The sequence below is a fragment of the Anoplopoma fimbria genome, chromosome 16 (assembly GCF_027596085.1).
Source record: "Anoplopoma fimbria isolate UVic2021 breed Golden Eagle Sablefish chromosome 16, Afim_UVic_2022, whole genome shotgun sequence".
NCBI lineage: Eukaryota > Metazoa > Chordata > Actinopteri > Perciformes > Anoplopomatidae > Anoplopoma > Anoplopoma fimbria.
Window position 1 is genome coordinate 11,465,909 of NC_072464.1, and position 60,948 is coordinate 11,526,856.

Consider the following 60,948-nt stretch of genomic DNA (forward strand, 5'->3'; position numbering starts at 1 on the left):
TGTAATTCCCCAAAAGTAGTAGCCTTATAAGTCCAGGTGCTCCTCCTAGAACATCTGCTCTCCATAGATTACACAATGACAGGCTGCTGCTAAGTGAGGTTGAACCCAGTGCAACCAGAGAGACAGACCTTTAGGGATTCAGGCTGTGTCTGCGAGATCACACAGACACTTTAGTCCCTCAACAGGACGGGTGTAACTGGTGTGGGTGTGCTAAACGCAGGCTCTGGCCCCAGCTGGACACCTCCCGCTCTCCTCTCATTAATAATGCAGCAGCTGTACCATGCTGTGAGGGTGGCTTGATGGGCAAGCACCAGACATCTCAAGAGACTTGATGTGTGGCTCACCATTATTTATTAATGGGCTCGCCTGGTCAGAGACAGTACAGTGGCCTATTTAATCTGTCACAGTCTCAAACAAAGCTCTCACTGTATGCTAAAAACACTCTGCTGCAGAGCTGATGATATAGCCGTACAGATGTAACGTTGCATCAGTTGCTTTGCTGGAGTGGTACCACAGTACAGTATGAGAGGAAGAGAATAGCCTTTGTCTGCTGCGTTGATGCAGATTTTTCACTAATCCAAGTGAGGAATAAACACAATGTTTTTTTTAAAGATTAATTCTCCTCAGAGCACCCTGACCAGACTTCACACACCACTTAAACAACAGCATATGATATACTGTATACATCTACAGATGTTGTAGTAGGTTTTTTTGACTTCCATTTCTTCAAATCTGTGGTTAACTTATGAGGGGACTTCCCCATGTGCACTTCCTGTCAGATGACTATATCTAAATCCACGTCCCTTTTATTAACCTCCTCTGAGATGAAGCTTTAAAATGTTACTGAACAAGTGACCCAAGTTTACAAGATCCTAATCTCTTCTTTCTTTTGTGTCAGTACTGCTCCGTCCTACTTAACCAGTTATGTTTGCTGTTTTTCTAGTTTTTTAGTCAAAGCCATGATTTGCTCAGTTAGTTCCAGGAACCTTGTCAGCCTGTGTATATTCTCTCAGCATAATACAAAACCCACTTTTCCATGCAGCTATCATCAAAGCTACAATTTAATGGAACATGTTACTGCGATAATGAAGCCTCTCGTCACAGTAATACAGAGTTTTACTGTAGCTACAATTTGCATTGTTCTTTGATGTCTGCAGAGCCTCAATCTGTCATTTAACCTTTTAAAATGGCAGGAGCCCCAAAGGTCAGAGTTTAAAAGTCTCCTTTATTCTTCTCAACTGGGGAGGTTTGTGCTGGGTATAATTACACAACTATGTACCCGCAGCAGAGAACCTATCTCACCTTAGTGCAGCACTCACATAAACTGCATGCCTAACAGGATAAGGCATGCTGCAGTATCACTTTTAACTCAGACCATGTGTGTGCACAAGAGTTTTAATGTGCCTGCACTATTGCAGAGATTAAAGGCTCTTGATAGAACATTTAAAAACGACTGTGTTGTTATTACAGACCTGTGTGGTGTATCAGCATGATGAGAACAACCAGGTTTCATTTCCTGTTTCTAGTAAGAATAAGCTTTAAATCTATTGCTGCAGGGACACAATATACAGGAATAAAAACAAGGCTGTACGGGCATGATATTTTAAACTGCAGTAATTAACTGTTTGGGGTTGTATACAATATATTATCAAACTGCAAGTTCAGAGCGGACTGTATGTATGTTTTTGGTGTTTATATGCATACATACTGTGTGTAGGTACTGTATGACTTATTCCCTAATAATTATGATGGTAAACATGCAGACCTGTGCAGACAGGTTTGATGCTTGTACGTTAAATCTAAGTCCCTCTGTAGCAGGTGGACATCAGGAAGCGGAAACGGTCTGCCACAAAAGGAAGAGAGAAAATGTCACATAGCAGAAGTTGGAAGTTACAGTTTAGAACATTTTTGACCAAGCTTTGTCTTGAGTGCTTCCACTTCGAGCTGCACACACATCTCAAAGTGCTTATCCACATTAGGCCTTATTACAGGGAGATCAAACCATTCTCAGACCTAATCTGAAGTTTTGCAGACTGCTGCAAACATTGTTTGTGGGCTTTTAGGCCACTATCACAACTGTAAACATAGGCGCAAGCTTACACAAAGGATCAATTTGTAAATCCCTGAGTTGGGCCAATGTTCTGCACATCCAGTTGGAACATGCTGATCAGGGTTATTGGAGGACTGACCTAAGCACATTCCTCAGACAGTTTTCAACAAGCTGCCCTAGTCCTAGTCTGGATCTGCAAATATTTGGTCATTGCAACACACAAAAACTAAACACACGCAGAGTCCGCTTCAAGTTACAACAAATACAATGTATTAGCATCACTCTCAATTCTCAAAAAATACAAACAGACTATTGCACCAAAGTTTCACTTCTCTCAAGTATAATGTGTGCAGCTTTTGGTAACATTGGCGACATAAATCATGCTGTTCTATGCTCCTCTTACAAAATGTTCCCCAGAAGCAGGGCAACATTTTGGCACACAAAATAACATCCTGATAACATAATCTCAAGCGGATTTAGGTCTTTATTACCTATGCCATATGTTAACAGAATATAGGGGTATTCCCGTTGAGCACACATCAATGATGAACAGGTTCCTCCTCTCTTGCTGACTTGTTTACAAACAAGAATTACAAATTAAGCAATGCCAGCAAACTTTTGAGTTTTATTTTAGGCTCTTTCAGTGTATGTAAGGTATAAGTCCACTAGCTCAGTTCATTTAAAAGTTTGCTTCTAGAGTATGACACTGAAGCTCTTTAACCACATCCTGTTACACACTTCTCGAGCTGGCTTCAGACAAGTTCACAAACAAGCTCCTGTAACATACAGCGGCAAAGTAGTTTAAGGTGAGATGTGAAGGAGATATAAGGACATGATAACACTTTCTTGTCAACACGGTGTACTAAGGAGTACAAATAATCCGTTTTTTTTGCCATTTTAAGTACTATTGCAGGACCAATATAAAATAAGAACTCAAGCTTTGAAAAATAACACATTATAAGTGCCTAAAAAGTTGTTATATATCTTCTCAGAGAAATCATAGTCATGTGCAGAGCCTGTAATAAGCAGTCAGGAAAGCCATACTGTAAGTTAGAGACACACCAGTGTGACTGCATAAATAGGAGGAGGAAACATTGACACATTGTGAGGATTTGTCAAGAGCATTATCCTGCACTGGCATGATGCATACAAGCCCAAAGAACCCAACTACAGCAATGATGTATCAATTCTGTGTCTTATTATTCATGGAAAATGTTCCATGATGTGGAAATCCTTGATGTGACTACTAAGATAATATCTGATAAACAGCAAAACAAAACTGGATTGATATGTCAATTTCTTTATTTCTTTATTTTTCCTCCTTGTCTTTCTTTTAGACGTTTCAGTCAAAACATTTGACGGTGACATAGTATAGACTACAAAAACTAATGTGATAAACAAATGCTCGGTCAAAAAAGACACCTCAGAATAGATACCTGCACTAGACAAAAGCAGTATAATATTTAAAAAAGCCCTGGTTTGATCTCTTAAGTCATCATCACCATATTGCCCTAATAACTGTGTGTCTTTGTAGAGATCTTGTTAATTCATTTATAAGAAGCTGTTTGGCCCACATTGTCAATGAATGAAAATGTCTGCTTATACACCTCGTTATTCAAATACATCTTTCTTAAGACAGCTTGTCTGAGCTCTGCATTTCCGACCGCAGTTTGTGCCCATCGGCCTAAATCACTCGTTTCCAGTGTTCACATTTTACATATTTACTGCCACACAATCTCTATCTCCTCCTTTTAAACACAAGCAAATCTATCTCACTCATTCCTCTCACTTCCTGTGTCAGACCTGATCACTATTACGATGCTATCTTAAACCCTCACCTTGTTGGTATAGTACTAAAGACATAGAATGTAACACTGTGAATTCTTCCTGCTTGTAAACATATACTGTGAGTACATGAGGACGTTGGTGCTTAAAGGGGGCATTTAGTTTGCCAGGCTCACAGCTGGTGAGCTACTGGGCTGGCCAGGGTGACTCTTGCAGCTGAAAGATTGCATGCACATGTCACACTGCATCACACTACACTGCATCTCCTCCGTCAGTGCACCCGGGGATATGTCTGCTTAGCTAGTCAGTTTGCACAAAATGCAGTCTAGCAAGCTAAAGAGGTCTTTCTTCGGGGAATTATAGGTTGCCTTTGTGTAAATAATCCTCTAACCTTCCTCACTTCCTTGTTTGGTCGTTGAGCTCGAAGCCACGTCACTTTTTTTTTTTTTTTTTTTTTTTTTTTTTTGTTTCAAGAACTAGCTCTTGAAATGTTCTGAAATAAGAAATTTGTGTTGATAATTTAGACATGATGTTTTGCATTTTAATTCTACTTCATTTTCTTGTGCTTTAGTAAGGAGTATTTTCATTAGGTTTCACATAATTACCCACAAGGCCTATTAACTGCTACCATTGCTATGTAGTTAAAAGGACTGATATGATAATTGGTGCATTCCAGGTGCATTTTCTATTAAGTTGGGGGTTGGTGGTTGGTGTTCATACAACAAAAGGTTACCAGCCCTCAGAGAATATGTAACAGGTCAGGCAACTCTTTGTCTCTCTTTGTATGTGCTTTGTTAAACAGGGTTCTAATAAGTGTAAGATTTTATTCCTAGAGATTCTTATCAAAATCTGCACACAAATAAATATTTGTGTTTCCCTGCAAAGTGATCTGGTTTGTTAGCCAGATGTATGAATAATCTCCCGTCTGCCACAGATCTCAAGCACGTTTCTTAGAGTTTCTTTGTCACACATAGCAACCATTGTGGTGTGTCACTGGATTGGCCAGCTCACACCCTCAGCTTTTGTGTCTACCTATCACACAATAGCAGCACTGCTTTTTCCCACCGTGGGTATGATAATGAAGACAAAGATGAATTGTCCTTTTCTTGGTTCACTCTGAATCAAGAACAGAAAGATGCTGAACCTCCCTTTGCAGATGAATGAACAGTTTTGTCCCAGCTTCAGTTCAGCTTTTGATTACATCTACGCTTAATAGTGAATATTGAGTTAACCTTTCTCATATAAATCAATCTGCATCTGTAGTATGACTGGCAGTATTGTGACAGTATTAGTTTACTATCGATAATATTCCATAATGCTCCTCTTGGTAATGCATCTATGAAGATTTTTTATTTTTATTATTCTGTTCTTTTATTCTATGTCAGTGACAAAACAGATAACTAGACACAGTCCTTTGGTAGGATTAGGATTTGTTCTAAATACACTCCTAAATAAACATTTTAATTATTCATACTGTGTCCTCTGTCACAGCAAAAATCAACATAATCATAACAAAAAAATTAATGTAAGCTTTTACTTACAGAATCTCATAAATAATTTAGAAAGTCCTTTGGGCATTTAAACTGGTGGTTTAAACAACAGTTCACTTCTGTCTGGCTGTAATGAGCATGCTATAGCTGTGATTTATTTACACTAATGCATTAGGTGTGCCAGTAGAGCACACACATATTGGCTAACCTAAACTTTGCTCAACATCTCATGTTAAATGATACCACACCTAGATAAAAAAACATGTCTGCTCTTGGATTCCGATTAAGTAGAAACCTATGTGTAAAGAGATAGAAGAGCAGAATGTTTTACCACAAGACTTTTAAGTATCATGGAGGAACCTTGATGATCGTGTGACAAAGACACATACAGTAAAACCACTGTTACTCTAGTCATCAAATCGCCTGCTTATTTGAATTGATCTAGTGCTCTGAACAACACTGCTGTCTCTCTGATCACATGAAAATGTTTGGGAGGCTAAAATCTCATGTCTGCTACCATGGAAACAGCGCGCAAGGCATATAGACGGGCATTTAGGTTTTAGTCTGAACATGAGGAAGCAGCAGAGATCAGTTTGATCTTGCTGCTGCAGCAGCTGCGAGATCCTGTCACGTCTTCCTGCATTTAAACAAAACAACCTGTGGAAACAAGCTTTATTTTTGCCCCCCTGTAGCGTTTCCTATTAAAGAAAAAAAAAAAGATGAGGGGATTTGCTGCTATTATTAAGAGGGGTTTCATATTTTATGCATTTTGTGTATTACATTGGTTTTAAAAATGAGACACTGATTGGTAGTCAATTGTTTTGCATACAATGTAACACAGAATCTCATGTTACATTTACAGTAACAAAACTTGAAATGTGAGAAAAAATATCTTGATCATCCCTCCTTCTCACATTGGGACTCATTGCTACACTGTAAATCAACACCGACTGCACCATTAATCAGATCCAGTACAAACCACCAAATCTGAAACAAAACTAAAGACATTTCATAGGTCTTTCATAGAATGTGGTTTACCATCAAACCTCCATTCTGCTATGACAGATGATATGTAATGATAAAGTCTGGACAGAGTCTTTAGTGCTTGGACTCTAGCACCAGCCAGATAAATCCCCCCGTGGAGTCCAGATGTGGTGGCTGATGAGGCTGATAGAATGATGACTCGATGAAGATGATGAATCTGCAAAGACTTGTCTGAGATGGGGAGGCGGAGGGGTGCCAGCAGCAACATGAAAGTACTGAAGGTAGAGAGACAATCATCTTTAAAAAGAGACCGCAGCGAGCTGATAGACGTTGTAATTGTGTTGCTTCGCTATTGGATAGAAGAAACCAGCTGATCAGAACAGCTGATATCATGATTGACATCCCCAAACAATGACAGCAAGGACTTTATGAGAAAAAAAAACTACAGCCGTAGGCATGAAAACCTCGAGCAAAAGTTCCTGACAGAATTTACGCTATAGCTTCATTTCTAAGCCACTTAGGCAGAGTAACACTATTGTATGGTTGTTGGTATATAGTATATAGTATACTGTAAGCCTTATTTAACCCATGTATGTTAACCCAGTGTAGTTTCATTCTTAAAGCACATTCTAAGAGGCATCTGTGTTGTTCGTAGTGGGCTGCAGTCAGTCCACGCCAAGGCGTGTCCCTAGTGTGCCCGTCACAACACTGGCAGATCGCCTCTTGGTGCCTCCAGCCAAGTTCACCACAATCAGCCCTTAGTGTCGTTTGCATTTCTTTTCACGGACAGTTATCAGGTCTTGACTGGGGCAGACCCACGTGAGCGGCAGCAGCAAAAACAGGGTAACTCAGTACCATGGTACAGTAAATATTTTGATTTGTTGCAACATATCGCCTCTCAAAGTTTCCATGAGCATGATGCTGTATTCATGTAGTTAGGTTGTCATGAAAAATCTGTCTGCGGCTAGATACAAACATCACTTATCAGTTTAACAAAGTCTGGAGAGAGTGTAACAGGAGAAGGCACTGTTTCGTAATGTGTAATATTGGCTACTGTTTACCCAGAATCACACATTGTTATAAGACACTGAGGAGCTGTTGTGTGGCAAGACTGCACATAAGGATGGTAGAGTACTTGGCAGGGTCTGGACTGGCATCAGATGTGAGCATACATTTGGCCTAAACTAACATGTCCCTTTTCCAACATTAAAAATGACCTTAGATTGAATGCAGCCTCATGGAGAAGAGGATAAATGTGAATTTATTCCAATCCCTCAGCAGAGCCTTTTGTTGTTACAGCACAGCTGTTATGGTCTTTAGACAATACAGTTACATAATCTCTCCCCCTACATGAAACACTGTCATCCCTTTGTCACAGAATGAGGTAGGACAGGTTATTTTTCTTCTGTAAAAAAACATTCATTTGCTTTTTTCTTTGTGACAGCCTCTAAACGTCAGCCTTCTCAGTGCTGTAGTTTCCACATGCAATGAGGTCACTAAGGCCAAGCCTTTGGTTTACTCAAAGCACTCAGTGTTACTCATACTGCAGTATATAATGATCAGTCCTGAGCGGGCAATTTTGTTATATTAAATGTCAATTCATATTTTCCCTTTACATCAGTAATTACTAGTTGTACATCCTTTACTCTAAATCATGTGCAAATTGCTGGTTATCTTCATCTATAGACAACTTGGGGAAGATGTCATGACAGTGCATTCAGGGTTAATGTTCTAAACCTATGGGAACATTTTGTTTCAGTACACGATAGAATAAAGCTTTTGGATATTAAATATAAACTCTGGGGCTTCATATTATCGGTGTCCTGATCAGTCTAAGAGCGGCTCCAGACTTTTCAAATATTTTACATTCAAATGTATAAAGTGTTTCCTAGGCCATGTTTAAATTGTTATTTCCCTTTAGTGCACAAGCAGCAGATTCCAGGTGTATGAGAGATTTGACATTTTAACGCCATTAAACGTAGGGAGCGTAGTGGAAAATGGAGCAGAGCGTCATTGCTTTTTAGGTGATGCGTTTCTTTGCTGGCACTAAAGACAGACCCAACACCTTTAAAGTCCTCCCATAGAAACTGGTTGAGATTAAAGCTAAATTCATGGCCAAACTGTTACTCTAAAGTGGTTCCTTTAGCCCAGGGTGGAGGGTATGAAACTACGTCAGTGTAAAACCACAAGGACACAAAAGCCAGTTCACATTTTTTTATTTTGCATATTTAACAAGCTTGTGCATTCCAGATTTTCTTACAAAACTGTTTGCCATGTGAGCATTCACAAGTGGCCAGAGGGGTTACATATCATAGGGAAGAGTAGGTCCCTCAGTTGATTCATGACACATCCTCTCCCAACAACACACTTAAGAGATGCATCCACAGCAGCAGATGACCAGGAACCCATGCTGAAGACAAGCCACACTTCCTTACTGTACAGAGTGACATTAGGCGAGTGAGTGGTGTACTGGCCCAACAGCCATGGTTTAAAGCACCTCAACTGGAATGCACATTTGAACAGAAAAGAGGTAAGGCTTGTGGAATGTACAATGCACAGCTCTTCATTATGACGTCTTCTCCTGGTCGATGGCTGCAAGAGGAGGAAAGAGTTTGTATCATTAGAGCAAAGGTTGTGAAAACAGCAGATACATGTTCTCGATTGAGGTCATTATGTGCACCACATACTTTCTTTGGTTGGCAGGGTGTTTTTCTCCTGGGTTTCTGTCTTCTTCAGCTTGGTCTTGTCGAAATTTTCGACTTCAGAGATATCAGGTTTGTCAGACATATTTGCAGGGGCTCTAAAAAAAAAACGAGAAAAAAAAAAACAGACATGGAAACTTATATTAGTAATCATTCATTTGAGTTCAATCAGAACACACTTGGGCAGATAGTTAAGAGGTCAGAATTAACAAGAGCTTGAAGGGCCATTTACATGATATGCATTTTGCAAAATTAACAACTAATGCTCAGAAAGACTGACGTTTTTGTTGAAAACGCCGTGTATGTATGTATGTATGTATGTATGTATGTGTGTGTATGTATGTATGTATGTGTGTGTGTTTATCAGCGCCTGCCTTGAGCAACGCTTTTGTCAGTTAGTGAACGTGTGCAGCTGAGGGGACACCGCCCTTCAATGCAATCTAGATGTGGAGACCGCATTCACTACAGAAATCCTCATCAGAACAATAAACCCGACTCAAAGAAAAAAAAAAAGAAAAAAGCAGAGCACGTGTAATCCTACTGAATTTCACATTTTAACGTGTTGAGCCAAACACATTATCCAACTTACTGACGATGGGTGTGACATTTGTTTGGAGTCAGACTAAACAGAGACTGTAACGCCTTTCTGCAGCATTTCTTTCAATAAGTCGGGACATTAGACATTTTCTGATCAATTCCAGCAGCTTTTTTGATAAATCGCACACAGCTGACTGTCTGATATTGAGCCAAAGACAATGAGAAACGACGAGGAGAAACGTTTACTCAGTAGTGACTGAATCAATCATCGGTTCAAAATTAAAGCCAGACTCAAAAAACCAAAACTTGCACATGATGACATAAGCACGGGAAAACACGCTCACCTGGGTTTGAGTCGGAGAGATGAGGTGATGCACGTCTGGTCTGCAGAGGAGCTGAGTGATGACTGCGGAGGCAATCACACTATAAATACTGCGCAGTATGCAAATAGCCAGCTGACGTCACTTCCTCCGCCTCTAAAGCATGATTTTTCTACAAAATTTGTTTTTAATTTAATATTACCAAAATGATCAAAAGCTCAGTATACCGTAGATATATTTTTAAAGTGAGCCACGTCTGTGATTGTGTGTGTGTGAGGGGAAACAACTGCGACCACGTGAATGAGTTTATAACGTTATGTGAGTGAAATCACTCCATCACATTTCAGTACAAAAGGTGTCTTTATCGATCACAGAGGTCCGTTATTCGTGCCACAAAGCGAGTTAAAATGTAGTCTGCAGGGTGATATAAGAGTGAGGTAATAAATGGACTAGTTTGGGATTAATCTGCACAAAGCGTCCTATCAAACGTGCATCCGAGGGCGACACCTGGCGGACAAACACAGGTATAACCAGGAAGTGTCGCAAGATGGGAAGTCTATTGGACCTGCAGTTTAGACATTGAGAATTTATATAATTGCGTTTGAGTTTTAGTTGTGCAAAGCTTGACAGGTGTGTTTTTTTTTTTTGACCTCCTCATAATTGAGTCTCGGCAAATTAGCAATAGGCCTATAAGTGAGAATAAAGCACAATGCAGCACATTTTATTTTTTTACAACAAATTGTGTGAAGATGGAGACAAGATAACATTTAAAAAGGGCACCGATTTTAAATGAATTGATTTATTTAATGTACTCTTTTGCACACAAATTACAAGACATCATACATCAATGTAAACAGAAAAAATAATAAATGTGTTTATTTGTCTGCAATTAAGCCCCAGGTAGTGTTGCCCCAGAGTTGTAAAAGTTGTAAAGGACCACTTCAGAGTTGACTTAGAACAATCATTTTAAACAGGGTCCAGGCTCTATAGTCAACATTTTAATTAAGACCTAAATCATTCCCAGACAACTGTCATTGTTCACCTGACGTTGAAGTACTTTGAATAAGTCTTGTTGCATATAAACTTGTTGTCCACTCTGACCACATTCCTCAAGATCTGCCAAAACCAGGGCTCTGCAGCAGCCGTTCTCGGCCACTCCAACACGCTTTTCCCACACATCCTCTTCCTCAGGCGCAGGAAGTGAGAATGCTGCAGGACGGGTTCCAGCATCAGCAGCACAATCACATCCACATTTTCATCAAGCAGTCGTTGGTGGGCCAGAAACATCGCCAGCTTGAAAACCCCGGTCTTAACATAGGCTTCGGTTAAGACGAACAGGGTCTTGCGACTGTACTGGATGCTCTGCGCGAGGTTCTCTACCAGTGGGGCTCCAGGGGGCCAATCCCTCTCCTCCAGACACAGAGGAAGATGCTTATCTCCTTCCTCCTCCAGTTTCACGCGCAGATTGGTCATCACCCACTCAGAGACATATGGATCTCTGGTGTCGTACGTCACAAAGACATCATAAACACAGTCTGGTGAGTTCAAGGATTTGTATCCTTTCAGTTTAGCTTTCATAAAGTGAAGAACGTAGGAAGCATCCCAGTAAAATAAGTGAGCAACTGTTGCCACAAACATGAAAAGAATAATGAAGGAATTTGTGAAAAGGTAGATCAAGAATGCCTCACTGTCATTTACACACTGGCTAATGTCAAAGTAGATCAGAGCTTCACCCTTCTGGTTCGCTGGTGTGTCGCATGTCACCTCCGTGGTCAGTCTAGGGATCTTTACATCACTGTTTTCAATCCACACAATGAAATCTAATGAGTCACAGGTACACTGGAACGGGTTTCTCTGCATGAACAAAGTCTGAATCTGAGATTCAGTTCTGGATTGGAAGGTGGATTGATTGATTATAGTCAGTTTGTTGTTGCTAAGGCTAAGAGTCGTGAGGCTTTTTGCACCCTTAAGAAACCCGTTGTCCAAGTGGAAAATGTTATTATGACTCAGGTCAAGGAAAGTCAAAGAGACATTTGTGTTTATACCTGTCACATTCGATATGGAATTGAAGCTCAGGTCTAAAATTTGAAGTAGCTGGAGACACTTGAGTTTGTCCCATGTAAAATCAGTAAGCAAATTGTGATTTATGCGTAGTGTGGCAAGGTTACGCGGCAAATATTCATAAACATTGTATGGAATCTTTGTAATTTTGTTGTAGGATATATCTAAAATTGTCAAATTAGTAAGATTCGTAAAAAGCTTCTTATATGAGCCATCCCGTTCCTTCCAAAGAGTCCCGAGGAAATTGTTTGTAAACTGAAGTTCCGTTAATGATTTGCTGTACATCTTTTTTGTTGTCAATGTGGAAATGGCATTATGACTCATATTCAGCACCCTCAGAGCAGGCAGATTTTTTGTAAAATTTAAATTATGTGTTACCCCAAATGCTTTAAAGTAGTGATCGTTGTTACTGAGGTCTAGCACTTCTAGTTTCTCGAGTTCTTTGAAAGCGTTGTCATAGGCCAGATCAATCTTATTGAATGACAGGTCTAGGTATGTCAGATTAGGCAGCAAGGAGAACTCTGTTCCATTAAGTGCTGCTGAAAATCCATTCCCAGAGAGGTTGAGACATGCAATATTTCCATAGCCCTCAAATTGCTTCGGAGAAATGAAGAACAGATTATTTGAGCTGAGGATCAGCACTCGTCCAGAGTCAAAGCACTCTTGTTTGATAAGGCCGTGTGATAGTTCATAAACAAAATCTTTGGGATGGGGATTTATGAGCGGTGAAATAGAGAGGTCTGACCTCCGATTGTATCCGGCACTTGGATTTTGGATACTTCTCACCGGGATGGGATACAGCCTGTTTTCTGCTAGGTATATCATTTTCAGGTGGGAAAAATTGTTGAATATGGTGGAATCCAAGTGAATAATGAAGTTAGTCCCCAAGTTCAGTGCAGACAGATTTGTGAGCTTGTACAGAGGTTTGAGCGTGTCCGGTCGAATATCCTGGAAGACCAAACCCTCCAAATGCAAAGTTCTGAGAGATTTGAGATTTGTAAACTCTGTTGAGAGGTTTATTGTCATGGGGTACAACTTGAGAGCAAAGTTGAAAGAGAGATCGATTACTTCTAAGTTTTGGAGATGTCTTAGAAATGTTGCCTCCTCGGTAATTGCTTTTAATAAGAAGTTGAATGACAGGAACAATTGTTTAAGGTTTGTCAGGCTCTCAAACCAGGAGGGATTCAGGTGGTCCAGTGAGTTTCCTCCCAGGTTCAGTGATACAAGGTTTTTTAGTTTATGAAATGCTTTAGGATGGATGGCAAGAGACATGTTTTGGCAAGGAACACAAGGAAATGGAGCATTTTGACATCTTGGACAATTCCCTTCTATTTTTAGGACTTTTAAATTTTGAAGCCGCAGAAAATCATCTTCAGATATGACCTGGATTCTGTTAGAACCCAGCTTTAACGATCGTAATGATTGGGGTAATCCTACGGGAACTTTTGTTAAGTTGTTAAAAGACAAGTCCAGAACCTGCAGTTTGCTCATAACTGCAAAACTGTCTTCCATAATAATAACAGATTTCCCACAGGGGTTCCAGACGTAGCAGTTTTTGGATAACCTTAAATGAGTCACGTTTGATAAGCCAGTAAGGCTCCTGTTATTCAAAAAAAGAATCTTGTTATTGTTCAGGTTGAGGATTTCCACACTGAGAGGGAGATTGCCGGGAATTTCTTTCAGACAGTTGCCAGTCAGTGTCAGTTCCCGCAGTTTTGTCAGATTTTTGAAAGCATCCGCAGCAATGATCACTGGTTTTCTCTTGTTTGCATAGCCGAGATTGAGTTGAGTCAGATTCAGCAGTTTGGAAAACGAATCAACCGAAATATTCTTCATGTAGTTTTCTGACAAGTTAAGTTCAGTTGCATTAGCGGTTATCCCAAAAGGTACATTATGCAGATGACGCCCTTTACAGTCAAATAGCACCTTAGAGGAATTGTAGGCTGTGACATCACAAGGGAACTGTGATCTCATCCACACAGGTTTACATGCAGCAGGCTGGATCTCATAATGGCAACACAGACAGAACAGCAGCAAGTGCATCCAACGTATGATGGTCTGTAGGTGAACAATAAAATGTATTAAATGCAGTATTTCATAAACATGTATACAAACAGACATGTACATCATACAGTACATAATACATTTTGTGTTATGTTAAAGGATAGGTTTCGCAATGTCTTAAAACAATAGTTAGAAGGTACGATTACAGCAAAGAAAACCTGTTTCAGTGTTCATATAGGCACACAACTAATGTTTTAGGACTGACTTGATAAATTGTGAATCTATCCTAAAAGTATTGAAAATTACATTTTAGAACGGTACCACTTGTAACCAGTAGGTGGCAGCACTCTGCAGGTTTAATATCACTCAACTGGAATAACTGCTCTTGGCAGTTTGAATTATGAACTCTGTTAATCCCCTTACTGCCAGATGGTGTAACACAGTTAAAAAGCTACACAATCTCACTTTAACATCTGGATTTCCTTTTATTCCCCATAAGGTGATGTAGGTTGTGTGTTGTGTGTTTCACAGTGGGTCAGAGTATCACATATACATTTGGTGGCTGTGATTAGTTCCAGCTCTTTACTGAGGCTGTGCTCTTTGGAGTGAGTGAAATATAAATGCACCTTTCATCGAATGAAAATAATATAAATGTCTTGTGAATTATCTTTAGACATTTAGCCATTAACAAGATGTCAGCCTGACACATCATGGTATCTTTCCTAAACGAGAATTTAAAATAAGGTTCAGTGGGTTTAAACAATGTTTGGCTGTGAAGCACGAGTTTGTAATCACAAGTCCACTAACAGACCGTAACTGTTCCTGTTACTGTTACTATCTTAAAATGGAAACGGATACTAATAGAATAAAGATGATAGGATATAGTTTGTTTTCCACACAGTTGTGAGTATACTTTTAATGTATAATTTACTGTAGAACACACCATTATCAAAAATGCCATTGAACAGTCAAAGTATATACAGTTACTCCAAGTATTATCTAGTGCTGTAAAGTTATTTACAGAAGCACAAATTCATTACAGATTACATTACACGTCCAATTAAAAAGCACATGCAGGTTACCAGGAAATCCATAATGCACCTTGATGAAGAAGAAGTTTCAGTAAAATGTTAAGTATACTTTCAGTAGATAAATCTCTTATATGCTATACAACAAGCAAATATTAAAAATAAAGTTCAGAGAAACGTATCAATAAAACTCACCATTGTGCATTCACTGTATTGATTCCTTATGACAAACTTGAAAAACATGTGACTCTGGCACTTTCCAATCTTTCATGTAAAATTGAAAATGAAATATTTGTTAAAAAACCTTGCCGGTCTTGTGTCATGAAGTCACCGCAAGTAAAAAAAGACTTTGTTCTTAATTTTTGGTAAACAAAGCATTAAAATTATATAAAAAAACAACCCTGTTGCTGAAGTCAAACAACGGCATTGAACTGGCTGGTGCTCACCACAGGGCTCGGAAGTAGCATGTGAATTGAAGAAGTGAATCTGTTCCAGTTCCCCTATTCATATGGTGACAGCTTTGTTGCTATCTCAAAGTGAAAATTATTATTCTCTATCTCAAAGTGAAAATGATTATTCTCTGTGGAGACGGCAAAGAGACTCTATTGTGTGGTGTGACCCCGATACAGTACATTGGTATTTAAAACTATCATTTGAAAAGCACATCATTTAAAATCATCATTTAAAAAGCACACAGTAAAACAGAAACATAGTAAACCTCTGGGGACTGAACGGACCTGTACTAGGATTAGGGTTAAAGAGTGAGTTGTTGTTCACACATTGTTAATTATATACACAAGTACATTCAGATCAATCTTAAATTAAAGGAGGAACTAAGTATCATAGTACATTGTTTTTACAGTGTCTCTTTAAATAGATTGTTATACTGTTTGTGACTTTCAGTTGCTAAAACACTTCTCAGGCTGAACCAGAAGTACAGCTGCGCTTGCGGGTTTGTCGGCCACTCCAGCACAGAACGCTTATAAAGTCTCTTCCTTAATCTCAGGTACTTTGAATTGCAAGGCACTTTCTCCAAGAAGATCAGTACAATAACGTCATCTTTTTCATCCATTAGCCTTTGGTGGGCCATGTAGAAAGCTGTCTTGAAGTTGCCGCTTTTGATGTATTTGCTGGTGAGAATGAACACTGTCCTCTTGCTGTTGTGGATGCTCTGGGAGAGGTTGTCGATCAGGGGGCATCCGGGGATCCAGTCCCGCTCCTCCAGGCACAGCGTCAGGCGGCGGTCCCCGTGTTCCTCCAGATGAGCGCACATCTCCTTTATCACCCACTCTGTCACCGCCGAGTCCTCCTTGTCGTATATCACAAAGGCATCATAGGCAGAGCTCTGGGAGTGCAGGCGTCTGTAACCTTTGAGCTTTGCCCTGCAGAAGTGGTAGATGTACCAGACGTCCCACAGGAAGAGATGGCTGGAGATTGACAGTGTGAGGAAGCTGAGGACGAGGGAAGTCATCAGGGTGTAAAGGATGATTGACAGGTAGCTGTGCTGGCAGGCCAGCAGGTCCACTGAGATCACAGGATGACCTCTCTGTGCCCCTGGGCTAGCGCATGTCACGTCCGTGGCCAGCCTGGGGATGGTCACCGTGGTCCTGTTGAGCCACATGATAAACCAAGTGGCGTTGCAAGTGCACAGGAATCTGTTATTGTGCAGAAGCAGCTTGTCCATCCGATCAACGACATCATCGGGAAAGCTGGATTTCTCAATGTGCTGGATGTGATTAAAACTAAGATCCAGATATTCTAAGTTGTAGGCACCCTTGAGGAAATCCGGCGTGAGTTTTATGATTTGGTTTTTATGTAAAAGGAGCTTCTTGAGAGATTTGGTGCAGATTGACAGCATGGGTGGAACAGTAGTCAAACTGTTTCCACTGAGGTCTAAGACTTGCAAAGATTGTAGGAGCTGTAGTTTCTCCCAATTAAAGGAATTATCTTTTAGTTTGTTGTTTTTGATGTAGAGCTCAGATAGTTTGTCTGGCATACCGCTGAACACTTCTGGTGGAATGTAATTGAGGTTGTTATGAGAGATGTCCAGGACAGTCAGATTAAGTAAGTTCTTGAAATAATTGACATACCTGGTGTCGCCGTCTCTCCACAACATGTCTAACCGGTTATCTCTGAACTCTAACCTCTCTAGAGATCGACTGTCCAGCTCTGTGTTAGTGGAAGTAGATATCTTGTTGTGGTTCATGAGCAATATCTTGAGCTTTTTCAAATTCCTAGTAAAATTGAGCATGTGAGTCAAGCCCTCAGACTCAAAGTAATGGTTGTTGTAACTAATATCCAAGATGACCAGATTTGTCAGCTCTTGAAATGCAGTGGAGTAGAGCAGATCCAGGCGATTATGGGAGAAGTCTAAATATTGTAAATTTTTCAGATATGTAAATTCGGAGCCATTCAGACTTTGGCTCATTGCATTACCAGACAGATTGAGGCATCGCAACTCTCCTAAATTTAAAAATCTTGAATGCAAGAAGAATATGTTGTTCCTGCTCACATCCAGGGTTTTGCCGAATTGACTGCAATTCTTGTTGACAAAGGATGTAATCGTTCCACGTTCCTTATCTTTGTATTTGCAGCTGCGTGCATATTCATCATATCTGAAGTAATGAATCTCTCTCACTTCCTTACTTTGGTACTGAGCTACAGGCGACATGGGAGACCAGTGCAAGGGCTCTCCGCCAGAAAAACCGACGCCATCTAGGCCTTCAGAGGGGGAAGATATTTTGTTGTCGGACAGACTGATTATTTTAAAGCTTTTTAGTTCCATCAGAATACTTAGGTTTGTCATTTTAATAAAGTTTGTACCTAGATCTACAAACTCCAAGTTTGTGAGAGGTTTTAAAGGATCAATGCTGTCTGGCAGTAGCTGCTGAAACACAAAGCCCTTCAGTCTGAGAACTCGAAGGGATTTGAGGTACGAGAAACTGCAGCTCAGCCTCAGGGTTTGAGGGTACCTCTGAAGCTCATAGTTAAAGGAAAGGTCCAATTCTTCCAGTTTCCCCAGGAATTGTGGGAAGTCCGTGACTCCTATTGCTCTTGCTAAAAAGTTTGAGGAGAGATCAAGCTCTCTCAGCTCCGTTGTGTTGGCAAACCACTCGGACTGCACACATGTCAACGAGTTACTGTGCAGGCGCAGCGTCTTTAGTTTCGTCAACGTTTTAAAAGCCGTCTTGCTGATATTAAGGGGTGAATTATTTGGGCACGGTTTGCATGGGAAAGGAGCGTTGTAACACCGTGGACAGTTTCCGCTGATATCTAGAATCTCAAGGTTGGTTAAGTTTTTGAAATCCTCATCAGTGACTATTTCAATGTTGTTGTTGTAGAGGTACAACTCCTTCAGACTTGTGGGTAGTTGATGTGGAATAAAGGATAAGTTATTGGACTTAAAAGAGAGCAATGTTAAATTGTTTAGCTGTAAAAATGCACCATCCTCTATAGCATAGGAAGCATTACATGGGTTACGGTAATAACAGTTTTGACCGAGGTACAGCATCTCAATATTTCTAATCTCAGAGAGGTTTACTTTCAAAATATTATAAATGTGGTTCACTTCCAAACTCAGCAGGATCAGGTTTTGAGGGAGGCCTTTAGGAATAGTGTAGAGCTGATTGCCATCTAGGTACAGCGCTTGGAGGTTCCTCAAGCTGGTAAAGGTGTTTTCCTCTATTATCACACTCTTAGTGCACATGCGGTCCTTGGGCCCGATTTTGATGGGCACACAGTTGCACCTCATGTCAATTTCCGTCAGGTTCTCCAGACCGCTAAAGGAGGTGGAGTTTAATCTAGGAATATGGTTGATGGTGAGCGTCAGATTGGTTGTGTCAGTTGGGATGCCTTGGGGGATTTCTTTGAGGCTTCTCTCAGTGCAGTCAACAGTCACCACGGTGCCGTTGTTGTCCTCCACGACGTCACATGGCAGAGTTTTTGGGTAAGAAACGCTAGCTGTTGATATAGAGAGGCAACACCACAGGCCCAGCAGCACCACACACATCTATATAGAAACACAGGTAGTTTCACTGATAAATATATGCAGGTGGAAAGCTGATAATACAGTTACATAACTAATAAAACACATACAATGCACGTATGAAGCATGCTAAATTCAACATTTTGAGTAAGGTGATTACAAATATGCTACTTCATAACAAAACTAGCAACTGGTACAAGCTAGTGTCTCATTTTCCAACTCTCCATGCAGTTTACAGCCCTTATGATCAAAGCCAACCCAATCAGTTATAATACAATACAGTATATGAACAAAATTAACTAAATTATACTCACTAGATGGAAGATCATTGTTCAGGATAGAGTCAAAAGAGGTCCTGCTATGAGTTCTGTTGTCAAGTTCTATGGAGTACTGAAAGAAGTTTAACATTGATGCTCAGCTCTAAGGTGATGAGATGAAAGTAACAGGTGGCCGGGTTAGCCCATTGTGTGAATAATTAGCCAGGGTCACTTCCCTATTTTCACAAATCACACACATCCAACTCTTCCATCTTTTACATTGTGTGTTTGATAACGGTGAACTGATCGTGTTTGTTTTTATAAAAGTGCAAACAAACTTCATGCAAAGATTACTATGAAGGGGATTCCTTTAGAAAGGATGATAGTCTATTGCTCTCACTACAGTATAACAACACAGCTGGATGAGTTGTGGTTTATTCAGTGTTGGAAAGAGCTGTTTCATTTCTGGTTCGCCTGCAGGAGAAAGTGAAACCCAAGCTTGGGTTTAGGTTTAGCAGCTCACATGGTAAACATGCTATTCTGGCAGCAGGCAGAATCTATTTCCTTTACCTTATGCTACTTTGTGGCTACGGCTGAATAGTCACTGTCCAGACAGAATGTGTGTATTTATTTGAGAAACCCATTGCAGGAATAGATACTGTAGTTTTAGAAAAAGCATTCCCCTGATCAACCTCTTTCAGTAAACAGCAATATGACAAGGTGGCTTTTTAGTTTTGCTAGCTGCAGGGCTCTATCGATGGCATTGTCGGCCCTTCTGTCATCCACATCTTTGGTCCAAGCTAAACATTTCTAAACAGCTATCGGATGGACTGCACTGCAAATGTGTTTACACATTTGTGGTCCCCAGAGGATAAATCATAATACATTTGATGATCATCTAACTTCTTATCCAGTATACTTTGGTTTATGAACAAATACCTGCTAAACTAAAGAACATTTTAAGTATTTTATGCTGTTTTTAGTGCTTCAGAGTTAAACTGAAAAAATAATGTTAATGATCATGAATTTGCATCTACCACTGCAAACTTAGTTAAAAAAATATGGTGCAGTATGAGAGGTTTGTAAATAACACAGCCATTATCCTGATTATACACACAAACTGACAAAAATAATTTGATAAGACTTTTAAAAGTTTTAATCTTTTTAATGATGTTGACAAAAAATAACAGGAAAGGACTCAGTGCTCATGTGTAAAGTAATCATTAAATTAAGGTGAATCCAGCAAACAAAAGTGCATTTCTTGATTGAACACGTCCTGTGCAATGATTTGTCTAGAGCTGTATATAGTTTATGCATTTTTCCAACATATATATTCTTTCAATGTATAAACAAGGTACCAATAAGGTTGTAATAATCTACATGTTAAGCCCCTAATGTAACCAATAAATCCTTAAAATAATCCCTATAATATTATAATAGATAATATACTTGAGACGAGGGTCATATGCTTCTTAATAGGGGCTTTAATATAATCTATTTAAAACTTTAATGATTCATATCATTTCATATTTCCTTTCCATAATAAAATATTGTATATACAAGGCAAGTTTTTTTTCACAGCAGTTCACATTGGTTGTTAAACCCATGTCTCTTATGTATGGCTTAAATAATTATTAGGACAAAACAGTTTATTTGTGGAGCAGTGTTTTCAGTGAGTGAGTTAGTGCGTTTATAATAGCAGACATGGTGGCAGAGTGATGTGTCAATGCATTTACACTTTGGTCACTGGCGGAGCTTCCGGAAGCTGCCTCAGCAGCTTTCAGCAGACACACGTAGTTCATGACGACCTCATCCACCTTGGCTACCACCTCGCGCCGCTCGCTCTCGGTGCTCAGTCCATCCACGAGTGACATGCAGGCTTGCGTTAGGCAGCAGAGTGTGTGGAAGCTGTGCGTCAGAGTAAGCAGTAACTCCTCTGGGCTGCTGTATTCTGTGCCCATCTGACTGCAGGCACTGCTCAGCACTTTGGCCTGCGTGAAAAGCAACTGAGAGAACGTGTCCATGTCAGCCTTGTTGACCTCGCGTTTCTCACCTCTGGACAAGCGGCCGAGGCTGGAACGCAACACGCCGCCAATCTCTAAGGCATCCTTACGTGCAAGTGCGAACCCTGTCTGAAGGCTGTAGGTTTTTCCCTTCATTGAATTTACACGAGCTAACCTTGCTTTGAGGCTCACGTCATTCACAGCAGCGGCTGTGTTTCTCTGCTCAGCTTTATAGTCAGCTTTCATGACTGTCTTTTTTTTGCGATAGAAAGAAACCGAGTTGACAGAGAACGGAGCATGTGAGTGCATCTTTCTGTCTTCAACATCACCATCAGTGTTTTTCTTTCTTCGCGGGAAGAAGTGACTGAAGGGCACAAGGCGCCTCCATGTAGGCCTACGTGCATCCAGACTGGGAGCTGTTGACTCTGGCAGCAACAGGGAGGTTCCACTGAGCAGCCTTTTACTAGATGAATTAGAGGCGACTGAACCTTGGGACAAGCTCTTAGGCAAGGTTTGGGCAGAGAATATCCTCTGTGCGTTTGGGGGATCTTGAGACTGGAAATTCTGACCACCATTTTTCCTTGTCAGTGTGGCTCTGGTCTTTTCTAACAGCGCCTCTAGGCTCCTGGAGCCTGGCATTATGGCGCTCCAACTCCTCCTGAGCATCAAATCCCTGTGTGGCTTCCTGAGGCTGCTTGTTTTAGGGTCCCATGAAGATCCGCTTGAGGGGAAAGCCAGGGCGTGTGGGTCAGGCTCTGGGCTGGCCTGTGTTAGCCCGCTGGGCTCTGTGCTACTTCTTAATGATGATGGTGACGTGGTTGTGGTGGTGGTACTGGTCTCATTACAGAGAGCTAAAGATGACTCTTCCCCAACCTTCTTCAGCTTTGTGCAAGCTACACTAGGGGTAGTAGAAAAGCAGAGAGAATTGTTAAGCATCTCACACATGTTGATAATAGCATATACTTTATGTATACAGAGATGATGATTGGCATTATTTACTGAATTTGCATACTTGTTAAAAAAATATCTTAATTCCTAAAGGGACAAATAGATGTAAAGTGACACTTCAAGAAAGCGCCATATTTTAAGGAAGTGGTGCCCAAGTTACATTTTTGGCTTGTGACCCCTTAAAACATCAATGTCCACTTGCAACCCCCTTGTCAGATTCATTTTAAAGACATTTAGAAGTCAAATAATTTCGATTTTTTTTTAAGATTAAATAAATAAAAGTCATAAAACAAAGAATTGTGTGCAACAGAAATATAATGTTTAAATGTATGCTAAACTAAAATGATGAACACGGCAAAAATGACTCCTGCTTAAAGCTAGAGTTTGGTACTATTCTTAAAAAAGGAAAAAGGCTGTCCCAGGACTGTATAAACTCATCAAATCATTTCATTTTTCCCAGATGAAATCATTGGCCTAACTGCCTTCATATCTAGCTGCACGCCCACTGATGCACACCACACACTTGAACATCACTGAAGTCATCCACAAGCTGCTAGCTTGACAGCTGTGAGTACTAACAATAGCCGTGTTGTTTTTTTACATTAATTATGTGTTTACATTAATAATGATCATTTTTGGGGGGAGTGGCTTTGGAGGGAGGCATGAAAGGACAGGCTGTCAGTGTTGCCTTGGCAACTTTCTCACTAGAGTTGGCATCACTGGGCTGGGTTTTTCAGTATTTAAAATCAGTTTAAAAGCAGACTCTTGCTAGTTTTTTTAAGATTACCAATCCCTGGCTTTAACATCATCAGCATGTTAGTATGCCAACATTGGCATGAAGTTCAGAGGCTAGCAGCACTGTGTGTTTAAGTACAGCCTAACAGAGCTGCTAGCATGTTTGTAGACTCTCCTTTACCAGTAAAAAATATTAATGGCTAGATGAGGCAGATGAGAAAAATGTTTTAGTTATTTGTGTAAACTGACAATCTAACATATACCCCTGGCTGTATTTGCCTGCCTGCAATGACTTGATTAAATGTCCCTTTTGTTCCTTTCATGCACATCAATACATGTGTCTGTCTGTGTCACAGCCACAGATAAGAGAGAGCACCCTCCTGTTTAGCTTTACCTGTGGTTTCTTTTATCTTGGGCATACGGTGACTGCCATCCCGTGTGATCCCGAACCCAGGCTCAGCACTGGTAGCTGCATGGATCTTCCTCAGCAGGGTGGGGTCCATAGAATGGCCAGCCCTCCCCTGACCTGGGGGCCCGAAAGCTTTCTCCTCAGCCGTTACATAACTCAGCCCCTTGAGAGAGGACTCTGAGAGTACATGCATATTGTCTGTGGCACAAAGAGGAGAATCCATGGGAGTGACACAGCTGCTGCTGCCTGTGCTACAACCAGCGTCTATAGAGGAACATTGTGAGCTCTGGAGAGAATGAACGCCTTCACTCTGTATGGATGACATGCGCTTGCTCACGTGGTACTCGTATGGCTGTGTGATGTCATGCTCCCGCGGTGGAATCTTAATTTGCTGCTGCTCATTGTCCTGTGAAGTAGCATCTCCTCCTGCAAGGACAGGCCCTTTGGACGGAGAGTGGAGATGGTCAATTAACAGTTGGCTTCTTTCACTTGAGTCCCGTTTCTCTCCCTTCACTGTCAACCTGTCTGCGTGGGAAGCCTGTGAGTCATTCACACATTCTGGAGAGAGATTTTCTGCCATTTTGTTTCCGGGCGCCCTCTGCTGCCATTTCTGAGGCCTGTCTTTAAAGTGAGTTCGCCCAAGATCGAGTTGATTCATGTAGTAGGAATCTCTCACGGTGAAAGCGTTATACTTCCCGACAAGATGAGGGGGTTCTTCTCTTGCTGCGTCGTGAGAAGTCATGTGAGATCTGTCGGAGGATTCACAGGTTGGATCTCCTTGGATTCTGCCATCTGCCTCCCTCTGTTTTCCTCTGTGCCTGCTCATTACTGAGCCAATGTGCATCTGAGTGAAGTATTCACTGACCGACTTTATTTCCATTGTCTCTGGCTCCATTTCACCGCCATCCGAGTGAAACATCTGGGAGGAGGCGACGGCAGATGATTTTGCCTCGTCATCCTGATGCTCCTGAGGGTTGTACTGCATATCTCCCGCACCACCATCGCTGGGTGCAACGGCCTCTGTCTTTTCCTCGCTCACGGCGTGGTATCCTTCTGTCATGGCTAGATGCATCCTCAGGTGGTTTTCTGAGTGCCTTTGAGCGGTGGCCAGCTCGGAGCTCTCTGTCATCTCAGAGGAGTTTGTCTCGTTGCCAGAATCTGAGGATTCAGGACTAAATGCTCGAGATATTTCTACACCTGTGTACCACAGAAAGACAAAACACCTCATTAGCAACTTCATATGAGACACGGGAAACATCACAGATTAGACAATGAGTCAAATAGAGATAATAGTAGTGAAATGTAATTCAGCATGTATGAATGAATACTTTGAATGAACACTGGCAATAAATATGAATCAAAACATGATCACATCAAATTACAATCAAATTACGGCATCTTGAAATGTTGCATTGTTGCTTTAAAATGATTTGTTTACACATTTTCTATATAAGCAACAAACATTTCACATTGAGCTATGTGCAAATGAAGAAAACAAATAAAATGACCAACAAAACAACAAATCTTGCCAAAACGAACGATACTGCAGTGAACACAACTGTTTGTATGATCAAATGAATGAAGAAATACTCACACAAATGGAAACATAGAACAAAATGGGCTTTATTGAAAAAGAAAACAACAAATCAAAAGTGAATGGCTGGAACATGCGTGGTGTTAATGGATGAATGTTACAATAGAGTATGGAGAACCTGTGCTACTCTCGGACTGTGCCGGACTCTGTTCCTCAGATGCAGCGAGGGCCTCGAGTGCCTGTAAGGTGGTCACCACCGCATCGTTTAGAGGCTCCCCGTGGTTGGGTACTGAATCTATGAGAGACACCGGGATATCATTGCAGGCTCCCTGTCCCCGAGTCCCCGCCCCCTGCTGCTCCTCCTCGTCAGAGCTGTCCCTGAAGCCGGGAGGAGGAGCAGCGATGGCCAGGTTAAGAGAGTGCAGAAGCACGTCATTGTCCTCCTCGTCGTTACCCTCCGGCGGGGGAGGGAGGGAAGTCAAGTCAATGATGTCATCGCTGGACCCTGAGAGCGAGAGCAACATGGGCTTGTCAATGTCACTCATCACCATGTCCTCCTCACAGCTGATGTCATCCTCATCCTCTGCTTCATCCGTCGTCTCTGCGTAACAGATGTCGTGCAGCAGCGGCTCCTCGATGCATTCAGTAGGACCAAAGATTTTGGTGGAGTACTGATAACCGTCCCCGTCTTCTATGGCATCCATCATCTTATAGTCCTCCTCAAGACGCCGATACATGTGGCTGTGATTGTCTAGAATCTCTGGGCTCTCATCCATCAGTCTCTGGTAGCCCAGATTTTGGGGGTTTACACCGTCTAAGGGAGGATCTCCGAATATGAAGGAGACCTTTGCACCCCTGGCGGAGTCTTGGGGTTTGGGCCTGGGGACATTGAGGTAAGTTTGGGTGCAAGGGATTCTGCAGCACTCTGCTCGCTCTGCCATGTGAATTGAGTGCTGGGCCTGGTGGATCTCAGTTATGTAAAGTGGTTGGCCTTCAAATTTCCTGTGATCAAGGTATTCACACTCCTGGTCAGAATAATCTTGGCTGCATCTCTGGTTGTTTCTGTCTTCGAATCCTTTATGCGGTGTGCTGTATGTACACTCAATGGCCTGGTAGGTCTGCTTCACTCTTGCTGCATGGCCTGCAAAGAGGAACCGAAATGTTAACAGGGCTATTTAAACACAGCCTATTCTGATGAGTCAGCTTGTGATCATTTCAGACATACTTGTTTCTGTGTTTTTGGCCACATTGAAAATGGAGCGCCGGGAGTCCACCAGTAATCTGTAGTAGCCAGCAGTCAAACAGGCCAGATTCATTGCATCAACAGACTCCATTAAAAGAGTGATTGGCTGTGAATGAGGCAGATAAGCAGATGACAATAAGCGCAAAATAAATGGGATCTTCGGACTGTAGAATGATCTCATAATGACTGCTTAACAGACTTGGTGCTGTTTAAAGAAGGGGGTTTGTTTACCTTTACGTCCAGAACATGTAGCTCCACTCTAACCCTGTTCTCATCTTCTGTATACATCTCAATGCGGTTGACATGACTGAAATCAGCCAGAAGGGCCACTAGATTTGTTTTGGTGTTAATCACATGGCTGATGCCATACTTGGGCCCCACCAGCAACGTCACTTCTGTGTGCTTCTCGCCTTGCTGTGAAAGGAAAGGGAGTGTCAGCACACATATCACTTTTCTGAGTGCAAATGAACAGCGTGTGACCCTGCATGTTTTTGTGTCACAAACTGGCAGCACATAATGTGAGAAGATGGTTTCACTCACAATCAGCGTGGATTTAAAAACCCGTCCTCCATACAGCCTCAAATCACTGAGATACTTCAGATAATGGACCTTTGCCTGCAGAGCAGTCAGCTGGAATGATAGAGGAAATATGACACATTGTATGAAATACAAGCTTATTTAAATGAGGTGTTAATGCAAGAATGTAATGATCAGAAAAAAAAAAAGGTGCAGCTTTATATGTTCAAGCCACCAACCAGCAATGTTATTTTGAAATTGATCACTCCACTAGGTGGTAGTAAAGAGTCTTTTCAGATGTAGTGAAAGAGAAAGAGTTATACAGATACTGAGAGAGGAATAGAGGTAACACACTCCACCTTTTTACCAGGCGGCACCAGGTTCTGGTTGGTTTTTAGGATGTGAGTGAGGGCTTTTTTGATGTTCTTCTCTTTCATGCTAGACAGCACTGCTGGAGGCAGGAACAACCCCAGACCCCACTCCTTCCTGCGGACCCACAATTCATTAAGATTAGGGAAGGTCACACAGTCACTATGACAAACAGTCAAGTCATCACTCTTGACGGATGATGGATTCACTTCACCCTGGGGTGGTACATTGATTAACTGACAGTGTACACTCAGAATAATAAACTAAGTAAGGATGTATCTTCTGGCATGGCAGTCGCACAACACTGGTGAGATCATTATTGGTTTAATGTATGAGAGCATTCTGGACTAAGTAACCAAAAAATGACTCTCTAGTTTTATATACACGTTGCAATGTTAAAAACAACAACATACTCACTCAATATATTTTAGGGAAACTTTCTGGGACTGCTTGGTGTTTATGGTTAGAATATACATTTGCAGGGCAGCCAGATGGAGGGCCGTGTCGTATTTCAGCTCTGACCCAAATCTCTCCAAGACCACATCATTACAGCTCTGGAAGAGCCGGAGAGGGAAAGAGGACAGGAGAAGGTTACACTTCAGTTAACCTGAGATGAGAACACTCCTACATCAATCATGTGTTTGCTAAGGCAGTTATCATAGATTAAAGTCTCAATTAAGGTTCAAGTTCTGAGGTTTTTTTTCAGATTTGTATACCCTGACTCTTTTAAAACTTTCACCATAAGCCGCTCTGTATGTTTAAGTGTTATCTGCATCTGGCGATATTCACCTGAACATAGAGGTACTCAAATGCTACTGCGTCTCTCCTCAGCAGGTCCACGGGATCCTTTGGGACAAAAGTGATGCGAAAAAAGCACTTCATCTTGTGTGAGCCTGGCCTCTGTGTCACCTAGAGCACAGGTCAAAAGATAAGGAGGCTCCCATTAGTCAAGTTTTTGCATCTGCAAACAGGGAGCATCACATGCAACATTTGATATCAAGCCTAACTAAAATCACGTAGTCTGTCAGAATTAATAATTCACAGTTATTCAATGAATAGTTTTACATTTTGGGAAATTAGCTAATCGCTTTCTTGCTGAGAGTTATATGAGAAGATTGATGCCACTCCCATATCTGTCCGATAAATATGCAGCTGGAGCCAGGAGACGCTTAATGACTGGAAAGAGCGTGGGACAGCTGGCCTGCTTTTGTCCAGGGGTGAAGTAATCCACCTACCAGCACATCTTAATTAACATGTTTTATTTATATATTTATTTTGTTCTTATAAAAGAAAAGGTAGTGGTTTTCTTGAGGGACTATGAAAAAGATGTATTAACACTTGGCAAGAAAGTGAAAAAGCGTATTTCCCACAATGTTGAACTATTTCTTTAACATTTTTCATGTAAAAGAAGTCAAACTGACAAAGACCCTGCAGATCTTCCCTTTTTGTCCTACAGCATGAGTACACATATACTTTATACTGAAGACAAGGGTTGTATCATTTAAATGCCTCTCTCTTGTTCAGAAGCACAGAGGAGAGCTGTCTCACCTGAGTTAGCATCTCCTGCTCATGCAGTAGCATGAGTTTGCTGGCAGACCCCTCGGCTCGTTGCTCCAGCATCAGGGAGAAGTGCTCGATGCTCTTAATGGATAGCTTTTCTTGCAGGGTCATGATGACATCCTTTTCGCAAAGGCAAAATCATAATTAATATAATATGAGAACCATTCAGATGCAGCAGCCTGCATGTGCTCAGTTCATTGCCAAAACCATGAATCATATTCACGACTGAGCACGTGCAAAAACATTAACTGAACATACAATCGGAATTTCAACTGCAGTATAAAAAAAGAGAGGAAATGTAAATTGCTGACCAAGTTATCCCTGATGCACAGTTAATTCAGTTCAAAATGCTTTCTGGTTGAATCAAATTTTCTTTGCAGGTTAGATTCTGACTATGAATAACATTCAAGATTTAAACTGAATATCACTTTAGATTACGCAACTTCATTTCATAGTGAAGCAAGGTTCTCCCCGACACCTACCTTAATGGATGTGCTGCTGTCAAATTTAAATGATTTAGTCTGCCCGTTCTCCAGGTACACCTTCAGAACATTTGGCATAAAGAGAAGGGAGTTGTCCTTCACCGTTTCCTGAGGATAAGAATAATTTGATCAGCCCGTCTCATTCTTTTCTAATTAACCACAGTACACAGTAACCTGTACGAGTACTAGTCATTCATATCAAACATTATCCTGATCATGGTTGTGATCCTGATGCCGTTAAATAACGTCAATTCTATGAGAATAACCATCCTGTTTTCTTTGCAAACTTGTGAGCCTGTAAAGCCCTTTGAGAGGAAATACTGTCACACTATCTGCAAAGCGTTACAGAAATGGAGAGAAAATATTGCTAGTTGATAGTTTAGCCTTCTGCTAACTATAGCCTTCACTTCACTGCAGGATTGTGCCCATGCAGAAGGCTAAATAATTAGAGAGATGGAGAGAAACATTGAAATATTTAGCTTTCTGCTAACCATACATTACATATTACATTACATAATGTTGTATACATTATGCAACATTGTCTCTCCGTGGTGAGAAGTCTATTTTTCTCTCAGACCACTTGAATTACAATATACTGAAAGGTAATTATGGAGTTTTTGCCAAATGACACCAAAAATAAAAACCTACCCCAGCTTTAAAATGCATGAGAGGTAAATGCTGTAAATAGAATACGCCTTGGAGACAATGATTGCACCTTCAAGAACTAGAAGATTTAAGGCAAATGAAAGCAGTAGTTCCACATTTTGCATTCTTGCTGAAATGAGAGGATTGATACACTCTCACATCTGTATGGTAATTATGAAGCGACAACCAGGAGATGGTTAGCTTAGCTTAGTATTAAAACTAAAAAGGGAGAAACAGCTAGCCTGACTCTGTTCGGTACAAAATCTGCCTAGTTGGCACATCATATTGTACAGTGACAATAAGCCTCCAGGGAAGTCAATAAATAGTCGGTCGCATGATCCCCTGTAAAAACACAACTTGTCCTTTTTACAAGTTTTTGTGCAGATTCAACAAATAACATTCAACATAGTTTGTGAGCTTTAAAAGGTGCTGGTTGGCAGATTTTTGTATCACAGTTTGACAAATACAGGCGAGCTGTTTCCCCCTGATTCCAGTTTTTAATGCTAAGCTAAGCTCTCCTGACTGTAGCTTCATATTATCAGATACTGTACGAGAGTGATACTGATTTCATCCAACTCTCAACAGGAAAGCAAATTAGCATATGTCAGACTATTTCGTAAAATGCATGTTTCCGCATTTTTTATTGTGCTAAAACTGTAGTGAAAGTAACACACTGATGCATTTTCTTCAATAATCACTTTCTGGTATTATGTACGATGTTCCTTTTTTGCTCAGAGGATATGACCACCTGATAGTCTTCTTACTTAGTGGTTGCTCTCTAAAAATCCTCTTCTCTCTGTGACACATCTGACAAATCAGGGAAGCTCTCTGTGAGAGTGTCCCCCTTTTTCTGTTAATCTAACCCACATGTTTTTCTGTTTCATTCCAGAGATGAAAAGAACTAAGAGGAGGATATTTTCACTCTGCTCTACGCACACTTTTAGAGTTCAAATCTGTCGCTATTCAAACCTTGATGTGTATCGAATGAATCAGTGTCCAGTGTGACTTACGGGGATCTGGCCATTGATGATGACTTCTTCAGCGAAGCGGACTTTAACAGGATTAGTCTTTAACTTGGCCTTTTTGGCTGCGCTGATGAATGCAGATTTGGGTGACTTTTGGAGGGAAAAAAAGAAAGGGAAAAAAAAAACAGATTTAAAGGACATTCAGGTCTTTTACAGATGAGTCATGTATTTTCTTTCAGCTCCACACAATTCAAGGACATGTTCCCTTCTTGAAACATGACAACCTGCTATTTCTCCACTCAGTGCTGATGCAATTAGGGAGGCTCTGTGTAAGGGCATAAGAGGGAGGACACCCTCACTGCCGTGGTGTCATTGAGGCTGCAAAGAAACGGATGGTAAACGGAAGTGATTACAGGCTGCATAAGAGCTGCTTGGTCCACTGACTATTGTGGAATACTACACCCATGTTTTTCTGCAAATTAAATCCTTTTTCAAGTATATCCATATGTTAAGTGGCTGCTTTTTAAAACTCAACGCTCATTATGATGACCCTCTACAACACTATGATACTGAACAAAGTGATTCATTTAAATGCACAATGAATGGGTGTATTTAGACCTTGCATGAATATAAATGATAGTTTATGGAAATGTTGCATAGTATAAAACACCAAATTATTGTCATGTTGTACAGAGAATTATCCAAAACACTCATAGAACATGGATGTTGTTTTCTATGAGCACGCTCTAATAATTTGATCTATTTTTGAAGGGAATTCAAGCATAATTCACATTTCTACTGACTTATTACGTGAACTGTAAACAAAGGCCGAATATATGCTGCTGGCGCTGTTTGTTCACAACCATCTGGCGCTCCGTGACTCCAGTGAATGTTGATGTGGCAGGTTCATCTGAGGTCTTGCGAGGATCTGACGCTACAACATGAGAAGACTTGACTGCAGCATTTGGACCCTTTGAGTTAGTGGGGCTGTAACAGCTAGGGCATTACTGATACAGTGCCAACAAAAGCATATGGCATGATTAATGACTTGCTTTCATGGAGTCAATAAAATAATCAGTTCCAAACACACAAATGGCCTATTGGAATGTACTCTATTTCACTGATAGTGGATGGAGAAACTTACTGGGTATGGCTGAACAACGCTCAACAATATGGACTCCTTGCAACTCCTGCAAGACACAAACACATTTTACCGAAAGAATAATTTTAAATGGAATAATTATACAAAAGGACAAGAAGAAAAAGGATGTGGTTAAGGGAATCTGGAAATATTTAAGTTTTCTTCTAGTTATTGTTATGCATAGGACATAATGTTGGATGGTAGCACGTATTGCCTCCAAAATGCAGAGTTATCCTGCTGAAATATTTGGTTTTTGGCAAATCAATTAAAGAGAAGCTTATACTGGATGGAAAGTTGAGGAGGTATTCTTTCTGTTGATCAGTGTAAAACACATTACATCTACTTTGTAAACTGTTGTTAGACAATAAAATATGAAAACCTTAAATTAAGTTTTTTTTAATGGGCACTATGCAATTATTAACAACAGGTTCAACAGCAGGCAAATGACATCTCACCTGAGTTTTTTGTCATACCTGACAAGGTCAATAACCCTCTCCCTGGGTGCTGAACTGACTGGCTCATCATTAATCATCATGATCTCGTCTCCTGGGACCAGCTTGCCTTCTGACGGACCCCCTGTCAATACAAACCAAACAAGAGTTAAGTAGTACAAGCTTTGCACAGTCATGGAATCTTTCTTGATTTTCTTGGTTTCCTAGCTCAAGTGTCTCTAATGAATCCTTACTCATTGAGCTTTGTTAAATCAATGAATCATCCACGTAAATTACAGCCAGAGATGGTTGTCCTCTGTTCTTTGTGATTACTTTTAACGAGGATTTCATCTGCTTCGGGGAATGTGTTGATAATGGCCATGGATTGGATGAGTCACTGTTGTATTAGATCTCACTGTACAGCTGGGGCACTTTACCTGGCGTTACTGAGCGGACCACCACAGGTTTCTCACTGCCTGCCACAAATCCAAAGCCAAGCACTGGGTCTCGTCTCATCTCCACCTTCCGGGGCGCTGGTGGCACAAACCTGTCCCCGTCCAGACGCACCTCATCCAGAGAGCTGCTCTGGGAGAGGTGGCTGTGGGAAGAATAAAAGGGATGTTTCCCATCAGCATTTCTGGTTGTTTTTGTTACATCTAAAAGCAATGCTTTTAAATGCGTTGTTGTGTAGCCACTGTTGGTGTATCAAAGAAAACAGTTACACTTTTATACACTTGAATATTATAAGAATTCAAAAATTGCATTGGTAATGTTGTTTTGAAAATGAATTAGGTCTTTACACCACGCAAGCAAAACATCTGATTTTGAATATTTGTACAAGTAAACATGTTGGGGAGATAATAAGAACAAATGGAGGTAAATTTTGAGTATTCATCATGAACCTGCTTGCTGCTTATCTCTATGGGATATTGTAAATTGGTTTTGGACTGTTGGTTGCACAATTAAGACATTTAAAGACATCACGCTTGACTCTGTGAATGAATGTGTTTATAACAATTGTCTGACATTTTATAGAACAAATGACTAATCAATTAATTGAGAAAATAATGGGCATATTCTTTTTAAAATAGAAATACTTGATGGTCGCAGCTCTAAAATAGGAACGCTGAACTAATATAACCACTAAAAAGAATCATCTTCGAGAGACAATGACAACTGCAGATCAGCATGGAAAAAGCTGTTAAAATGTCCAGAAAATGGTTGTTAACCTTGTTTACCTAAATCCACAAGATGTTAAAAGACAAGATGCAAGATATTGTTTGGGAATAAGGAACTAGTGCAATGCTGCAAAAATAGAACATGTGGGCGATGGTAATCAGGCTCCAATGTTTGTATTCTCACGTTGCAGATATCCACTGTGTGCTTCACAAAAGAGCAGTTGCAATTTTCTGTGGTTTTCATACTGTTATGTGTTTTAGAAAAGGCCTTTGCCTTGCCACACTAATGATGCAGGGCAGGTATGATGTGTAGTGTGCTGGTGAAATCTCCTACCTGCCTGAGTTTGAGGATTGCTATCTTGATGACTGTGAGACTCCTGCCATGGCTGCAAACCAAGACTGCATGGTTTATACCTCATTTGACCATTTCAGTTAACCTGATCAATGCATTTTTCTCTGTCCTTCCAACACAGTTATTATTTTCTTCTTGACCTAAAAAGACGATGCAGACACTGTATGTGCTTTCACATCTTCTGTGATCAAAGTTTTACAGCGTTTCTCCACTTTCTCTGGCTGCAAAGGCAGTAACAGCTCGGTATGGTGCCAACAATGTTGGTTAATTAAAGCCGTGGGCAGACAGTGTGTAATTCACAGTTATTCTTGACACATGTACTATTCAGCACTAAATACTAACAATTAATCTTCCATGGCACAAAGACACAGAGAGATCTGTCAATCGCAAACCCGATATTACAACAAAAAAAACATGTTCCCCAAGATGTTAAAAGCTAAGTGATTGTCAACTGAGATTTGGGAGGAGGATTCAACAAATCCCTCCCAGAGCTATAAACCAGAAAAAAAATAAAAAATTCAGCAACAACCAAATGCAGCTGCTAAATAGATAAGAAGCGATGACAAGCTTTTTTGTGGTCATATCAGTCCTGAACTACAAGTGAACCTGATCTTTGTGATGCCCTCAGGTTTACATTTTACAGAGAACTAAGGCTTATATATAAATAGGACAACCAATCTGTTAACATTGACATTAGTAGCCGATTCTAGTAAATCGTGGCTTTTATTGTTTGGAGGGTGGTTAGGAGGTCTACAGCACATAACTACAGTGGGGAACAGACTTTCAATTAAAGCCCTAAATCTTATTCTAAAATGTATGTCAAACTCTACAAAGAAGCTCTAAATGAATCCGATTGTTCCTCTTTTGTTCAAGACAAAACCTAAGCCTCTTTCTATTCAAGCTGAACAAGAGCCTGATGTAGGCTGATATAAAAGGAGCTACAATAATCTATAGAAGGTAATACAGCAACATGCCATCTCTGGAGATACATATTGACGGTTGGCATTCTCTTTCATTTGAAGAGCTGTCACTGTACCACCTATTGAAGGTTTCACATAATGAAGACATTTTACATAAATCTGATCGCTTCACGTTACAAGGTCAATGATTCTATCTCTCTTTCCATTCCCTTGTTTAGTTATGTATGCTTTTGTCATGCGAAAAGATGGAAAAATGAATGGGAAAAAATGATAACTTGTACTAAGACTAAAGTTGTGTATTACTTAAAAAGTAACAAAAGACATGTTCATGGAAAAGCTCGTTTGTTTTTACAGTAAAACATGTCTTTGTGTGAATCCCACAGGCACACAGATGCTGGCAATGTTGCCCGTACGTAAATTCAACAAATGCCACAAAATGAATGTGCTTCTGATTCTTACTTCTATTGTTAAGCTCTTTAAAGAAGGCTTTTAAAAATGGCTACCAAGAAGCTTAAGGCCAAACCCATTAATCTTACAGCTCTATTTTTTGTGTTTTTGTCACTGAATCTTCAATGTCATACTTTTTTCTTTGCCACAATAACTTACTGCATCATCACATCAACAGGTCACAAAATTATTATTATTATTCTCACACCATCATATATGCATTTTGATTCATTTAAAATACATGCCCCCATTGTGCCTCACTCAAAATTCAACCTGAAAGTATTGACAAAACAGAGTAGGAACTATAAGGTCTATGAAAGAGAGGCATATTATGGAGTAACAAAGAGTTACATTTAAAGTCATTTAACAACTTTTTTGAATATCCATTTAAAAATGTATTTAACAATTGGTCAAATCAACACAGAAGCCTCTTATTTCACGGCGGAGTGGTACAGTAGTGTGGGCAGGCAAAAAGACTGACAGCAGTATATGCAAAGCCTGAACTAACAAGACTAAAAAGGTGGCGCTAATTGAAAATAATGAGCTGAGTGTGTTGTCCCTGAGGTCATCTAAGAAGAAAACACTGGCTGCCTTCCAAATTGCATACTTTTACTTTTTACTTTTTACTTTTAGTGCTTACTGTAGCTGCCCTTACAAAGTATACACTGGTGCATGCAGTACACACACAATTGGGACATACTACTTCGTCATAATACTGCACCATGAAATTTAGCCCTCTTGCTCATATATCCATCACTGTCTGTCAAATAACTGTGCTGTCAACATATACGTTTATTTTTGTTTGGATGTCTGGCTGTACGCAAATGAATGAATGGCCCAGTACTTGGAGGGCAGGCTGGAGGAGATGGTCAGGAACTCTACTTAACTGTATGTTCAAGTTGTATTCCTCTTTTGTGATATATTTAAAAAATATAAAAGACATTCATCAAAAAAATTTGCTTTGTTGTCTTCGAGAAGGATCTATCTGCAGTCAGACAACACACCCACTTTACCTCAACACACGCCCCCTGAAATAACTTAACTGGGATCAAAGTACTTATTTTAACGCATAACCAGGATTTTTTACTTAACATAACCAAATAGTTTTGGTACCTAACTAAACTGTGTCTGTTTCGTTGGCGTGTCATGTAGTAGGCATGTCCTTACTCTGAGGCTCAGTTGATGTGACATATCTTCCTCTTCGCAGAGGATTGTGGGTCAGAAAAGCCAGAAGAGCATGCTGTCTTGCATACTGCAAAATACGGCCCTATGCAGTAAAAACACCTGGAATTTATATTTTTGGCATACTGCATTTGGCAGTCCATGTATTGAGGAAAAGTAAATATTTGTCTGGCTTATTAAATTGTATAGAAATATGGCTATTGGAATGCACCCACTTATTCCGTCATCCTGAAAATAAGATAACATTTTTGTGCTTTCCTTTGGCTGCTTGTTTAACAAAAACCCATGTCAAAAAATAATATTTAGTCCTGAAATTATATTTATCTGACATGAAAGCAGCAGGATATGTGTTGTAATAATGAACAGTCCTGCAGAAAAATGTGACAGAGGGAAATGCTGTACAGACTTATACAGTCTCAATAAAAAAGTATTTAAGACCCTATATACAGGAATGTTACCATATTACTGTCTTTGACTTTACAATATGATATTTGTCTCATATCATGTCAGCATAATATTATAGGTATCCAGAGGCTTCGTAGATAATCCTGGAGAGTAGCCAAATATTCATAACACACCCACTTCAGTATTTCCACACAGAGTCCGGCAATGTGGCATAAACAGAACAACATACAGGCGTTGCATTGGCCGTAACTGACAATTAAAGAGAGAGGGACAGATTATTAAATAGATTATTAATTTGTGCATTTATTTACTTTTATGATTGAAGAGTTGAAGAGTTTTCTAAATGTGTCAGTTAAATATAACATTTTATATTTAAAGATTAAAATTCAAAATTAGTTCAGTGGCACACTCAAGCCTCTATACAAAGACACAGAGAGCCCCCCCTCCCTTACTTTTATATATAACATAGTTAATTCCGATGCTTGTCAAAATGACATTTTGCCCCCACCCTTGTCACCCCAACATTAAAACAAGGCATTTGTTTCAGTATTTTGTAACTATTTAAACAAAAACTCATAACAAGAATTACCGCAAAGTGAACGCTATCACTTTACATTTCATAAGGTCCGTCTAAGACACATTTAGTTTGGATTTATTGTGTCAGTTTTATCTCTAAAATGACAAACTCAGCAGATTGGGCACAATTCAAAACCATATGGACCTGTGCATTCAGGAAGAGTACTGTCCCCTCCTCTACACGGCCACCTGCTAAACATGGCTGGATTCCCATTGTGCAGACAGCCATGCATCAAATGGTCCCTAATCATGCTCATTAGCTGCTAGTGTAGCTGCAAAACACTCCATACAGCAATCAGAAGACGCACTGGGAGCTGTACAGCTAACAGGATGAACAAAAATGAGTAGCAAGAAATTCTGGCATGACTAAAAGGTCTATTTTTACTGTTGTTTCCTAAAAGCACATTTTGGACAAAGTAGAGTAAGCTCATTACCAAAAGCAATATCCTGTTTCTCTTGTTCTGAAAGGCTGCTCTGACACAGCTCACAACTTGTTGGTGCTGATGCGGTTATATTTGTTCTGCACGGAATGCAATCTTTTTTTTTAAATAATGCAATCACAGCCAGTTCATATTAACATATGTTTTTGCTGTGTCACTCCTCCTTTAAGGGGACTGGCTGCTGTGAATTTCCTAAATCTACCAAATAGAAATGAAGTTTTTTCTAAATGTGGCTTAATGAAGTCAATTGAAGTACTGGTGGAGCCACTGTTCATTTCACTTTGTCATCTTTGTGTACTGTAAAAATGTGATTTCATTATCAGTCATGACAAAGAAGAAGTCTCTGTTAAATCTGTCATTTTTCCAATATTTATGTACTGAACAATCTCTCTAAGTCTGTAAACTATATATATATACATCTCTGCTAAATGCCTTGTGTCACAGTGTAAATATTAAATAGCTACTGCTTTATTAATTTGCTCCTGTCACGCAGACTAGACATGTGTTCTGAGAAATACAACAATTTGGCATCAGCACCCTGGAGCCCTGACAAACTCAGATGACCATGGATGGACACAGAGACACTTGATTATTTATGAGTCTTCCTCAAATTTAGAAGGCTGTGGAGCCAAAACAGCCTCCATGATCTGTTTCATCCAGACACACTCTCTGCATCCAGCACTTTCACCACTCCTTACTTCTTATATAACTCCTCTGACATCACGCTTCTCATGCTCTAACCCATGTGTTACAAGTATTCACCTCTTATTCCGTATACTATGCAAGTACACAGATTTTTTTTACACATTAGAAAGATGCATCTATGACACAAAAATACTGTGCACGTTGTTGCATTATAACGATTGTTAAATGAGAAAAAGTGACAATCTTGTGAGCAAATGAAAGGAGCAAACCTTTAGCCAAACAATCACAATCTAGTATGCACAGGGTATCATAAATGCAGCAATATTTTTAGTTCTAGTATGAATGCACACGCGATTACACATCTCGGCAAAAATAAAGGAAAGCCCAGCTGAATCAACAGAACAGACAAAATAAGCAAACACTCACTTGTTACATTAGAATATGTGCACACAACCATATAGACAACCAGTGCCGAGGTTTTTTTTTTACCTGCCTGAACAGATATCCAGAAGTGGCAATTACGCTGATGATACGCTATAACCCAGCATCCTCTGGGGGACGTGCAGATCCTCAGATCAAAACAAGTCCCTGCACAGGTGAATATCTTCCTCGCGGCAGCGTGCACACACTCTCAAAAGCCCTCTTCTGCATTTTGGAGACTGCATGAGGAGTGTTGTGGGTGTGTGAGAGAGAGTAGGCAGGGGCAGAGTGTGCGCAGCAGTGGAGGGAACAGAGAATCAGTATTCTGAACGCACAGATGGAGACAGTGTGGAGGCAGTGACGTGGCTGGAATAATCACAGGTTGGCAAAGCGTCTGAAACATCTGGGACAGAGAGAGCTCCCCCTCTGTTTCTTTAAACACAGGGCACTTACTTGATGTAGCAGTCACGCCCCTCTCTATTGGTACCCATGTCCCATCCATTGGGGGGTCCTTGTGAAGAACTCCAGGTCCCTGAAGGGGGCGGCCAGCCGGAGGATTTGGTCCTGTGGCTGCAGAGGAAGAAAGGGATGAGAAATTAAGAATTGATCAACTTAATATCATATATAGTGTGCAGTTTCATTAAAAGCCATGCATAACACCTATAGTATCAAGCTCAGAGGGGATATGATAAATCACTTAATCTCACTATAAAAAATAGAGTTATTTAAATCATAATAAAAAATAAAACGGTTGTTGGCTGATATGAAGGGATTCAACCCAAGTGATAAGAGAATGTCTGATTCCAGCTTGATAAACAATTTTCCATAGCCACAGTTCGCTCAGTGAACACAAATCGAATTAATTACGTAAGCTAGACACACAGGCAGAGTTGTCATGCTTCAATCTTGTGCTTTGAGCGGCATGAAAATGTTTTTTTTTTCGATGTCAGCACATTATTTGTAAAAGAAGCCCCGAGGAATTTTCTTATGAAGCGGTCATTTGATTTGCTCAATGCCAAGATAATCTGATGAAGTTTATGTGAGAATAGAAGGAGCTACAACCATTGTTCAAAAAACGATTAATTGTATGAAAGGCCGCGCTTTTCTCTACCAAAAAAGATTTTCTGATTCTACCAACATAATACAATTCTTCATAGCCTTTTCCCTGTGCTACAAGTTGGCAGAGTGCAGGTATTCGGAAAAACTCTAATTGGTTAAAATGTTTTCTGTGTCTTTTTGTCTGCACCCCCCCAATTCTTGTCTTCCCTTTATCTCTGTCTTTGTATCTGCACACTGGTGATGCTATGGAAGCAGTGGCAGTAAGTTATGTCACTTCAAAGGCTTGTCTGGCGTGTAACAGGGCTCTTCACATTCATTATTCAAAGCTCCTTCTTTCCCTCTAAATGTTTCCCCAGTTACTGTACCGATGATAATAAATTGTGTGCAGGGTTCTTGTATCTGCATGAGCCTGCATGTTAGTTTGGGTGTGCCCATAAACACATCTCTCTGTATGGGCGCACGTGCCCATTCCACGAGGTATTAATAAAATATTAGCAACTCATCAACACAATGTATGAGCTGAGACAAGGTTCACAAATATTCTAAAGGTACTCAGTGCAAGAGCGAGGCACTTGGTTACAGAATAATGCAACCTAAGCTGAAATATATTCTGGGTTCACTTCAACTAATCTACAAAACACACCTAAGTGCTATTGAATGCATGAAATCATAACAAATTCATAAAAGAGCATATGCTGTTGCTTAAAAGGGTGTTTTTGTGAACTACATTTGAAGTTGGGCACACAGGAAGCAATCTTTCTTTCTCTCCCAACACAGTGGTGCGTTTGGTGGATATGAGTGTTTCCAAATGGATATGGATTTATCTGACCTACAGTACATTAGCTGGGAGCAGGCCTCGGCGGTGTATATTTAGAACACATTTCCTGCAGCTCAAAAGATGTGTGTGAACACAGCTGGATACTGTCTGACATTTTTGGAGCCATGTTCACCTCATTGATGAGTCCTATTGTGCTCTCCATTTCAGCCTCTGGGATAATGCTAACATATTAGCTTTAACCCTAACCCATGACATGTTAACATGAGCAGTGTTAGATGTCGCAGATTTACACATTTTAGTCAAGAGATTTCATTTATGATAGGTCAAAGAACTGTAGCATATGAATATGATTCTATAACGAGAGTATTCCTGCAGTGTTACACCTCTGGCAATGACATTTCTCCAAAAGGTCTACTATGTAATAAAGGCATGGTGTACTTACATTTTTAGATGCAGTGCCTTCAAAATATCTTTCTGAACTGAAAGTTTCCACAAAATCCATTCTGTTACTCAGCAACAATGTGCCTGTATTAATGGCACAGTCATAGATACTGTGATCTTTGATTTATTTTATCCGCAGGCGGGAGGTGCATTATGCCGTGTAGTTGTAGCACTCCAACTTAAAGAGAGGCTGAAAAGGTTCGCACTGGTGGACAGTGAAACTGATCCTCAGCTAGCATTAATAAATGATGCCTGCACAGTCACATCGGACTAAGTAATCGAGCGCCAAGTAGGCAAGCCATGATACACAATTCATGAACAGTTACCCAAGAGTCAGAGGGAGGACAATTAGAACAAGAAGTTGGAAGCAAATGTTATTTCTTTCAGGATACATTGCACTAAAACTACTAAATGCATAGTGACTTCTTTATATATATATATATATATATATATATATATATATATATATATATATATATTATATAAATATTTCAGTTTGAATTTAGCTTACTTTACTATTCCATAGCAACCTGAACCTAATACCAACCTAAATATAATCTTTAACAGTCATTAACGACAAAAAGAAAAGGAAAAAGTATTCATAGTTTATAAATTTCAATGAAGTCAAGTGCATCTATATGAAAGTAAAAGCCTTTGTCACCACAGCAACTCATTTTTAAGTTGGAACATCTGATTTGGAAGACTCCACACTATTTTATTCAAAGACTTCCTTTTACAGTAGTAGAGTCCGCCATTTAACTTTTTCAGAAATGAGGAAGACTTAAGTTTGTGTGTGTCTGCAAGATGAGGAAAAGATCCCTTTTCAGTCCTTCATAAAAATTGCATGAACAATGTGATCCTTGGTTTATCACAGTAGTTCACTTTCGCTTTCATCTCTCTGAATACACAGTAGTTACGGAGAAGCATTCTGGTGTGTTATTAAGGCTGAAATTCTGTTGATGTAGGGAGTAACTATGCATTATAGACAAGCCGCAGCTAAGGAGAGCACATACACTAGTTTGAATAATTTACATTGACAATCTCCATGATGGTTGGCTATATGAAACCACATTCTGGTGCCACATGCCTGCAATTACACATATTGAGAAATAAACAAGTGTCATTTTTCATGACGTGTTCAGAAATGTATTTCCTTGGAGAACAGACTGTGTCAATGACTCTCATATGCAAGTGGTAGCAACATTTTCACCTACATTTAGGTGCTCATCGCCAAAGTACCCAGCATTTCCTTCCCAGAATGCACTTGGCGAGAGAATTTTCCTTTACATATACCATCATCAATCAAACATCACATTATTATCTTCCAGTGCAGCCAGTTTGTCATGTGTGTGATTGAATAAGGAGATCCACTCTCATAGGATTGAATGTATTAACAGGCTATTTTTCATATGTTCAACATTCAGCACGGTTTCTGCTGTATAAATACAAACACAGATAAACACTAAATACAAATATTATGTCACAAAACAGAAATTTAAAGAAAGAATCATTTAAATCTTTGTGAATTTATTGATTCTACTGCATGTTGTAGATGTGAAATCAGTAATAATCTTTGTGCCTGCAACTCCACTGTCTACGTTATTACCAATCACTGAACACACACCCGACTCAAAATAGAGCGTATTTTTTCACTCTCCATGTGTAACAGGGAGTGAAGGGTTTCCAGTGTGACTTCAAATCCACGCCTCACGGTGCTCTTGAGTGAGACATTTATGCAGAGATAGACCGCTAATGTGATTCTGTTTGGATATGAAACCTGTGGAGACCTGACACCAGATGAGATGACCATCTCCTGGGAGGAGGTTGGGGAGTGAGCAGACCAGAGAAGTGCTCAGACACAGAGGAACCTCTCTGATTAAAGGCTTTATTCCTCCACTCCTTTTTACATTGCCTCAATCCTGCCGATGGAAAAAACACACTGCCTTTTGCTTCAACCACCTTGGCTCTGATACTTTGGTCATCAGGCGGCACAATAGAACATGGTCCCATCTGCCCATTATTGTGTGTACTGCTTAGCTGTTAATGATTTCAAAAATATTGCTGACCATGTAGTAACAGTAAATCGCTCAATTTCATGCTACTGTTCTTGCCCATTGTGTGACTTATATATTGCTGTTTTTTGTCCACTTTACATTGTTTATTTGGAAGCGCTGTGTTTTCCCTTATATAGTTTCCCTTATAAGAAAGCACTTTCACAATAACAAAACACAAACTTGGGAATAAGAGTGTCTATTCTCCCCATCATTTGGGCTGAATATTGTATTTCTGTGTTTGTCTTTGGAAGCACTGATAGTGTTGCCATGGGCAACTGCACTATCCTGAGCAGCTCTCTGGTGCCTCTATATAGAAAGGGTTTTGGTTAGTTAATCTCCCCGGGGTGGGAATAAAACAGCATCTGGGAAGCTGGCCACCCGGCATGATCCTCCTTCTACTTTACCGTGAGTAAGTTAACCTCACGATCAACCTGAATCTTGTTTACCTGTAAAACAGCAAAACACCATATAGACTGCTGCAGCACCTACACTTGCAGAAATGAATGTGTGTGATTGCATGCACTACACACAATACATTTCTTTCATAAGACCACCTGTATAAATTAAAAAAACTAATGCAAGACAGTAGTGTTTTTGGTATTATTTCGTATTAGTCTGCATTTTCCCCAGGCCTCCTTTGCTCCACAGTACTCTATGTAAAACATCAACCAAATATAGTGATGAACTTACCCTGTGGGTACTGAACTAGACTTGTATTCTCCTTCACCTCATTGTGTTACTCGCTGCTTTTATGCTAAAAGCTCTAAAGGACAGAACTAAATAAATAGTTGCCTGAGACCTCGTTCACCAGCCAGCTGGCTCCCACTTCTGAACCTTAGCCATTTTAGATTTACTCTTCCCTGAGAGCTTCTGATGCGAACAGCTAAGTATGACAGATCTTTTGGTCTTTGTGTACTCTGATGAACAATTAGGCTAATCAATTTGTGTCCAGACCAGTGATTTCCTGTGCCAAAAGTTTGCAGTGAAAACATGTCGAACAAAGGCGTACATAATAGATTTTTTAAGAAAAACACAGGCCGGAAGGAAGTCGAGCAGTTCAACTAAATTAGCTTTAACTGTTCTACCATATTCATGTTGATTGTGTTGTGTTGAAGATATACAGAAACAACTTTTCAACTAACACATTTAATGAACACAGCTATCTTTTACATAATGCTGACTAAAAATAGCTGTCATCTTCACACATATGAATTAATTCAGACCTTTTTTGAATGCATGCTAAGCAATCACCTACACATACACACAGTTTAGCATCCCTATAGAATTTTTTTTTCACTTTTTACATAAATGCTTGATCTTCATGCTCATTATCTCCAAAGTATTTGCAGACAAAATCATCTCAAACACCAGGTAGTAAAAATGTATCAACACTTCCAGTTAAGTTAAGCCAAAGTTCGACATGGAAAGATCAAAATAGAGCCGATTTAACTTTGGTTTAATGACTCAAACTTGCTTCTTAGATACATGAAGACAGGGGGTGAAAGTTCGTTATCTTTCATCCAAGAACATCAAACATGACATTTCTTGCTCGATTTAAAAAACAACAAACAATGAAGTAAATGATAGCAAGAGTATGATCTTTTGTCTCTGACAGCAGACAAGTCTGGGGGCGTTGTGAGGCAGGAGGAAGAGACAATGAGGGAGAGACAATGAGGGTAAACGTTCCCTTTCTTGTATATTTCTAAATACACAGTGGGTTTCTCTGTAGCTTTAGCAAAACAGCATCCTGCTGACTTGAATTCTTGCTGGCAGCTTAGAGGGAGAAAGCAACATAAAAAAAATGCCAGTGTAGCAGTGGTAACTCATAATCAGGGACAGCATTGTGGGGCATTATTAACAATGACAGGAGTCAGTGACGTTGGTGGTCCACTGGGAGCCACATCAGAAATGCTGCCGTGAAGGGATGCTAACGGGAAAACAACAGTCCTATCATCTGATGGAAAATGCCTGCTACATGCCTGATTTACTGCAGGAATGTTAAAAAAGAAAGCGAGGAAGAAATGTAATACTGATGTGGATATAAGGCTTCAATTCTACAGTTCATTTTGGTAATATTTTGTCTTTCTTTCTGTCTATACAAAAAAACGAATGAAAAAAATGCCAGTGCAGTCTGTTGATGACTCATAATTGAAATGAAATGCACTGAATGTGCATTCTTGTGACACACAGTATCTGATTTAATCATTCCCATTTATGATCAGCTGTTTCCCCCACCAGTGGTCTGTAGTGTTTCTGATGGAGCCAAATCCCCTAGGAGGATTACTGTCCACTGGGTCAGATCAACTCAATCTAGCAGACCCATGGGTGCATAAGGTGAAGTGTCTGCCCTGGCTATGAATTAATTCCTTATTGTTCATTTACATATACTTCACATACCAAATACTTGACAATGCTTCTTGTCAAAAACACACAAATCAGATTTTCAGTTCTTTCTTTCACTCAAAGTTGCCATAAGAATAAAAATGTAAACTTCTATGTGTTATATATATTTTTTATTTTTTTTATTTTTTTATAGTCAAACTGCAATTTTTCAAAACCTCTACTTTAAAGTGTTCAACCTCCTGTTCTGGCCATAGGAATGTGAACTTGACCATGAATACTAATAATTCTAATGACCAATAAAAGAGATCATGCTCGATTGTAAAGAAGATATGTTGACATTAAACTACCAAAATATGATGTTTGAAAATGACTCACACCTCCACTGTGAATTGGGTATCATTACCTGTCGCCCGTTGCCTGAAGTGATTTAAAATCTGAAACAACGGCAGTTTATCTTTGTAGTGTTTCAGAACATGCGTGGTTTCATGACACCACACAACGCATGAAACCATGACTACTGTCTGCAGTGTAATAAATGTATGAACTTAGATACAGACAGTTTGGATGCATGAACCGCATTAGCTTCTGCATCCACCCCCACTCCCATCTACCTCACTTGCTCATTCATTTCACATCATACATGACTGCACAACTTGATCTCTTGAGCAATCAATACCTCAGCATTTTTAATCACCCCATTACTGATGTGATTCCTGTGTTACCCTATAAATTGTGCCTATATGAAGACACAAAACACCACCTACTAGAGAATGGACAGGCACATACACAGGCGGGCAAATACATAGCAGCATCCATCGGACTCACCCTGACAGCTTTGGCATCTTCACAAAGCTGAACACATCCATGTGTGCTGACTGCAGTCAAAGCAACAAATTTATCATCTACTTCACTCGGGCTCCATTGTACCACTCTGTCTTTTGGCAGTGAGGAATAAATAATTCAGGAAAAAAAGTGGAGCTTCCACAAGTCAGGTGGAGAGATTAGTCCTGTTGTCTGGGCTTCTGCATGGCTGAGTGATTGCTGCGTCCTCGCCTCGGCAGCGCAAATCCACAGCCCATGGAAAAGGATCTGGCAGAGCAGCTTCCCTCGGTTACATCCTTCAAAGCATGCCTCTGTTAGCTGCGTTAAGCCACCTTCATTTAATTTCCATCGCAGTGGAATGATGTGCCGGAGCCGCACAGTAACAACAGCTTTGGAGAGAGGCAGAGAGCGCCGGGAGCAGAGAGAGGGAGGGAGGGACAGGGGTGGCGATGGTAGTAGGAGATGAGAGGGGAAGAGAGAGGAAGGAGGAATGTGAGAGGATTTTCGAGTATGTGTATGGTAGAAAGGGCCACAAGAATTACTACTAAAGGATGCAGCCAGCTTCCAAGAATTCCCCAAAGGCTAGCCTCATCAATCCCCATCCCTGGGGTGTGTTTGCAGAAAGCAGTAAAAAGGTTGAACGGGATAAGAGAGATGACATGACCGAGACACGCTGCATGATGTGCTCATAATGTGAGTGCTAAAGCAACACGGGGAGTGAGAGCGACTGGAGAGACAGGAGGACCTAATGTGTCCCCCCCTCCTCAGCTGAGGTCCCTGCCTCACAGCTGCACATTAGGATGCCCTAATGTACACTGCATTTGTTTTGACCTTTCAAAAACAGTTCAGCTGCTAAATGTTCTCCCTCAATGAGGGCATTCAGGAGAGGCCTCCAAACATTTTAACAATCCACCCAACACAAACAAACACAGAGCTGATGCAACGGTGCCAAACGAATATCAGGGCTGTTAGATCGCCACATGAAGAATGGAGCTCCATAGTTGGTAATACGATTTGTGCGATTAATCAAAATACAAGTGGGGGGTAGATGGGGGCTTCAAGGAGTCAGCTGCATGTTAATGGATGCTTCAAGTATCTAATATCATCGGTGATATTCCTTTTTAGATCGACATGTCCATACATTTTAATATCTTTCTCCATCTAGTTCAAGATGTAGGGCAATTTCAATGTGTTTGAGAGTTCCCATTTCATGTCAGGGTTGAAAGTACACTGATAAATGAGCAAGAGGGTGACAATTTAAAACCAGACATAATTGGGCAAAGGGTAACTCCCAATTTCAGCCCCATCTCCAGATGAAGAATCACCACGTGTCTATTATCTCAAAGAGGAAGAATCAGCCTTCATAAATCAAACACCATATGTGAGGCACCTCTGTCGAAAACCACCAAGAGTCAATTAGCCTAGCCTCTGATCCAAAGAGGCCTGATACTTCTTCAGGTGGATCAGACAGCTTTGATAAAAAGAAACTTCACACTGACAATTTACTTTGTTATCCTGCTCTGTGATATGCTGACATGATACACACAGCTAGACAAAGCTATTTGAACACAGCTATTTACTGTTAACAATAAATATAACTCAAAATGTCAATAAACTCTGGAAACAAATAGTACTGTACTTGTTCATTCACACCACGGTAAAGTCAAAATAATACAACTTAAAAATGGTAAAAGGAGATATTTCCCCTACCTATTTATATTCAGGGTGAATCTCTGCTGGGGCCTTGACAGAATAATAAACACTTTAATCAATAAAAATGTCAGGCGGTAATGGGTAAATAAATACAAATACGTAGGATACAAATATTAGATGAGGAATTTCAAGCTACGATTTGTTACTGCTTCCACAGCCGAATAGCAACCAGCCCATATTAAAATGCCACAACTTGTAAGGCTCTGCAGGGTGAGTCAATGTGCCTTTGCTGAGAGTGATACATGCAATAAAGAATGTTGTCACTTCCACTCAGGCTCAGATTTGTTTTCTGCAATAGAAAAGATGCATCTAGATGGGTAAAAAGGTGAAGCTCCCGATCGACTTAAAATCACCGAAACTGCGAAGAGAGGGTTGTTCAACTGTTTTTAAAAAAAAAAGGAAGTGGAAAGAATCATTACGTTAATCACATCCTGAAACAGTTTAGCTGATGATACATCTCTTGAAGGGAACAGGCAATCTTTTTTTGCGGAGTCCACACAAGACATCAATGATGCCTGATGAGCGAGGAGAACATGTCTGACAATTTGCTTCAAATGCAATCAAGGTGGCCTCTGGCGGAAGATGGAGAGACTCAGCGTATTCTGGACAGTTGTGTTTGTCCATTTGGGCTTGCGGCCCATAGGCCAACATGACTGGCAGGGGATATTAGGGTCAGAGAGAAGCGTGATCTAAGGAGACTATGGCTGAAGCTTTGCCTGATAAAACCCCGCTGCCCTGCTGATCCCTAACTGTCCTCTCTCTCCGAGTCCCCTTTAAAACAGCTGATTTCAGTCATTCTGGCACACTTGGCCACTTAAAGCCCAGCAGTGCTCAAATTCTGCAAGTCCTGCCTTTGGATCACGTTGCTTGCATTTTAAAGCTAAAATAAGCAGAGCATAAACACTTTGCATAAATTGCTAACTATGCTGGATAGCAAGGGCATACATGCAGTCAGTGCTCCAAACTAAAGCATGAAAACAGTCCACGGAAAAAGGACAGTCAGATCATGTTTTCATGTAAAGTGTAACACTACACATTGAGCTGCATTATAGACTTCAGTGCAGTAAGAGATTATGTGTCTTTGTAGCTTCCACTGCTCTCTGATCCCAACTTAGCATTAGTGGCCCCTGGACCTCCACCAGAGTTGTGTCAGCGGCCACAACAGCAAACTGCCCTCGGAAACCACGCTTAACTGTGCCGTCCACATTTTACTTGTTTGTGTGTGTTTGTCAACGTGATGAGCCAACTCAGAATCCGAACTTTCCCGATCTGTTAGTGCAACACTTATTATCCCTCTGCCGCGGTTGATATATTCTGTGAATTAAACAGAATTTACTGGGGAGTTTAAATATCTGAACGCTGTTTTTCCATGAATATTCAGTGGTGTGACTAATTGGGATAGGAAGTGAAGTGTTACCTGGCTGAGTAATGCTATGCCTTGAAAAGATTATGGATTTGATCTGTCAGTTTCACTACACCTGCTGATAAAGTTCAAACAAATACTGGGAGGCAGAAGCCTGTTCTGTGTGAGAGTGAATAAAACAACATAGCGAGGATACTGCCATGATATCCGACACCTATAGGTGCTCTATGTCTGGTTCACGTAAAGGATATCAAACAATGTTATGTGAGTCATTTACAGGTCACGTTTGGTACATTCATCCTGCATTCATCTTATACATCTGCTTATCCTGTTCAGTTTTGCGCCATGCTCAAGCCTCTCCCAGCATGCACTGGGCAGAAGGCCAGGTACACCATGGACATTAGCAAGTCCATCATAACACCATAAACTGTTCATTATAGGGCTGCAACTAATGATTACTTTCATTATAAATTAATCTGTCGATTAATCCATAAATTACTTAGTCAAAAATGTCAGAAAATTATGAAAAATGTCCCGCCCAGTTTCATAGACTTTGACTGACCAAAGGTACAATATTCAATTCACAATGACATTAAACAGAGGAAAACAGGAAATTTCCATATTTGAGAGTTTTTTTTGCTATTTTTGCTTGAAAATGCAAATTGAGAAATAGTTTTTAGAAAATGTTGTGTCGATTGATTAACCTAATTAATCGTTGCAGCTCCAGAACAGGCTTCGTCTTCTGACTTCGAACCTGCGACTGGTCTAATTTAATGCCAAATGCAAACTTGCTCTATCAGAATACAGCCATAGAGGCCATCTTCAAACCAGACGTTTTTTCCTGCTATAGCAGAACAAGCAGAGGTGATTGATTGCCCTGTTCCATTCCGAAAAAGCCAAGTCTACATCTAAATGGAATGCAGCCATCAACAGTTATGAATTACAGCTGTGGTTTTCCTGCCATGACATGTCAAAATGGAGCTGAGAAAAAAAGCCATAATTTGATTTCAGCATGCTAAAGTCATTCAGGCATGTTGATATTAAAGAAAGAGCTCTTGTGAAAGCTGTTAATGTAACATTTTGTGAAAGGGCAGTAAATCTCAAAGACATTGACAAAACAATTCCTCAGCGACAAACCGTACATCCTTACTGCGATGCAGTGGAAAGGAATAAGTTGGGTAACCCAGGACATTCAATAACAACAACAAACACAAAATCAAGTCTTGGTTTTTCCAAAGCCTTAATTGAGTCAATCATTAATTCTTCAAAATGGCAAACGAAGGCAAAAGGTTAACTGTCTTTGTATCTTCTAAAACATAGAAGCTCTTAACAATCTATACTTTTTGTGCAATAACTATCATCAGTACGCCTATTCTAAGAGATATAATCAGTTCTGACTGAATTATAAAGTAAGAACAGAACACCAATCCACAGCACACTACTCACTGAATGACAGTGAAGATGCCGAGTTCATTGTCGTCTGGGTCCATTGCTGATGACAGGTCTTTAATGCAGTATACTTTTTTTCTGTTCTTCCTGTCCGGGCCTTTCAAGCCTCTTTCACTGATGTGTGTTCCCGTCCTTCCTCCTGACTCGGAAGTTTCTTCCCGCTTGATTTGGACTTTCCATAGGCAACTGAGCTTGTCTGACTAACTCATTCAGTTATGATTACATACAATGGCCCAGTCCAAGTGAGTGGCCGATGCCCTGGGGGAGGAGAGCGAGCTTGTCGCCTCCGCCTCAGTAATGAAATAACATCACATTCCGGGCCAGTGCATCAGAAAACACAGAGGGATCAATGCTGAACAGCTGGACTCCAATGGGTTGCTGTGCTGGTTAAGGCTGCCTCAATGACCAAGGCTCTCGTGGAAAACATGTTCCGTTTGGCTGAAATTCACCTGTGGTGTTTTTCATATTTCATATTTCGTGGTCATAGCAGGGGAGTCAAAACATATTTGAGTGTTTCCTGCAGCTGAAACAAAGTTTTATATAAAACCATAAAACAAGTTTTATCTTGAGGGTATTATTTACAACATTTTAGTTCACAACCAAATTGCAGTATCTGAAATATTAATCTGATCCCTGAACGATGCATTTGGAAATGCCATGTGTTTTTATCATCCATGAGAAGCTTAAAAATTAAGCTTCAACCGTAATCCAAACTCTATCACTATCTGCCTACCAACTGTCACCCTTAATAGAGCCAAACCTAAATCCTATATAAACCACAGAATTAGACCTTAACCTAAATGTTATACAGTAGCATCAGGTATTATTTTATTATTCATATTTACACATCTATTGTCATATCATGTAGCTTGTTGTTCTTTATTTCGTATTCAATTAATACAGCATATTTCAGTATTTTCTCTTTTTTCTTAGGGCATTCACTCATAAAGCCATGGCATTTTAACGTCATGATAGTTCCCGCTGGATTATACCATGCAGGCTCTCTGATGCATGAATGGCATACACAGTCCTCCATTAGTTATGAAGCGAGGCACGTGTCTTTGCCTCTGCAAGCAAGTAGAACTGCTTGCATAACACATCCCATGCCATGTACACACAACAGCCTATGACAACTGAAAGTTCAGCTTCGTATAAAACAACAAAGACAGTGTTTTTCTTCACAAAATATCTTGCTATATATAAATATGTGCTATATGTAAACATGTTTCAGTAATTTGTACACTGTGCAAATAGCACGCATATACAGTAGCTGTGCATGGCCATATGGTCACAATGGAGCGCGAGGTTAGACAAAAGCAGACCTTTCTGTGAGATAAATACTGCACATGAATCCATCCAATCATGTGACCTTACACTCGCCCCTGGGCCACAGCGCGCTGCATCAGTGGCCTGTTTTTTCTGTGACACACAGGTTGGACCACTTAGAGCAGATACGGGGGATGTTCACAGTGCAATATCCCTGCACAGTGTCACATGACGAAGAATCACATTTAGCATGTTGTATTGAGGTCAAACAGTGATGACTTAAGATGGTGGTGATAGGCAGTGTGTGTTCTGAGACTCATCTGATTTAATGTGCTGTTCATTGAGCGTGGGTGATGATGGCTCATTTGTTTCCGTAGAACAATGTGACGCTGCATGCTTCTTTGCAAGTTCCTCCGACAGCTTATTTGACGGCAACACGCTGTCCTGATCAATTAGTAAAATACACGAACGGGGCATATGTAACAAAAACATCCCAACGCTCTAAATAACTAATAATTGATGGCAGAAACAAATAAGCAAAAGCAAAATATGCAGCTACTTCCACAAGCAAAAAATACAAGTAAATGTTCAGTCTCCATCCATCCATCCATCCATCCATCCATCTCCTTCCGCTTATCCGGGGCCGGGTCGCGGGGGCAGCAAGCTAAGGAGGGTCCTCCAGACGTCCTTCTCCCCAGCAACACTTTCCAGCTCCTCCTGGGGAACCCCGAGGCGTTCCCAGGCCAGACGAGATATATAATCTCTCCAGCGTGTTCTGGGTCTACCCCGGGGCCTCTTACCAGTTGGACGTGCCTGGAAAACCTCTAAAGGGAGGCGTCCAGGAGGCATCCTGATCAGATGCCCGAGCCACCTCAGCTGGCCCCTTTCGACGCGAAGGAGCAGCGGCTCTACTCCGAGCTCCCTCCGGATGTCTGAGCTCCTCACCCTATCTCTAAGGCTGAGCCCAGCCACCCTACGAAGGAAGCTCATTTCGGCCGCTTGTATTCGCGATCTCATTCTTTCGGTCACTACCCAAAGCTCATGACCATAGGTGAGGGTTGGAACGTAGATGGACTGGTAAATCGAGAGCTTTGCCTTTCGGCTCAGCTCCTTCTTCACCAAAACGGTCCGGTACAACGCCCGCATCACTGCTGACGCTGCACCGAACCGCCTGTCCATCTCCCGCTCCATTTTACCCTCACTCGTGAATAAGATCCCGAGATACTTGAACTCCCTCGCTTGGGGCAGTGACTCACTCCCAACCCAGAGGGTGCAATCCACCGTTTTCCGGAAGAGAACCATGGCCTCAGACTTGGAGGTACTGACTCTCATCCCGACCGCTTCACACTCGGCTGTGAACCGCCCCAGTGCGTGCTGAAGGTCACGTTCTGAAGAAGCCAACAGAACCACATCATCTGCAAAAAGCAGGGATGCGATTCTGAGGTCCCCAAACCGGAAACTCTCCTCCCCCGGCTGCGCCTTGAAATCCTGTCCATGAAAATCACAAACAGGATTGGTGACAATGGGCAGCCCTGGCGGAGGCCAACACGCACTGGGAACAAGCTCGACTTTGTGCCGAGTATCCGGACACAGCTCTCACTTTGGTCATACAAGGACCGAATGGCTCGTAGTAACGAACCAGGTACCCCATATTCCCGCAGTACCCCCCACAGGACTCCCCGAGGGACACGGTCGAAGGCCTTCTCCAAGTCTACAAAACACATGTAGACTGGATGAGCAAACTCCCATGCACCCTCCAACAGACCTGCAAGGGTAAAGAGTTGGTCCGCTGTTCCACGTCCAGGACGGAATCCGCATTGCTCCTCCTGAATCTGAGGTTCGACAATCGGACGGAGCCTCCTTTCCAGCACCCTGGAGTAAACTTTCCCGGGGAGGCTGAGCAGTGTGATACCCCTATAATTGGAGCACACTCTCCGGTCAAATGTTCAGTCTATCAAAGCAAATATGTGCCTCACATAATAGCAGGCAGCAAGTGATTTTTTCATTACTTTATGGAGCAGAACAAGCAGAAGATGCAGTCATTTGCATAAAATGATGAGATTCGCTCCGTGCAGAACTGGAAAACTCATATTAATACAATAAGAGCTAGGCCTTGGCCCTCACTAAAGGTTACAGATGTATTTTTAAAAGCCGCCGACTGCATTCATTCCAATTATGTGATTTAGACTATTTGGCTGCAAATTTGAATCGGGATAACTATCTTTTTTTGCCATCACAAAGAACGTCAAATAGGTCATAAATGATAACGAATTAAGCAAGTTGGAAAGCCATTAACAGAGTTGGACAAAGCAGTTGCTCACGTTAAAGTGTGACAGGTGTTCTTGCTGTTTAAATCAAACATTAACATGAAAGGGCAAAACTTAAATAAACTTTTTCAGAATATGTATATTTATATATTCTTGGTCACAATTAACTGTCAGGAAACCCCAACAGGCATGAAAACTCTCCCGATAAGCTGGTTTATATACTCATACCATAGACAGGAAGTACACAGAAGTCAATCACAGTCAATGAGATTGCAGGATATCACATTCCTCAAATCAGATAGCTACTCTCGTGTCAACACACTGCAGAAGCTCCTCCCTGCTGGCCCGGGAGGATAGATTTCACAGCATCCAGCAATTATCTGTAATGTGGGAGAAAAATCAATGTGCCCATGGAAAGCTGCTAAGGTCACCGAGCCGACGTTGTCACTTGAATCAGAGGCTCTGCGTTGCTGCAGGCTGGGCTCCAAGCCTATCAGCCAGCATCTGTGAGAACACGCAGCATTTGTAATGCCATGGATTACGATGATTATTAGCCTGACGATATGCAAGATAATTGTTTTTTGATCATGGTAGAAAGGGAAATTATTTTAAATGTCAGTCATCTATTAATACAGATGATTCATTTTAAATAGGAATCACTCCAAAGAAGCAGTTAATTTTATTCCTTTTTTATACCCCAGTCCTAAATAAACTCAATATTTATTTTTAACTGTATCATTTTTTCAATAGTTATAGATAAACATAGTTATAGTTTAGTTTAGTTTTTATACAGTAACTCAGTCCTAAACAAAATAAATGTCTTTCCAAATGCATTTCTTATAGTTGGAATGTCACATAACCATTTTCAACCTAAAGGCAGAATTCAAGGTCCACAATCTATGCTAGTGCAGTTATAGATTAGATTTGTTACTCCAATTTCTGTCAAATATAATACAGATTGGTGTTGGACCAACATGTTTCAATCCTAAATATTGGAAAATGCTCATCATTGACGTTCCCGTTTTTAATCATTTTGGAATTTGAAGGGAAAATAAAGAAGTGAAACAGCTTTAGACTCACCTCTGCTGCTCTGTTTTTTTGTCCAAACTGCTGCTAATGTCAATTTCATGTTTCCCTAAATTGTCAATTTCCATGTCGTCTCTCTCAGGTAGATACTCACAACTGGAATTAATGGAGAGCAGGCATAAAGTGTGCACTCTTTGTGGGTTGGAAGATTCCCGGCAGCACTGTAAGGGGAGGGGAGGCCTCCTTGAAACATTGATAGTCTGGTGTAAATTCTATTAACGGCAAGGGGATATTGAGAGGAATGAAAAATCAATACCTTGTGGCCAGTAATGTTTGAAGGATCAGCTTGCTTGTGCTTGTCTGACATCCAGATTGCATTTTCCTCTCACCATTACTCCCATTTTTCCCCTTCGGTATAGAGAAGATGTGCTATCAAATGTTAGACGTTAATCAAGTTAATAATAGCCGACACCAATCTGATATAGCTGCACTCTACTAAAGGGATTGGAAATGTGTTTTGTCTTAACACCTCAGATATCAAAAGACAAATGCAGTGTTTTTCTCTTCTGCATCGAATGCATCTACACCAGGGAGGCATACACATGAGCCATTCTCAGTTTCATTCTCAGACTGCACAGTCCTCCGAAGACGATTGGATGTCTGTGATGACTCACAGAGTAAACATGTTGCATCTCTGCTGTGTTAAAGTGAAGCCTACCATTTTGTTGAGACCTTAAATAAAGAAATGAAGACACACAGCACAAAGAAGTAATTGATCTCCCGCCTACATAATGGCCATTATTTGTAAATCCTATTGTATGGCTATAATATAGGTCAGAACCCAACCTTCTTTTTGCTTATTAGAGCTGTTTCTCAATAACTGGACACTAATGGAAGAGAATGAGGTGTCATAAAGAGGCAAACACAACATTTCCAAAGGCGCTGTTTAGTTCTCTTTTGGTAGCCCACTAGGACAGATTCACTCTTTAATGTGTATCATTAAAGGTTCATAACACTGTGATGCCATGGGCTGCTTGCACTAAATCAGTGTGTGACAGTACACCAGCACAGACAAGTGAAAGAACAGAGGCACTGCATTTGTGCAAGGATAAACTAAGTAAGTCTAATAATACAATGTTCCTTTACATTACATTTCTTTTTACATAATTTCAAGATATTATGTAGAAACGTTAGTATAAAAGCACAACTTGCCTATGGCATGTTGTAGTAGAGTAGCAACACATGAGTTTGAATTTTAAAATGGCTGCTGACTGTCCAAAACAAAGAAAGATCTTTGTTTGATGGCATTTTTGCATATTTCAAGTTTAATTTTTAACTTACATGGTTACCTACCATAAAATCTAATCAAATTTGATGTCCATAGTAAAAAACAAAGTACTGTTCAGTTTATGTCAGACAAGGGCTGATTTATTTCTACATTTGCAGCAGTGTTTTATTTATTAGATTGATTTATATTGTACTCATGATTCGGATGTTTTCTTGTTATTTCATTCACAAAATGACCAAAGGTCCTAAAAACATGCATTTGATCAGTATAGCTGTCATAGTTATTTAAGCTAAGATGATATAAGTCTCACAAATGTGGAATTTGTTGCTTTTGTTTAGGATTACATTGTATTGTTCAGGCATTTCTTTCATTGTGCCCAAAAAGCAACACATTTTTGCTCAAGGGACCCCAAGAAGCTTAATCTGGTCATGGAAACAACTCAGGTAAATTCTCAAAATCAGTCATTAGTACTACACATCTGATTCAGTTGATACTTAAGAAGCAATGCGTGTGTGCTACCGCCATCTAGTGTCCTGTAGTATAGAGGTGGGTTTTTCACCAAATAAGGTACTGTCTCTCATCATATGCCACACTGACTCAGACAATCATTTACAGCCTGTCAACTAAACACAGTCAGTGCTTTCCATTAATGTCCTTCACAAATAACCAAAAAGTCCTAAAGTACAACTTCTCATCCATATTATCATATTCTCATCACAGGACTTAGCCTAACATAGAGAAGTCTACAAGATAATCTAAATACTACAACAGAGGCTGCTTTGTTTTCATCTATTCCCCTCAAAATGTAATATTACTAGAGTGTTGAACTAATAAATCACTAGCAAAAATGACCTCCCACATATATCCGCTGAAACATATATAGTTCCAATGAAACAGCAATCTTAACAGCATCCCTGTCCGCAGCACATTGTACGGCTCATTATATTCCTGCTGTCAAACTGTCCACTGTACAGGAAGCAGAGTGCTGCTTGGAAAACTGTTCAGCTGATCAAGAGAACAATCATCATTTGCGATGAGAAATATGAATTACATTTAACAAAAGCTCATTATAACAACTTTTATATTTTCTTTGGGAAGGATAAATGAAGTACAAGAATCTGAAATCAAACACTAATTTGCGAGCTATTTAAAAAGCCCACATTAACATATTTTCTGACATCCTTTAATTGGTAAGCGGATGTAAGCTCCCAAAGCTGCACTTTATGCCACTGAGAAATGACATAACGGGAAGTCTGATGAGAATCTGTTTGGAGTCTACTCCAAACCTCGCCACCACCAACTAAGTGGATCAAACGCAAAGCCGCCCTCTTATCACCACTTCCCCTGTCTGTTTGGTAGAGCCTGCATCTGATGAATCCTTATCGTGGCCATACAGTGCTGGTTCACATGTCATGTTATCACACAGGTCCCTTCCCCGGGGCTCCCACAGGAAGAGTCTGATCCCAGGGCACTACATGCCAAGCATCTCAACTGCCTTACGGTTAGGAAAAAATCTGGTGTGGTCAAGAGAGAGACTGTGGGCAAGGACTGTTTAATGTTTCTGTCGTTCATTAAACTCAACACAAGTAAGAGCCAAATCAGAATCATCAAAATGTTAATTTTAATGGTTTATGTTCAAGTTTGTTGGATGTATTCTGGCTCAGAAAATCCCAGATAATGAACATTTGGCAGCTGAGAATCCTTGCAATCAGAAACTGCCGTACTATACTATATTACTAATAAAAAAATGTTATTCATTTCACTTTAAACAACAAACCAGTTACCCTAAAACTGATGATGTCAAATAACGAGATCACCAAAAGCAGCATCATTATATACACTGTGTCCTATACTAATTAAGAATAACTCTTTAGTGGATTTAAAATCTATTTTGTTTCTTGTCTCAAGTATAGAAGTATTATTGAAACTTTTAAGTGAATAGATTTAAATGTATAAATACATATTACTGCTTTAAAACAACTAGAATATTTCATTTGTGTCTTATGGGTACATTTTTCCAGTTTTTTTTGTTTTTTTTCATACACTGCATGAGTCATATTTGAAACGGTTTTTCATCAATTACATTTTTGTTCACATTGACTGGTGGGCATGCAGGAGGAATCACTCAAAACACGCGCCCACTGTGTCACACCCACGCATAAACAGACTAAAGGCTCTTCTGCTCTAAGGTCCCGGTGATTGCTTCATTGTTTGTTTTGGTGTTTTTTGGGGGAAATAAGCGTACAGTTTTGTCGTTATTAAAATCATGAAAAGAGGAAGCACTGAGTCAGAGTACGTGGGAGGCGGAGGGAGGGAGGGAGGGTGGGTGGAGGCGGGTGTCCAGGGACTCCACTCCCGGGCGAGGATTTCATAATCTCCAGCATGGTGACGCGCTGGTGACTTGACTCATGCTCCTCTGCTCCTGCGCTGCGTTTGGACTCGCAGAGGAGATATGCATCTGTTTTACATTTTCTTTAACCACAAGTTGAACAGCTAAAGGAGACATGTCCGCTCAAGGATTGTTAAGCAGTGTTTTCTCATGCTCGCTGAGCCCCAAAACTCTTTCCAAGCGGAGACTAAGACAGACCAGGAGTTTGGACCCGGCGTTGATGAGACATTATAGTACCGACGCTGAGGAGACATCGGTTAAGGTCAGTGACCTGATAGCTTCACGGTGCAGGTGGTTGAAGTTTATCCAGAAAACCAGTGTTACCAAAGATATCTTGACCTTTTCGACGTGCTTTTGGAACGCAGATATTACATCGGGTCGCAGGCAGTGATGATAAAAGTTATTATCCACGTTTTTGGTGTTAAATGATTGTGATGATGCAGATGACTAAAATGAATGTATGAGTGGTCCCAAGTGTCCTAAAATGTGGCTCAAGATGTGGTTCAGATTGATGGCTCACATCACTTTTGAAATGCTATGTTATTTCCCAATTGCATATGAATGGCAAACTTAGAAGAATTAGAGCTCAAGAGCGGACTGAACTTGAGCTCAGCCTAAACTGCATCCAGATTCCGGAAGTGTCTGGAATTCCCTCAGGATGATGTAGCCAAGGAGTTAACAGGAATGTCTTTCATTTCCCCTTTGATCTTAAATTAACACATTTTTAAAAACTTTAAAAACAAAATAAAAATTGCCTTTTTTTTTTTACTGTATATTTGGTAAAAAAAAAAAAAGCAATTTTTATTTTGTTTTTCTCAAAAAGGAAATAAATCAAAAAAGTAGCTTGTTCTTTTGGCACTATTGCAACATCACCAAGTCCATGACTAGTCGATGACAAACAAATAGGCTTTATGTGTGGACAGGTGACACCAAAAAATGACTCAACTCATTCCTTTTGGTGTCATGTCAGCTGAAGGCTTTACTTGTGCCAACTTGCTGATCTTGAATGAGGTGTGACTGGAAAACGTTGTCGCATTTGGCAAGACTCACCTCAAGAAAGCTTATTTTCTCACATCATAATTGAAACCTTAAGGTGGGGTTCTCGGAAAAGTCTGGAAGAGGCTGTGTCGATTCATTAATTTCCTGTGCAGTGAAGTTTCAAGCCTGACAATAGTACAAACATGGCAAACAACCATATGATAAAAAATATACCAAATTATCAAATGTTTCCTTTCAAAGTGAGGCTTTTACTGGCCTTTTGATGTTCAAAAATGCAAAAAATAAATAATTCTAGATTTATTGATACATGTATTTATTAGTCGCCTCAGAGATGAACGTATGGCCACAAGTAAAAAATAGCATTGCAGTTAATGCACAGTTTATGTCATAGTAGCCTTTCTATATTATCAAAGGAAACATATCACCTAATTGTTAATTTTGAAGCTTAATGTTTTGTCTCCATGAGGATGTGGCTTACTATGTCATTTAATTAGCAGCAAGGAGAGGGAAAATGTATTAGCGTTGTATTTAAAATCTATTACAAGGCCATTTGCATCTTTTCTATTGTTAAAGATAAATCTTTTAAGATTCATAGTACTTCTCCCTAGTCTCCCGGGTTCATAATTCGAGCCAATCTGTACTGCTGTGCTTAAGTTGGTCCTCATGGTAACACTGTGTGTTTAGTTTAATGGAAATGTATTACAGACTTGACATTATAATAGGCTTGTAATGAATACCAGGTATCTGGTCGCTCTTACAGTCATCAGCAAGAAGCCAGAGCCCTTAAAAATGTAATCACAGTAAATCTGAATGAAGATGATTAATATTGGAGACAGCTCTGTGTCAGAGAGGATATTTAATGTGATTTGTGACTTTGGGGAGTGCTTGTGTGCACCATAATGATCAGAGAGCTGCACTACAGCCTGTTTTTTGCCAAGCATT

General features: G+C 40.4%; 4 protein-coding genes across 7 annotated transcripts; all 4 read right to left on the minus strand.

Annotated features, from left to right (window-relative positions):
* Positions 1-8,508: 8,508 nt before the first annotated feature.
* Positions 8,509-9,997, minus strand: tmsb4x (thymosin beta 4 X-linked). The gene is made up of 3 exons (XM_054614691.1): positions 9,893-9,997; positions 8,997-9,109; positions 8,509-8,901 (listed from the first exon to the last, which is right to left on the minus strand). Exons 2-3 carry the CDS (start codon positions 9,094-9,096, stop codon positions 8,876-8,878), a joined length of 126 nt encoding a protein of 41 aa, XP_054470666.1. The 5' UTR covers positions 9,097-9,109; positions 9,893-9,997; the 3' UTR covers positions 8,509-8,875.
* A 670-nt stretch (positions 9,998-10,667) lies between these two features.
* LOC129104154 (toll-like receptor 7) lies at positions 10,668-15,800 on the minus strand. Of its 4 annotated transcripts, XM_054614690.1 has the most exons (3): positions 13,856-13,931; positions 11,602-11,663; positions 10,668-11,366 (listed from the first exon to the last, which is right to left on the minus strand). In XM_054614690.1, exons 2-3 carry the CDS (start codon positions 11,625-11,627, stop codon positions 10,907-10,909), a joined length of 486 nt encoding a protein of 161 aa, XP_054470665.1. In that variant the 5' UTR covers positions 11,628-11,663; positions 13,856-13,931; the 3' UTR covers positions 10,668-10,906. The 4 variants fall into 4 exon arrangements, with proteins under 4 accessions (XP_054470665.1, XP_054470664.1, XP_054470663.1 ...); XM_054614689.1 differs by having other exon boundaries at positions 10,668-11,663; positions 13,856-13,975; XM_054614688.1 differs by lacking the exon at positions 13,856-13,931 and having other exon boundaries at positions 10,668-11,403; positions 11,602-13,844.
* Positions 15,801-15,803: 3 nt separating this feature from the next.
* Positions 15,804-19,316, minus strand: tlr7 (toll-like receptor 7). Its single transcript, XM_054614686.1, has 2 exons — positions 19,261-19,316; positions 15,804-18,970 (listed from the first exon to the last, which is right to left on the minus strand). The coding sequence occupies exons 1-2, from the start codon at positions 19,273-19,275 to the stop codon at positions 15,818-15,820; spliced, it is 3,168 nt and encodes a 1,055-aa protein (XP_054470661.1). The 5' UTR covers positions 19,276-19,316; the 3' UTR covers positions 15,804-15,817.
* Positions 19,317-20,852: 1,536 nt separating this feature from the next.
* On the minus strand, positions 20,853-46,290 carry frmpd4 (FERM and PDZ domain containing 4). Its single transcript, XM_054615568.1, has 17 exons — positions 46,250-46,290; positions 39,203-39,319; positions 32,622-32,782; positions 32,227-32,329; positions 31,757-31,802; positions 30,658-30,762; positions 29,003-29,110; positions 28,509-28,640; positions 27,750-27,869; positions 27,378-27,514; positions 26,951-27,077; positions 26,616-26,705; positions 26,307-26,489; positions 26,058-26,181; positions 25,011-25,973; positions 23,284-24,495; positions 20,853-22,099 (listed from the first exon to the last, which is right to left on the minus strand). The coding sequence occupies exons 1-17, from the start codon at positions 46,288-46,290 to the stop codon at positions 20,853-20,855; spliced, it is 5,016 nt and encodes a 1,671-aa protein (XP_054471543.1).
* Between the last annotated feature and the right edge of the window lie 14,658 nt (positions 46,291-60,948).

Bases quoted from the DNA above. Each gene is read 5' to 3' on its own strand.
- LOC129104154 (XM_054614687.1), bottom strand. From the start codon at position 15,204: ATGTTTTTCAAGTTTGTCATAAGGAATCAATACAGTGAATGCACAATG. The intron at 13,988-15,156 runs GTGAGTTTTATT...GTTCACCTACAG, and splicing joins AATACAGTGAATGCACAATG to ACCATCATACGTTGGATGCA.
- tmsb4x (XM_054614691.1), bottom strand. From the start codon at position 9,096: ATGTCTGACAAACCTGATATCTCTGAAGTCGAAAATTTCGACAAGACC. The intron at 8,902-8,996 runs GTATGTGGTGCA...CTCCTCTTGCAG, and splicing joins CACCCTGCCAACCAAAGAAA to CCATCGACCAGGAGAAGACG.
- frmpd4 (XM_054615568.1), bottom strand. From the start codon at position 46,290: ATGGATGTGTTCAGCTTTGTGAAGATGCCAAAGCTGTCAGG. The intron at 26,182-26,306 runs GTAAACAAACCC...CCTCATTCACAG, and splicing joins TACATGTTCTGGACGTAAAG to CCAATCACTCTTTTAATGGA. The intron at 22,100-23,283 runs GTAAAGCTAAAC...CCCCTAGTGTAG, and splicing joins CAAGATAAAAGAAACCACAG to CTTGCACAAAGCTGAAGAAG.